Raw genomic sequence first — 72,089 nt, 5'->3', positions numbered from 1 at the left:
ACAAACATCAAACATGTTTACTAAAATGAAAAATATCTCGCTAAAGTAAATTTTAATTTTTTAATTTGCTTAAGTGGCATAAGTTCACTTAAGCAAAAATGTGACTAAATGTTGACACAGGAAGTTAAGCGTGGTGACATATTTGTCGAGATAATCTTCTCTAGTTTTCTTACTCTCACAAAAACAATTGATAGGTCAAACATGAAAGTGAAGTGAGTGTTTCACTATTTTAATATAGAAGTGCGATGATATACAAGGAAAATAAAGGTAGAAATCTTCTATTTTTAGAATATTATTCTTGCTTTGTTTAGCTCTTCCATTCTAAGAACATTGTTCTTGCATTATTTATAATGGGTTGTATGAATCACTAATCAAATAGTATTTTTCAATAGGTCACATAGGGACGTCAACTTGTAAAGGTTTGCTTTGTGTGTACTTGTAAGGTTTTTTTGTTTTTATTTTTATAAAGAATGATGGAGGAATCATTAAACTTGGAAAACAATTTTTTTTATTTATTTGGGTAAGATACTAAGCATGACGAGTACAAATCTAAATTGGAAGCTAAGAGTTAGGTTAGAATTTAAAAATGTATAGGTACGACAATTTTGGAGTGAATACGGTAAGAAAACAAGTTTTGAAGTTAGAAAGTAATAATAAATGAAAGAAACATGATGTTACAACTTTTTGTAGAGATATGTTTGTTGTAAGGAGAGACATTGAAATGGAAATAAAATAGATAAACAAGTGACTAAACAGAGAAATGAGACTAGAATTGATTGTTATGTAAGAATTGAAGTATCTGTAACACCTTAATTTTTATTTTCAAATAAATAAATTTCATAAAATTAGGAATAATAAAATTTTCATTCAAACGATTTCCATACATAGTTCAACAAGGTATTTTAAAAATAAGGGAAGGTTACAAGTTTACATCAAATAAGTGCTACAAGACCAAATTAAATACATCAAAGTTCAAAAATCAATTTCTTAAGTCTTATAGCAGTTTCATCCCTCCTATTCACTGAGTTTAGTGCTGATTGTCTTGGTCACCTGAAAAATAAACGTAAGGGTAAGTACTCTACATTATCACACACAAGCACAGAGATTTACCTTACACATTTCACACATTTACTAACATAACTCAATCCTGTATCAAACAGGCACAAAGCAATAATTTCAATATTTCATTGTTATTCACACACAGATGCGCTCACTACACCATCAGATAAATAATCCACATATATGTGCGCTCATTGCACGTCAGTTACACTCACTGTGGCACTGTGATCACAGATTCCTGATGCCCTCAACCTCAGAGACTTACTCAATTCATACCATAGATGGTCGTCAGATAGCCCCCGCTCCACGGATACAACGTGTGCGGTACTGGATCCCCAAGCAAAGGTATTAGTCAAAGGCCGAGTCAAGAGGCTCTTCTCCAAGGTATTTCTACCGCCCCCATCTTCCACACCCTTAGTGTATCGCTGAACCATTCATAGTTTTCTAAAATTTCAAACACAATCACACTCAACATGGCATTCACACACATTCTCACCAATTTCATAATATTCAATATCAATCAATGGCATGTCTAAGCATTTCAACCACATTCTCAATCACATCATGATATTCAATTTCACACATGGCACATATGCCCACATTTAATCACATTACACTTAAACATTAAATCCTCATCAAAACTCCATCACAATCAAACTACTACATCACACATATTATGCTCAATATCATTCCATTACATTCCATATAAAGTTTCCATCATAATTCAATCTTAATCAATTCACTCTCATCAAATACACATATTTCTATGCTTTACCCTAATTTCCTTGCAATACATAACACAATAATCAATTTCTAAGTACAATGAGATAGGATACAGTCTCTCTTTACCTCAAAATGAAGACTCAATACAAAACAATAGCAGAAAACGTTCTCCACACTATACTTCGTCCCTAAAACATGGGAAGTCTCCATGAGAACTCAAGAAAACAAAGAAAGGGACGAAGGAATGAAACCCTAGCCCATAAAACTTACCTCCAAACGCTCCAAACACAATCTCAACCTTCAATCTTGCTCACAAACAGCTTTGGAAGTAATTTAATCAGTGAAAAAGGGTTGAGTGTTGAGAGAATCGAAGAGATTTCAAAGAGAGGAATGGGAAATGATATTTTCAAACCCTAAACCCCTCAAATACCCTTCTGGTCGCGATATTCTCACTACAATGAGACATCTCTTGCTGCAACGAGGTTCACTCTCTCGCTACAGCGAAAATATCAGAGAAAATTGCATTCTAGTTTCTATAGAATCTCGTTACAGCGAGGCCCTCTCACTATAGCGAGACTGCAACCTAAAAATGCACTCCTTTCTGTTGCCTTCTCGCTACAGCGAGAGAAGTCTCACTACATGAGAATGCAACAAAATCACTCCTTCATCCAGGACCTTCTCGCTACAACGAAAATGCCCTTGCAGCACACACTTAGCCTAATCAATTCAAAACAATCACAGTCAAACATTCTCAATACAGAATCAACATTCACACTCGTATCATCTTCATATATTCATACACATCCACGTCATCACATGTTTTCACATCATCATATATATCAAATACACATTCAAATAGAACTTCACAATTTATATTAATAATCAAAATAATATTACAAAATTCGGGGCGTTACAGTATCTTTAGCAAAGAACAAAAAATTTGTAATAAATGAGTTTGTTGAAAAGTATAATCATTCATTACAACTTTCAAAGACAATGCAGGCTTGCTTTGCATTGTAAGATAACTGAAGTCCAAGCTGATGAGATTGATTTTGTTGAAAAGTCTAGACTGCAATAAAAGTCATCATCATTTCAACTTATAACCACACTTGAAGGGCATAGAGGTAATGTTAGATACACTTGGTTGGATGCAAAAAATTACTTTAACGCAAAAGACAAAGGTGTATAGTGTATAAAGAAGTTGGTTGTCTAATGCAATATTTTTACTGACAATTACATGTATTTTGGTGAAGTGGTCTCTCTAGACACTACATATCATATCAATTGAGCAAATAGGCTCCTTGCATTATTTTTAAATTTTAACCATCATTGGGTGTGTTCATCTTTGGTGTAGTTTTATTGTATGATGAAAATAAAAATATTTTCAATGGTTGTTTGAGCAATTTTAGAAAAACACACAACCAAACAAGACCTCAAACTATTTATACTAACCAAGATCAAGTCATGACCAATGGACTTATTAAAGTGATGCATGAGACATATGATGGTTTGTGCATATGACACTTGATGTAAAATAGAATTAAACACCTTGTCAATTTGATGAGGTCAATTTTTAAGGGATTTCAATAATGCATGTATTAGTTTGATATACTAGATGAGTTCGAGGAGGCTTGGACCAAGTTGATTGTAAAATACAATATTTTAGAAAATAATTAGATAAAATTAATTTGTTATAAAAGAAAATGGGCCTTATATTACATGAATGAAGTGTTTACACTTGAGATACAAAATACTCAACTAAATGAAATATTAATTCTGATTTCAAAGCTTGTATAAAGTTTGGTATTGATATAAAGCAATTCTTATGACACTTTGAACATGTTAAAGAAAAGCATTACAATGAGGAAATTTGTGAGAATAACCCCACCATAAGCTACAATGTTGTAATACGAGATGTCTCTAATATTGATATAAATGGACAAATTTTACACATGTTGTGTTTAACTTATTCTAACAAGAATTTGCATTATGCATAGCATGTTCCATATTAGAAAGAAATGAATTTATCCCTTTGTTCAATTATGTCATTACTACAGTCAACCAACAAGGATCGTAGAGAGTATCATTTGATCGTGCCTTAATTTATATATCATGCAATTGTAAAAATTTTAAAGATTTTGACATACTTTATTCTTATACATTGAAAGTGTTTTGAAGCAAATGGTGTAAATATTGTTCCTAAAAATACATATTTAAGAGATGGACAAGAGAATGTCATTGTGGCATTATACATGATATAAAAAGAGGATCTAAGCTTTCTAACACATGTTGATATTGACAACTAGCATATAAAATGATTAGACTAGTATCCAAGGTTATATACTTGAAAAGAATACTATTAACTAGTAGATGAAAGTATAAATATCGTATCTCAACAAGTCACAAAGTACTAACAAACGCAACAATAATGTCCCTACATTGGTGATTAATAATAAGACACACAGTTTCAAACAACCACCATATATAAAACATCATAGATATACACTACTCAAAAATTAGATGGAGTTACAAGAAAAAAAACCTTCAATTAGAGGTCAATCACGAAGTTAAACATCTCAAGTACATATATTTATACATATAGAGATAAATATGTCATTCTTTTTTGTGAAATATTTTAAGATTATGAATCAAGAAATTGTGAATTGTATGAGATACATTATTTGACACCTTTAGTTATGTTCTCCCTCCATCATCATTAGTGAATCAATTTAGTTTTATTACATTATTGACGATAAGACCATTTAACTTATAAAGTACAAATTATTTTTCTTTATTTTTCTTTGTATAATTTTTTATATTTTATCTTTGTATAATTTTTTATATTTTATCTTGTTATTTTGTAGATACTCATTAATTATGGAGATGTTCAATATTAAATGACATGCACAATATTAATCCTTGATTAACCTTGATTGCATTCTCAACCTTGTTTTACTCTATCATGTTTGGTGTATTTTTCTCATATTTTTTGTATAAAATGTATATCATAAAATGCATTGGTCATTTTAAGAAAATGTAAATATTAATAGTCTTTTAACAAGTGTTTTAAATATAAATTTGTCTAATAATGTCAATTTTTAAATAGTTCATTTAAACTATTTCATTTTTTATATTATTTTCTATTTTTCTGCATATTCGTTTATGCAAAGTTTGATTCAGTTAAACAATTAGATCTATCATCCATAATCTTCTTTTTGTCTAATCATGTGTCCAACCTTGCATTGTACTCCTGATACATACTGTCATGAAACAATTATAAAATACAATTTGACCGAAGAGATTCAAAATACAAATCATTTTCTTGCAGTTTTTTGTATATATTCAACTGATACTTTTTGTCTATAAATTGAAGCCTGTAGTAAATCCATACACATGCGTAGATAAAATCAATGTCGTTTTATATAATAAAACCAATATTAAAAAAAATGCTCTGAATTTAAGTTCTAATTCAAAGCAGTATATTGAAAGGGATAGTGCGGCTAGAACATATTTAAGATTTGAGAATATAGTACTCAATTTATTCGCGATTATTATATGTAATTGTTGCATATAATGTAAAATACAATGATCTACATGGATGAATTGTAGATCGAACGTAGTGAGGAGACACGGAGAGAAGAGAAAGCCTCTAGATACTTCAGCTAAGAAAAAAAATGGCTACATAATCATCAAATGCAGAAGACTTCGAAACGGCGATGATACATATTCTGAAAGCCCCACCAGTTCCTATCAAAAGAAACCTATTATACAAAGAATGAGGTAACACACGTTTGCTCATAAAAATAAAAATTGTCCTGCTCGTACAATTTCTCCTTGGCAAGGGTGGCATTATCTCAGTATTGTGGGAACCCAGTACTCTTGCATACACGAAATATTACGTTTAATTACATAATGAGTAGAATGTAACAATCAAACAAAGGAATAATACATACAAGGGCGACAGAAGTAAAGACCAAAGTTGCAGCATGTGCACCCAACTAATGATTCGATCGCATCAAATTATTCTACTCAGATGATGATCAGCTTGCTCTATAGCTTTCAACATAAAACAAAACTAGGCCAAAACATCCGAATATAAAAACCACTCCAAAGGATAAGATGAGACAAGGAATCCCCGATGGCTCACTCCAGAGTCTATTTTCCAGGCTAAGGCCATAACTCATGTAGACAATTGGAACCTGCCACTAAGCTTTTTTCTTCTCCATCCCTGATATTTCCATGTAAAAAACCTTTCAGCATCAACAAAATATTAACATGGCATGCATTAAAAAGAGGGGGGGGGGAAATTCCAGAGGAAAACTTACAAAGGCAGCGTAATACACAAAAGTCAATCCAGCCAAAACAACAAATGCAATTTGAAATACATTGTACCTGTAATGCGATAACCAGTTAATCAAACTATATTTATTAAACTGTGTTAGCTTGTAGATTTCCGAGTGTGTGAAGCAAAATTACATATAGAACTTCAACCGAAACTACAGGATTTCTTTGAATTAAAAGTTGGAACAAGTAGAGGGTAAACCCATTGGGTGCTCTAAATTTACAAGTTAGCAAAAGGAAGGTACCATTTTTGCCCTATAAGAGAGCAGGATAGGAGAGGTAGAAGAAAATCCAGATTAACTCACTTGTACAAATATTTAATTCCACGAAGAGACTCCAAAGTGTGGCCAAATATTTCCTGGGCTGCAGTTGCTTGAGCGTAGTAGGCAAATGCTGTGGAGCAGAACTGGATCACACTGAAAAGTAACCCAATAGAACTTTCAGCAAGTTCGTACAGGATGACATTATCATGACAACATAACAAGAACCTTACTGTCCGTATGAAACACCACTTGCTACACTCCAAAACACTTATAATACTACACAAACAATGACTTGGTTTCCCTTTCTACTTCCAAATTTAAAAATTTGAGGGGAAAATCAAACCATGACTTGGTTTCACACACACAGCTAGAAACTTTAACTTCAATACACATAACATCCCATTTGGAATGTAAAGTGACTCTACTGACCTGATTGAACAAAGAAGGATAAGGCCCACATTAAACAGAAAAGAGTTCATGAGAGTTGCTCCCCACCTGCCAGAGCCCAGATATAATATCACATTATGAGATACCAATAAGTGCATCAAATTACCACAAATGAATAGTGAAATGATAGATCTGACTGCACAGTTGAATTACTTCATGGGATGTATAGTAATGAAAACTAGTCTCAGTCCAAGCATCGTGGCACCAGCAATCACAGCAAGGAGAAGGTAGAAGCAAAAAAATGCAAATGCAACAGTGCCAAGAAGACCTGATGAAAGAGCAAATTACATATATCATACAGAATAGCTGAATGAATATTAGTATATAACATATCTACTATTACATATGTAGCTGAAGGAAAGCAAAATAGCCTTGAGTTTCCTAACATACCCCAGACATCATCCAGCTTGATGAAGACTTCATTCAGGAAAGGAGAAAGGGGAGGATCAATTAATAGGTAGATAATAATATGAGCAACCCATGCCACTGAAACAATCAACCTATCACGGTTTTCAATAACTTAGATTAGATACGAAACATGACTCCTGTTAAAATAAGCAACCTTTGTAAACCTATGCACAAAAGCTCAAAGCATAATGATTGATCAAGCATTATGCATCATAGCTTACCCTAAAATTCCCAAAACAAGTTTTGCCAGATAACCAAGAACTGTTAATGCCCAAGTTGTCTCAGCCTGTATTCATGCAAGATTAGTCAGCAGGGAAAACATTACACATTGATTATGCCTGAAAGTTAAAAATAATTTAGTAGCCTGACTATTGACCTTTTCCCCTTGTGGATACATCTCTTCTAGAAGCTTTACATCTTCTTCCAATTGAAACAACTCCTAGAAAATTAGGTGAGATGGATAAGTAAATAACTAGAATCCCCCGCAAACTATGAATACTTCAGCAACTGTTACTTTGTACCACAAACTAGAACAGCATGCATCAAACTATTGTAGCCCAAGCCAACAAGGATCACTACAAAAATACTTAAAAGAATACAGTAAATACAACTCATAAATCATCTATATGTGTTTACCTTTCCTACTTCCTTCACATTTTTACGAAACTTTCTACCCTTTGAACCACTTCTTTCTTCCTGATGGAGTGCCTCAGCTGCTTTCTTTAGTTCTCTTGCTTTTTTACCCAGTTCAGTAGCTTCCTAAAGTAATCAACCAAGCACAACATAACTATAATATTGTATATCATGTAACCAAATACACAAAAATCAACAAAATAACATATCTCCTTCAGTAACAACATAGAGCACCTTGATATACTGTGAGCGAGTGATAACAGCCTTTGGACGCCGGATAAATGAAAATAAAAGTCCTAATGGAAGACAAGCAATACCAACGCCACCAAATATCTGGAAACAAAGAGAAAATAATGGTTAAATATAAGAATAGGAAAACTAGTACTTAAATAAATCCATAACAAAAGACTGCTATTTGTGTTCAGGATTTTTATTATATTTTAGGGTATTAACAAAATCTCAATTGCGAAAGTGAATAGAATAATACAATATTCTAATTCACACACACAGTAAAAATTATAACTACATGTATTTCTTTAGCCAAACAATCTTAAAATCCTAGACCAAATATGGAGTAGGATTTTAAAATGGAATAATTAAATTTTATGAAGAATGGGCTTACAGCAAAAAGCACAGATCCAACAATTGTAGCAAGTGCAACCACATATTCTGGAAAGGTAGAACGCATGGTCCATGTTTTCTCTGACGAAGGACTAGCAGTGTATGCTGAGCACTGTTTTTAGAACAATGTGGAGAAAAAACAGAATGAGAAACAGTAAATTATTACCTCTGAAACAACAATACTAGCAAAAACGAATATACTAGTAGAAAAAAGACCTGATGGACACCATTTCCAATACATTGTTGACTACTACTGAATGTCCATGTGCTCGGAAATGAAGTTGTGGATGAAGAGAGATGCCTAACAGTAAAGTCCACCTTACCAACAAGCCCTTCATGGAATAATAGCACAATCAAACAAAACTTAAAGCTCATATTACAGCACATCAGATTTGAAATATTTACTGGAGATTGTAGGTAGATTGTGCGGTGCTTTTATTGAATTTGAAATGACAAATGAAAATCATTATCCTTATCGTTGCAATGATTACATTCTGTTAATGGAAAATCGACTTTAGGGATTATTATGAATTGAGCAGCCTTTTAAACATATGAATATAATTTTAAATATTTTAATTACTTATTTTATAATTTATATAGAAAAGCTTTAAATATATGTTCATTTTCCAAGTCCAACATCAAAATGTGAACATTGCAAAGGAAATAAAACAGGTTTTTTGAGTTGAAATTTCAATAAATTCATTTTTTTTTTTAAAATAAGCCCAAGACTTTCCCGCCTGCCCATCCTATATTACAAAGCACAATGTCTATGTCTAACACAGTTTCACACCCATAGATTTTGAAACAGATACTGCTGCTATCAATGCACTACTCTTGCTACAAAGACCAACCCCAATCTCATTTATCCTTGCCTAAATCCATCCCACTTTTGCTAACAATAATCCACTACAAACCATTCCTTCAGTTAATGCATCATCACTCTAACATCACTTAATAGTAATTACTAATGAAGCCCAACACTTAGGTAAGCAGCACTTCCCTAGTTCCTTTAAACCACTGCAAATGATGCAGATTAATTTTCACTCTTACTCCCACTTCTACTTACCAAACCCATGTCTTTCATTTATTGAAAAACCGTATTTTCTATATGTTAAGAGGCTGTTATACAAAATGACTTTCAAACAAATACAATCCATTATCTAACCACCTAACCCAATATTCACAACTGAAGCAAACACACCAAGGTTCCCACTTCCCCTAATCCTGTTAGTCCAAGACTGCTTCCTCAACTGTCACATTACAGCACCCATCACCACACACTGTTTCACACATAAACTCTGAAACTAATCCTCCTCCACTGCTTGCAATGCACCCATCACCAGACACTGTTTCACACATAAACTCTGAAACTAATCCTCCTCCACTGCTTGCAATGCAGCTATGCACCATCATTCCTACAAAGAGCACCCCACAACAAAAAAATTCTGCCAATCATACTTCCGTGAAAAACCTACGTACGTGATAAATCCCACTATTTCCCTAGTTCTAATTATTGCCCCACGTACACTAACAACACAAAATCCACCTTTCATTTTCATAATGAGAGGCAGAACTACCAAAACACGCATCACACAACTCCAATCCATTACCCAACCAGCCAAGATTCCCATTCCCACAATCCTCTTAATCCTTGAGAATACACTTCAACAAAACCATAGCACACAACTCAATCCTACCTTACCAGCATGTACAAATATAGAACAGGTGAAAAGGTGTCTTCAAAGCAAACAAAGAGCATCGCATGCATACATTACATACCGTATAAAATACCCAGCACGAGAGCGCACACTATAGCCGTTGTCACCATCCACAACAACGCACTCTTAATCCGTTTACCCATACTCCTGCACACAACAAACACCCAACATTTCAAATCAACCAAAACAAGCCACGCGCGTTGACGCGATTTGGTTCAACGCGAGAGAAACAAACCACCTACTTGTCCTGGTCGCCTTCGTAGTAGAACATGGCGAATGGAATAACGAAGAAGACGAGAACCGCGTCGAGGATGTACACGGCGAGCCACAAGTCCTTCATCGGGAGCGTGAGGTTACACGCGCCGTTGTATATCGCGTGGCGGCACGCTTGCCGGTTCGCCACATCAGCGGGAAGCATGAGGATCGAGATGGCGGCCACGGAGAGGCCCAAAACGACAACGAATTTGGGGAAGTAAGCCTGGTTGGCATCGTCGGGGTGCTGGTAGTTCACCAGAAGGTAAACATTGACGAGGAACACGATCACGCACACCACCACGGCCACGATCACCAGGGCGAGGTTGAAATCGCCCATGTTGATTCCGATTCCAAGAATCGAAACCAGAGAAACGATTGATTTGGGAGTTAGGGTTAGGGTTTGTCGGATCTGGCTTCGATAGAAAAAAGGAGTGAGAGGAAAAGGGGTGATGGAGAGGATCTGGCTGGTTCCGGTGGTAATTTTGAGGTGTGAGTTGGAATTACTTTTCTATCCTTGCTACCGTTAACGAGGATACTGATGATGGTGGAACTACTTCGGGCATTGTTGTAATTTCGAAGGAATTGGTTCGTTGTTGCAAGCTAAATTAACAGAATTCAAACCAGGCTGTCTTCCAACTCATAAAAAGGAAGTGAAAGCTTGGCTTGGTGATGATGGAGTTTGGTACAGCCTTTTTTTTTTGTCAAAAGTTTGGTAACGGGCTGAACCGGCCCAATTTGTTCGAACTGGGACATCTTAGTTTGGGCCAGTTATCACAGGGGTTGAAGAAAAATAAGTATTGTTCTATTCTTCAACTAATTATATACGTCTTTATTAATTTTAGTGCTTATGAAATATTATTTAATTAAAATGTTGTTTTTGCTGAAAATTTGATTTGGGTTGAGATCAACCGGGGATTATTAAATTTATAAAAATAAAAATCAGTCCTTTCTTTTGTCATCCTGTTTTAGATATTTTTATTAACAAAAATTTATTAAATAAAAACTTTTTTTGGTTTTTTCTTATAAGTAAGGTTTTTCTTTTATTTAATAGTTATAAAAATAATTAGTCGTTGTTCTTTCTAACCATTTGGCCCAATTATAAAAGGTAAATATAGTTAGTTATTGTTCTTATGATTAAGGAATTACTTTTTTACTATTTCATTTTATTATTTTTGGCACTACTTTTAACTTATTGTGTTGCTTCTTTGTTATAAATTCAAACATAATCTTATGTCCTTCTTATAATCTTATATGTACAGTTAAGATATATATTAATATTTATTAATAATTAATTAAATAATTTTAATATTATTTTTATTGTATTTTTTTTTAATACAAAAACATCATTTAGGATTTTTATAAATATAAAAAGATTCTTTCAAATTTTTCTTAAGGTAAAAAGATCTCCTTTGATCTTTAATTGTTACGTTAATGATGTCTATGTTGTTCACTAATTATGTAGGCTAGGATTTGTAACAATCTTCTTTAATCCAACTATCAACTTCAAAAGCATCTTCTCAGTTTTACCATTATATATTTCTTTTGCAAAGTATCAAAAAGAAGTGCAACTAAAAACAAAAATAATCAAAAACACCAGCATAAACACCTTTCCAGCATGAAAGCATAGTCTTAATTACTCTTTCTATTATCAAGAACACCAGCATAAACACTCTCTATAAAGCTAAACAAATATGTTTTTTTACCTTTCTTGTAAAAATAATCCATAATCAGTTGTACCTTTCAAAAATTGAAGTATTCTCTTTGCAACAAGTAAATGAATCTCATCGAAGCACTCAATGGATCAACTAATAAAACTTACAACAAACTTAATGTCATGTCTTATACTTGTCAAATACATCAAACTTCTCACAAGCTTGTAAAAGATGTCAATTTTTTTTCTTTTCGAAACCTCGCACAAGCTTTAAACCAACTTCAATTAGTGTGCCAACAAAATTACAATCCTTCATCTCAAATGTGTCTAAAACTTCATGCACATACATTTTTTGATAAATAAAAATTCTAGCAGCAAATTGTATCACTTCAATCCCTAAAACGTAATGTGTCATGTAACATGCCAACGTTAATTATATCAAACTCAACTATCATGGATTTCTTAAATTTGTCAAACATGGCAACATCATTCCCAGTAAACATAAGATCATCAACATACAAGAAAACGATAATTATCTTACCTCCATCACCAACCTTGATAAAAAGTGTATGCTTATACAGACACTTTTGAAAGTCCTTCTGTATAAAGTAAGCTTTGATGCAACTATACCAAACCCTTAATGCTTGTTTCAATCTGTACAACACTTTCTTTAACTTGTACACCTTGTGCTCATTTCCATGCTTCACATATCTAAGAGCTTGATCAACAAATACTTGTTCTTTCAAGTCACCATGTAGGAATGTCGACTTCACATCTAATTGAAATATAGGCTATGAATTTTGAACTACAAGAGCAATCACCAACTGGGTTGTATTATTACAAGCAATAAGAGTAAACACCTCTTTATAATCAACACCAAATTCCAACTTATAGCCTTTAAATACTAAGTGCGCGTTGTATTTATCAATCTCACCATTTTCCTTCAGTTTTGTCTTGTAAATTCACTTTACACCAATTGTTTTTTTGCCTTTTCTAAAGATCAGACAGCTCTTAAGTGTTGTTGTATTCAGCTGCCATTTCTTCATTCATTTCCTTTTGCTAATTGGACTCTTTAACAACTTCAAAAGCTATAAAATCATAATATGGAAATAAAGCAAAATAAGTAACTTCCTCTTTATTAATTCCTTTTATCACAAAATTCTCCATTCACGCAGGTCTCTTCTTGTTACGTTGAGGACGCTCATTTGTGGGTTCAACTACTTGTTGCTCATTTTGCAATTGTTCTATTAGTTGTTGCTTTACATCTTTATTTTCACCATCAAAATCTGCTTGTATTTGTTGTTTAGCTTTGTCTACATTTCAATTCTAAAACTAATCCTCATCATATGCCACATCATGGCTAGTAACAATTTTCTTAGTGATAGGATTGTACAATTTGTATACTTTTGAATGCTCACTAACACAAAAAAAAATGCATTTTTCTCTTTTGTTATCAAGCATATTTCTCTTCTAGTCAGGAACATGGGCATAGGTGATACACCCAAAAATTCTAAAGTAATCTACAACTAGTCCTTGTTTACTCTAAGCTTCTTGTGTGATATTTTATACAGCTATGGTTGAGCTCATACTCAAAATATGATCACTCCAACTAACTGCTTCAAGCCACAAACCTTTTGGAACTCCACTCCTTGTCAAATGGCTTCATACCATTTTACAATTGTGCGATTCTTTCTTTTGCAAATTCCATTTAATTGAGGCATATATGTTGTAGTTAATTATTTCTTTAGTCCTTGCTCATTGCAAAAAATAACAAACTTCATCTAAATTGTATTTTTCACAACGATCACTGCACAACACCTTTATTAAAGTATTTGCTTATTTTTCAACTAGAGCTTTGAAACTTTTTAAGGTTACGAGAGCTTTATATTTTTCATGCAAATAATAAATCCAAGCTTTTTTTTTACTAAAATCATCAAAGAATGATATAGAATATCGTTTACATCCATTTGACATCAGAGTGATGAGTCTACACAAGTTTGAATGCACAAGTTCAAATGCATTTCTTGCTCTCCATGATTTTCCATTTTGAAATGATTCCCCTTGTTGTTTACCAATAACACATTCTTCACATACTTGAGAAGGAATATGAATTTACGGGAGGCCCATCACCATATTCTTTTGCTGTAACGTTTTTAAATCTCCAAAATTTAAATGCCCATACCGAAAATGCTAAAGTCAGCTTTCATCTTTCAACCTTGTAGAAAAACATGAGTTGGTGATGGTGTGGAGGTACAATGGAAACATCTAGTTTGGTGGCATATCAACCCTAGTAAACAACCCCAATTTTCCATCTTGAATTTTGTAAACCCCATCTTTAATGAAAATTTCATATCATTTTCTTGCAGTTGCCTAATACTTAACAAATTTGTCCTCAAATCTGAAACAAAGATAACGTTAGATATAGTCTGAATAACATTGCTCTTTGTTTGAATTATTACCTCTCCTTTTCCCATCATAAAGATTCTTGAATTATCACCAAACTTTACATTGTCATGAAAAGATTCATCTAACACAAAAAATGTAGACTTGTCACCGCTCATATGGTTACTGCAATATGTGTCCAAGTACCATAAATTCTTGTGTTTCTTCTTTGACATGACTCACCATTAGCAAAGACACTTCTTCATTTTCAACAAAGTTAGTTCTTTCTCCATATCCATTATTCAAATTGACTTGATATTCTGATCAATAATGGCCATACTTATGGCATCGAAAACACTCAACATCAAATATATCTGCTAACTTTGTTCTAAAAAATGTAGAGTGATGGCCTTTTTGTCCTCTTCCTCTCCTTTAGGAATGATTCTAATGTTATTTATGGTGATTTTGATAAGTACAATTATTGTTTCTTCTTCCACGATCTCCTCTAGTTATGGAATGATTATATATTGAAGCCTTCAATGCATGCTCCTCCTTCTCTTGTTAGCAAATTTTTCGATCATGAATTTGCAAGGAACTTTAAAAGGTCTTTGATGACATAAACTTCTTCAATGGAACAAACAACAAAATTGAATTTTGGCGACACAGAGTGAAGTATCTTCTCAACGACAACAAAATCATTTGTTTTGTCACCATGGATCCACATCTTGTTGACCATGGTCATTGTTCATGAAAAATAATCAAATACCAACTGTTATGATTTTTACATACGGCAAGTGAATCATATCATTTACAAGTAATAACTGATGAATTCTGAGATATTGTCTTAAGAGAGCAAGCTAAAGTGTGTTAATTACTAATGTATAGGTTAATTGAATATATGTACAAAGAGGTTAATTGATGATTTTCATGGAAAATTTATAAAAACTAAAATTTTAGGAAAACAAGTGAAAGTTTTATCTAAAAATAATTTAGAAAAATTAGGATTAAATTTCATCTATCGCCATCTTTGTATTCTTGTGATTGAGTGAGATATATAGCAATCGATTCTATTAATATTGATACAACATGCTAAAATTATATATTTCAATTTCTTGAAAATATATCTCTAAGACAATTCCTTAAAGATTGATTCCTCAAATATTTAACAAATTGTTCAGTGTTAAGATCACAGTTAAAAAGCAATCAATAGTTTGAAATATATTCCTAGGATAATAAACCACTGAATAATTTTAATCAGATCAAAATCTAGGCAATACTTTTAAGATTTAACTTAGATTCTAGGATCGAGAAATTATTGGCCAAATAGATTAAAGTGATGAACATAAATTAAAATCACCAAATCAATAGAAATGAAAAAAAAAACATATATAAATATATATATATATATATATATATATATAGGCTTAAATATATTTTAAGTACATCTAAATAGGACTTATTTCCAATTAATACTTATTAAATTTTTTATTTTAATGTCTAACTATTTTTTTTTAATTTTATACCTGTCGTCAGATAAATGGTGATGTGACTCAGTTTTTCACGTCACCCCCAATCTCTCTCCTCCATGTCACCCTTAAATTTACATGTCATGAATCCATATCAACATTTTATTTTTTTAAAAATTAAGATTTAAGCATGTAGTGTTTCAAAATTAGGGTTTCTTGTGTTTCAAAATCTCTTCAACTTGTGGGATTTTTTCTCCTTTGATCCAACCTAAAAAAGAACTCAAAAAAGATCAAAACATTCCAAATTTCATTCTTCTTCCTATATAGACAAGTAAATGCAATGATTCCAAGTCTAGGAAGATTTATATCTAAAATTTAAACACTTAAACATAAAAAGTATCCAAAATATCACCAAAAACCACTCAATCTAGACACTTATCACCAACTCAGTTGATTTTGTTTATAGTGTTTCAAACTCCAAACGAAGTGCTTGAAGCCGCTGCCTCTTTGCCCTAGTAGATCTTGGATAATTTTTTTTCATATAATCCTAAATATGTCTATTTGCAAAGGATAGTTTCCAAGATTGAATGATCAATAGTTTAAAAAAGATAATTTTTTGCCTTTAAATCCTTCATCCTTCTATTTCCTTTTTTTAAGCCTGTCACTGCTATACTAGTTATTGATTACTTAATTCCCTCAAAAACAACCTGTCAATACTCTTTGGACCTCAAGAAATTCTTCATCAACATACTCTAGTGGTCATAATGTCCATCAAAAATGAAAAATAAATGGTTGGACAAAGTTGTCGGTAGCCATCACTTTGTTTGTTATTGCTATTGCAAAACAAAAGTATTTTTAACCTACCTCTATTATCACTGTTATAAATTTATTGTGAACTAATGCATTTTATTATTCACATATTAAATCTTTAAATAGACAAAAATAAAATAGTTATGAACTTAAAAAATTGAAGTTATAAAATAGTTATGAACTAAAAAATAGAAATCACTACTAACAGAAGAGTCACTATTAGCATATATTTTAAACTAGTAGAAAAAATATGTAAAAACTTAATTAAATCACTAATAACTTAATTCCTAAATACAAATTGTGCAAACTACCTAATTTGAGTCAATCAAACCCCAGAATTAACCTTATCATCTCTTTCATATTCTTGATGACTTGTTAGAGGAATTATTTTGAAGGTAAGTGATATAATCCTCGTTGTTTATAGTATTCTATAGAGGATGGGCAATTCGAAAAAGATATTGGACCAACTCTCACTTCAAGTGCTTGATATATCATATTTTAGGCTTATATTTATAGTTTTATTTTTATTAATAAACACTTTTCATATACTTTATTTTTAGAGTTTTTATCATTTTCTAGTTATTTTAATAAATTGGGTTTGTTACAAATAAATGTTTTAATTTTATATTTTCGGTTATTCTGACCTTTAACTACTCTTTTGACCATAACTTTGTCTACAGATATTGTTTTTAGCTTATTCCATTTACATTGGATTCTACACATCCAGGGCTTCAAAATGCATATATGGATTGTTAGATTTTGAGTTATTTTTTTATTTTTTATGAATTTTTAAATTTGAGGCAAATTTGCTAAATATTTTTACAAGATTGCATTTGAACCCTTGTTATTTAATAATTGTATTTAGACTTTTAGATATTATTGAGACCCAAATTTTGGCCACTTAATTTACCCTAATCAAAACCTATAAATATATTAATAAGGTTCTGAATTAAGAGGATGATGTGATTTGACACTTTGAGATTTTGAAACTTGGCTGAAACAAGAATTCTTTCTTTTACTTTCTTTCAAACTCTCTCGTTCTTTTCTCATACTTGCATGAGTTAAGTGCCGTTGTAAGGCTAAACCTCTCATTTAATCCACATAATCTAAACACTGTAATTTTGACTTGAGTTCTGTGCTAAATTTCTCCGAGTTAGTTTTCTTTTTTTCTCTAATCTCAGAATTGTGTATTGCGATTGTAATTAACTTTTCTGTTGTTAAAATTCCAATTAAGACTTGATTGATATTCTGATTTGATAATTAATGTGGATTAGATTAAATGATTATTTGATTTAATTTGTAACTCTATTCAATTAGGTTATTCACTTGAATTAATAATTAAATTGAGTGATTATTCAAACACGAATTTAAATCTTTAGATACTGTGATAGTTAGAGTTATACAAAATTGGTATTTTATGAATTGATGTTTCTTAATTCATTTTTACTCACTTTAACTCTGTCCGTAATTTAATTTTATTAATTTGTAATTTTTAAAATTCCAAAAACCTTATTTATAATTTTTAAAAGAAAATCTAAAATTGAATTTAACTGAGAATGTGTCTCCTTGAATCAACCTAGGTTTGGCTCTATATTATAAAATCTTTAGAAAACTTTGTTGTTTTGATAGCAATTTGGTATCATCTATCAGAGCTCCCTTCCATTGTCTCACTTTTGTTAGTTTTTTATGGAGTTTCAGAAATATTTTGGATCTATAACTTGTATAGACTTTTGGATTTATATGAATTTTTTGAAGTAAATTTTATCCAATTTAGAGATATAATTCTAGAATTTTGTAAATTGTATGCTTTTGCTTTCATCAAGAGTTATCATACAAATTTAGAAGTTCAGTTTCAAAAATAATAAAAATCATGAAAATTCTAATGAACCATTGGATCAATGATCACATTTAACACCATCCAGTAATTAATATATTAAAGAAAAAAAAAGATGAATTAACAGGACTAATCTAAATTCAAATTAGAAGATAGGATCTTGGAGGGATACTTTTTAGTTTTAAATTATTATAAAAAATATTTTTAAAAAAAATATTACAAAAATCTTAACACAGTGTAAAAAAAGGTGCAGAGAGTAATCTCCATTCAACTATTACGTAGAGTATGTTTATGGGCTTATCAAGCCTATAGACTGGCCCATATAACCAAAATATGTTGTTGTTAGGACCAGCAACAACAAATAAGTTAAACCGAGTTAAATAACTTAGACTCACGAGTATACAAATAAACTCATGAATCGGATTTAAGAAAAAATAATTTATTGTTTAATTTTTAAAATTTTCTCATATATTTAAATTTATCTAATATTTACATATTTTTTTAATTAAATAAACACGTGTTAAACTATAAGCCGAAGTGAGTTAGAGATGACTCAGTAATTTAATGGACCCATATGTTTTATGGACGAATCCAATAAAATTGATTTAACGGTGGCTCATCATTAACTAGGCTCACACTAGACGAGGCTAACTCGTATACCAGTGTAACCAATCCTAAAATTATGAGTATGAACTATGAAATTCAGAGAATCTAACATGGAATCGAACTGTTTTTTCTTCTTTATCAACTTTCCAAGAGATGACTCTTGATTTGGAAGCGTTTAAATTTATTAATATACTCATAATAATTTTCTATTTTATCTTATTTATATGAATTTCACAAAAAATATATCAAAATAATCTCATTTTATCTTAAAAAATTTTACAGTTAAATTTAAACACGAACTCTTATTTCATAAAATTTTTTAAATAAATATTTAATTTACGTAATCACATCCTTAATTTTATGTGGACTTGAGGTTCTTGGGATTAAAAAGAATCTTAAATAATGTTATATTTAAAAAGAAAGCCATATATCATTCAATGTGTGTGATTTAAATAACAACATTAAAAATAATATTAAAATAAGAAATATTTAAAATGCATCTCCTTCCACTAACTCAATTTAATATCTCATATTTTTTAAGAAATTAGTCATCATAATTATATATTAATAATAAAATTTTTAACTTAAAGTCTTTATCATTTACTAATAGTTACCAGCACTTTTTACTTCAACAGAAAAAAAAAAAAACTCTACTTTTAATCTTTATATTTTAATTTACGTATTTTTTAATTATTTCAAGTTGATTATATTCTCCTAATTTTTTATTATTTAAATTAACTTACATGAAATAACAGTTCCTTACACAATTTGGCTTCTTACATCACATGCAAATTATGAGGCTTGGTGGAGCCCGTGGATTGGGATGGTGGCCGGTGGTACCACTAAATTAAAATCTCATGAGATACGCGATCTATATCTTTAACATAAACCACGCTCTTGCTGCCACGTTACCTTCGATTGTTCTACACGGAATATACGCGCAAAAAATTCTCATACGGTACTAGTGTTTGATTAAATGTTAAACCCAATGTAATTGTTTATTGCTCATAAATTTAAGTCACTACCACAATTCTATGATCAGTTGCTTTAATTTAATCATTAATTATATGTATAGGTGTTGTATTAATTAAATTTGTGATAATGACTAATCAGCTATTTCTATTGCCTCCATAAGCCATCATTGTAAGTGCCTAAATGATTAAGCGATTGAAAAACTTAATTTCACAAGTTCTCACACAATGGTCTTTCGTGTTTTCGATGAAATAATGTTTTAAAAACTGAATTGGGTTAATCTGTTAATCGATGCCACGATTATATCTTCAATTCGAATGTTATTAAATTCAACTGCAATAAATTTAGTTGAAATAAATCAAGACATGAGAAAGCCAGAGATGGTCGTAGCTAATAGAAAATTTAACACGTTTTGTTTGTGGGGTTAGGCAGGTTCGTACATCAGAAAAAGCTAGCAAAATTTGAAATGCTGACTTACTACTATGGTACGGAAGTCTTTTGTAATTATAAATTTGAATGGGACGGAAAATGATGTACTAGGTACAGTCTATTGAAAACAACCTTTGTGTGGAATTAATGTTTAATGTCGAAAACATGTGAAACCAATCGGAGTACTTTTTTTTGTCTGATTTTTATCTTTAAATTTAGACTTCTTTACATAAAAAAAAATTAAAAAAATTATCATTCTCTAAATATCCAAAAAATACGTATAATATAACATAAATTGATTTAAATTAACTTTTGTTTTAAAATTTTTTACACATAAGTCAATTTAAATTAATTTCTATTATAGAGATAATTTTTTTTATATAGAAATCGATTTAAATCGACTTTTATTTTACTTTTAAAATTTTTTTACACAAAAGTTGATTTAAATTGACTTTTATTTTATTTTTAAAATTTTTTTATATAAAAATTAATTTAATTCAACTTTCATTTTAGTTTTAAATTTTATTTATACATAATTCAATTTAAATTAACTTCCACTCACATATGAATATGTTTTAGAAAGAAATCAATTATAATTAACTTTGTAATACATAATTAAAGTTGATTAGAAAGAAGTCTATTATAAATAAATAAAAATTTGTCATTTGACGATGAAAAAATTTTGAAATTAAATATAAAAATTAGAATGAGATGATAACATTCATTAGCAATTGCTTTGCATCTCTGTTCTTAAACCTTACAACAAATTTTAATACAATGACACAATGTGTTGCACACAATATGTATGATATGTTGAAGGGATGTCACTCATTCCTTGTAGTTTCTAGAGCTAATTTGATTGCATGATAGGGATCATGCTGGAGCTCAACAAGAGCAAGACAAGAAACCATATAGTTAACGAATAGCAAGAATAAGGAAAAAGATAGTAAAAGCTCAAGAGATTCATCATGAAGGCAAGTACTTCAGCGGAAGCTATCAATTAAAAGGAAAGACCGAGTAATGGTAGTTAACCGAGGGAGGGAGCAGCTTATCCGTCAGATGAGATCCCTCTACTTCACATTTTTGACTTATCTTTTTCTTGCAATAACGCTTCCAAAGAGACTTTGTCTCCGCCTCAACTTTCTCCGCTACCAGCTAGGTATCTCCAAGGACTTGAGCTAAGAGATTGTTTACTGAACGTCCCATATAGTTATCATACAATCAAATTAGCTCTAAAAGTTATAAGGAATAAGTGACATCCTTTCAACATATCATGCATATTGTGTGCAACACATTGTATCATTGTATCAAAATTTGCTGTAAGGTTTAAACACAGAGGTGCAAAGCAATTGCTAATGAATGTTACCATCTCATTCTAATTTTTACATTTAATTTCAAAATTTTCTCATCATCAAATGACAAATTTTTATTTATTTATAATAAACTTCTTTCTAATCAACTTTAATTATGCATTATAAAGTTAATTATAATTGATTTTCTAAAACATATCTATGTGTGAGTGGAAGTTAATTTAAATTGAATTATGTGTAAATAAAAATTAAAACTAAAATGAAAGTTAAATTAAATTAATTTTTATATAAAAAAATTAAAAATAAAATAGAAGTCAATTTAAATCGACTTCTGTATAAAAAAAAATTTACAAGCAAAATGAAAGTCGATTTAAATTGACTTCTATATAAAAATAATTAAACCTATAATAAAAGTTGATTTAAATCGACTTCTGTATAAATTTTTTTAAAATAAAAACGATAAATTTTAAAAATAAAATAAAATAAATTTAAATCAACTTTTATGTAAAAAAAAATTATACCTATAATATAAGTCAGTTTAAATCAACTTTTGTATAAAAATTTTTAAAATAAAAATTGATTTAAATCAACTTTTATTATATATACTTTTAACAAATAAATAGCACCAATGCCGGATTCCTACCAGCGATCGAATTTGGCTGATATTTTCTTGTGATTTCGGGCTTTCCCTCGTTACCATTTCATACGATTGATACGAACATAACGTGTGATATTACTTTCAATTACGTATCTTTGGCCATTAAGTAAACCTTTTAGATATACTTAATTTTTCTCTTACGAAAATTCGTTTCATATTTTAAGATTGTCTGATTGGATTATTATGTATAAATGAATTACATAAGCACATTTAAACTTTTTCATATAATTTACCTATATAAATGTGGGGATTTTTTTTTTATATATAATTATAACGATACAGAACTGCTATTTAGTACGAAAAATTTTATAGAAATTCTGCACAAAATCAAATGAATAAAAATGATTGTTTTAAAAATTGAAACTTATTCAAGAGATTGTAATTTGTAGATTTATTTGATAAATAAAAAAATGAGTTCATAATTTTTTAAACTTTTCAAAAGTTATTTAAAAAAGTATTTAGGCTTAAAAAATTGACTACTAATATTCTTATCCTTCATACAATTAAAATTATAATACGATTAATTTTATTGTCATTTTATTATTTTTACTTCATGAAAATTCTTTTTCTTTTTTATTTAATTTTTTTTGAGTTTTCTATTAAAAATTAAAATTAATTTATTGTTACATTTAAGTTTAAAATTTTATGTTTGACATTTAAATTTTTTTCATTTTTATTACAAATCAAAATTGATTATTTATCTCACGCATTGAAACTTAAGTTTATATATTGTGTTAACTAAATAGTCTACATCTATATAAATCAAACACTAATAAGCAGAAAGAAAAAAAAATAGTAAAATAGTTCAATGTTAATAAAGAAAAAAAAAATATAAAAAAGAACTTACAAATGACCAACTTTGTAAACATAAAAAATGAAGAAGATAAAGAGAATTTAGAGTAAAAAAGATTAACTTTATTAGTAATAATAAAATGAAAAATTCATATAATGTGAGCCGAGCATGCTTTATTTATAAATTAGAAATTATTAAGTATTTTAAAATTTTAATTTATAAAAAAAAAAGACTTTAAAAAACACTTTCTAAGAATAATTTTAAAGAGTGATTAATAGAAAACTATTATGAAGAATATACATTAAAAAATAGTTCAACATTAATTATTCTCAAAGTATATTATTATGTATTAATTTCTATTAACTGTTGGATAAGTTAGTACTTCAAAAGTTTGCATAGTAAATCTTCGTTGATATAACATATTAAAAAATATGTTAAAATAAATTATATCTAATTTTAACATTATATTAATAATAATATTATATGTCATTTTAAATAATTTAACATATATAAATTCTTTTATAATAAAAGTAGCTAGTAAATTATTAACTTGGTCAATATTTATTAGTATTTTTTTATATAATTATTTAACTAATTAGTTGATAATAAATAAATAAAATAAGTGATATCTAATTTTATATGACATGTTCTTTTAAGTTATTTAAAATAAATTAATTAGCTACACAATTAATTTGTAAAATTAATCAGCTAACTTCAAGGTTAAAAGTTACACACTTGCAATTTTTATCTCGTTTTACTAAATATACCTAAAGAATATTACAACATTATATGATTTTAAATGTTTTAAAAACGTATAAAACATTTTAAATAAAGAAACGTCATAAACATAGTAACTTATATCCTATTACACCGTTTGTTTATTTCACATACTGCAGGAGATTTTTCATTTTTTTTAAATTAACTATCACAACAATTATTTCACTCCATTCTTCGTGCAACACACTTTTGAGTTTTTATCTTTCCAAACTCCAAAATGTTCTATTTTCCAATTCTTCCGAAATCTTTGCTTCCTTAGCTTACTATTCAACATTTCCATTGTTGAAATTGGTCTCCATTTTCATTGTTGTGGTGTAGCTAGAGCAGCTTTCGCGTGTTCCTTAGAGATGGAGAGATGTAACGTCGTCTTAGACTTATGAAATTGACAGTGCTGCAATTGTCGATGAGATTAGGGCAAACGTCAACGAGAATGAGGTCAATATTTGATGCAATAAGGTCAATTTTTCTGGCAGAATATAATGAGAGAAGATTGAAGAGTCTCGTTTTGGTTTGAGCCGAAGACCAATTGGATTGTGTTGTTTTAATTTCGAGATATGAAACTAAAAACCATAACAGTAAGAAGAATGACTATTAAAAAAACTCATACAGCACAGTACAAATGAAAAAGATTGTGTTTTTGGACGAATGTGAAATAATTTTCAGCGTAGAAGTGTCAACTCACTGGATTTGGGCACAAACACTACCGTTTGTGTTTCCCGCTTTCTTGTTTTGGTTTTGTTATTATGTTAGTTATCAACGATGAATTAAGACTTTTACGTGCCTTTGATAAATTTGAAAAATGTAAAATAATGAGAAAAACTCGATCAATATTTTTATAATAAATATAAAAAATATATAAATCCTTCAATAAGTTACAATATTTTTAGCAAATTACTGATAGAATATTTTATTTTTATATAATATAGAGCCGAAAATAATAATAATAATAATAATAATAATAATATCATTTGATTATATATAGTTAAAAAAATAATAAGTTAATAGTAGTATTTGTTGATTGTATGATTAAGTTAAGATACTTGACAAGTACATAGTGTTGTACTTTACTTAAATGTTGGATCTTAATTTTTTTTTTTAAAAATTGCCTATTAAAGCGCTTCTTTACCAGAAGTGTAAAAAGTTTAAATTGTTACGATGTTTCCTTCTCCAAGTGGTGTAAAAATATTGCATTGCTATAGCACTCTTATGTTCATGTGTTGTGATATAGTTAGTTTAGCCTTGTGCTTTGACATGCTATAATAATAGTTGTTATAATAGCACTTTTGACTCATATGCGGTGTAATAGTTATTGCATTTGCGCCTAATAAGCAGTGTAACAGATGAATTTATTATAGCACTTGTGTCTTTTGAACTTTATAAAAAATATTTTTGTACATCATTAATTAAGAGATTTTAATATTTTCTTGCATATTACATTAAAAAAGTATAGTGTTGGAAAATACTATTAATGAATGCCTGAACATGTTATAACAAAATATTTTTGGCATAGTAACAAAAAGAAAAAACTGTTGATTTAGATATTTCATAAATGATCATTTGATTGAGCCTTAATCGAATGAACATTCATTGAATCTATTTTTATACTAATGTAGAGGATGAAAATGAAGAAGTTGAAATCACAATCATGTTTTAAAACAAAAAAAATCACAAACATGTAAGATAAAATATACTAACAAAGTAATAGTGTGAAATGCCCCATTCATTTGACTCTTTATATATAGTTTGTATGTGGGTATAGGAGGTGTGATTTAGTAGCCATGATCTTCTACTACTAATGCATAGACTATCCAGTTAAAAAATTGTCATACACACGATTAAATTTAGATATAAAAGTTTCATTTTAACTATACTTTTTTATTTATATATTTTTTAACTTATTATTAATTCATTGACATGTGACTTTGTTATTTAACATAACTAACATTTATTATCATTACATATTACATTAATTTTAAACTTCATCATAAATCACTTGCCATATGTGAATTTTCTTGATAAGCAATGAATTTTTTAAGTCAATATCAAGTCCTGTGTATGAGATGTGTACGTTTATTGATTAGGGGGATATTCATGGGTTTTAATTTTTTTTGGAGAAAAAATATATATTCTAATTTAGTTATTTTTCTAAGAAATAGTATTTAAAAAAAATTTATAATTAAAAAGGCTCTAATAATAGTAAATAGAAACAATGCTCGTAAGAACTTCTATTAAAACCAAGAAATATAAGTCGTCTGTCATCTACACCCGAATAAATGAAGTTATTCAAAAAAATCTGTCGAGATGTGAAATGAGAGAGAAGAGATTTCATAATTGGAGTTTTAAATAAAATAACTTTTTTTTCATTTTTCATTCTTATTACTTTTTTATTAGATAAAAAAATAAATAATATTTAATATAATATAATTTAAATTAAACTAAACCCCCCATTACCCGATAAAACTGTTGGTGCTAGGTAAATTAGTTTTTTAAATTTTAAAATACACCTGTTAATTTTTAACTTTGCTAAATATTAAATTTTAATTTAACTAAATATTTATGTCACAATAATGTTAACTTTTATCTTTAAGTGATGTATAACATGTTAATAGTTGAAGCGATATATGCAACGATAGAAGCGGCTAAAAACATATTATAGGTGAGAAAAAAGTATTAAAGATGGTAGAAACGATAATGACAAAAATAAGTTAGATTAGTTTATAGGATCAAAACAATATCGTTTTAACATCTTAAATTTTACTTAATAGCAAAAGTTAATATTGTCATGATAAAAATTGTTAATTATATTAAAGTATCTAATACTTAATAAAATTGATAATTAACATGCTCGCTTTAAAATTTCATAAATTAATTCACTAACACTTATTAATTTAAGAATTTATTTATTTAAATTGAAATAATTTTTTCGGTGTTTTTGTTAAAAAAATTTAACACATAAAATAATCTAAATATAAAAATATAATTTTATAGTACATCAAAATACATGTCTAAACTGCAAAAATCGCAAAAGTATGAAAATTATTTTTTAAACACTGAATTTGAACGATGCATCTTCATTTTCATCTATTTTTCACTTTTTTTGTTGGTTGACTAGACACTTATTTTATAAAATGAGTGAATACTCATTTTTATTTCTCAATTTGTATGGATTTATTTATTTAATTTTTATAATATTTTAAAAAAATTATATTAGTTTTTATCGATCATATTAATCATTATTGTGAAATGATGTTAAAAGCAGGTAACAAAAGTAATAAGTGCGACATTAAAAAAAAAAACATCGTCTCTCTCACCAAACATCATATTATTCTTAAACCACTTCGTCTCTCTCACCAAATATCATACTATTCATAAACCACTTCAAAGCATTGTTCAACCATAAGAAAATCAAGGACAAAGATTACAACTTTCTCATAGTTGGGTCATCATTGTTATTGGGTTTTGACTCAAAATAAGGGCAAATAATGCAATTTTCTCACATTTTCCTTCAACTCTCGGCATCAAGCAATATCGCTGACGATTATCTCTCTTCTCATTTTCTCCTTCTCTATCTCTCAGTAGATTTGCTATTTCTCACAACTCTTGTTGTAATGCTTCGCTGCCATTGCCCACAATAGGAATACAAAATGTTTTTGTCATTAGAACGTTGCCTGAAAATCACATGTTGTTAACTCGAACCTTAGAAAGCAGGTGGTGAATTAAATGTACAAATGCGAGAAAAGTTTTGTTTTCTCTGCAATTAACACACAATAATACAAAAGGGTCATTGAAAAAAAGTGAATTGAAAATGTTCCATATAGACGATGATGAATAATATTTTACGGTGATTGAACATAGCGACGTCCGATAAGAGAAACGAATTTGTCCTCGTAGGTGCTAACATATATTATTTAACGTGTCAACTCATAACTTCATTACTTTTCTTTAACGTCTCTTATAATAATGATTAATTTGATTAAATATAATTAACATTAAGAACTAATATAATATTTTAAACATATTAAAGATTAAATTGATGAGTACATGCAAACAGAGGGATGAAAGTGGGTATTCACTCTAATAATATATGACCACTTTTTTATATAACAGATCCGTGCAAAATCTTTCATGTTATATAATAATGTCAATACAAATTCATAAAAAAAAAAAATTGAAATCCTAAATATAACTTTAATAAATGAATAATCCTGAAATATATATCCAAGTTCAATAAAGGACATTAAATTTAGGTACGGGGATTACAAGAAAGTTTTACAATAAGCATAAATAATATGAAATTTTCTGAGGATATGATTTCTTCAATAAATTTGGGCAAAAGTCTGTCTTACTTAGTTTCAACCAGTAAATGGATAGTACTATTGGATAAAATATAAACAGCAGTAAATCTAAGGGAAAAATTGTCTTAATCCAAACCAAAACATCACATGTCAGTTTTGTACCAATGAAGAGGAAATAAAAATTCCATTAGCAATCAACTAATACACATCAAACTTGATTAAGTTGTATTATAAATTAAAAGAACAAATACACATTATATTAAAATTAGGAAACCCAAAACGTAAATTAAAATATACCCATAACTTGAACTATACGCTTAAATATTCATAAATTAAGCCTATCCATAAATGAAATTGGGCTAGAATGTAAGGAGACCAACACCTTATTTTTGGCAGCATCCGGGTTTAAACTTTGAGATAAACACTTCTCATATCCACGTCAACTCCCAAGCTAAGTGTTCAAAGAAAGCAGAGAAAACCTTGTCTAAATTGCGTGAGTGTACGATGTCTCTCGTAGCTTCCTAGGTCACTTTTAAGCTTCAAAACAGGTCTAGAAGTTAATTTTGCAAAGAAGCCCACATGAGATTACCATGTTTTGATCGTACTAAACTTCAACATGCCCATTTTGAAATTTGACATATAGGCTTATGTTCAAAATCAAAGCAACCTAATTAACAGGCACAAACAATGACAAATCATGTTTTGCGTTCACATGGCCGCTTTGGCTTGTCCAAAGATGTTCTTGAACACTCACGAAGGCATGTTTGAGCCCTTAAGAGGCTGTCTAAGTTTTGAATTATGAATGCTTTGTAAACGTATCTCTTTTGCCATCTCTCTCCATTAAAGAAAAAAGAGAAGAGGCGATGAGCTTCAACACTGCAACAAATATGAGAAATTTAGTAAAAATCAGTGCAAGATATGCAAGAGTACAATAATTCACGTAATTTCTCCCCAATAAACATGAGATATATCGATTGATTTGAGTTTGACAAAAAATAAAATAAAATTACAAAACTAAACCAATTAATTTTAAGAATAAATTCTCAATTCTAATTTGTCCTGAAAAATTCAATTGGCCTAATTTGGTCCTTAAATAAAAAAGTCACCATATAATCCTTTAGGATTACAAACATGAGATAATCCTTTAATTTTTTATTATTATTTTAGTACATAATTAGTTTTAAAAAAATGAATATGTCAGGCAATTTAGTTCCTTAAAAAACATTAGTGATCCAAATTAGTCTTTGAAAATATAAAGTAAATTCTTTTATAATTTTAAGAATTATTTAGTGACTTTTTTCTTTAAAAATTAATCTGAAGTTAAGCAAAATTTTAAAGATTAAATTAAATATTAATTCTAATTTAATAATTATTGACGTGTATGTATATATAATGTTTAATAACGGATTTATTTTATGTTAGGATAATATGAACAAATTTTGATTGTTAAATTATATTATAAATTGTCAAATTAAAACGTACAAATCATATAAATTTTTTAAATATATATATACTGGTAAGAAAAAGAGCAATAAAAAATATAGTAATGAATAGAATGAAAAAAAAAAAAAAACTAAGTATCCTCATCAGTACGAGGGCTCCCTCAGTGGCTACGATTGAACTAGTTTGAAGGCCATTGAACCATGAGCTCGAGCTGACTCAAGTACTCCCAATCTCCATCATACGTACAGTACTATACTTAAAATATCTAAATGTACCGATTTCAATAATAGTAGCCACCAAATTCAATTTCATTTAATTGTTATAAAATTGTGATTCAAAAAAATGATGACGACACTGAACAACAGCAGCATTTGAACCACACACAGTACACGCAGCTACACAGCCACACAAGGCTGTACTGTGTATGATCCCACATCAATCTCTAGAAATTTATAGATATTATAGAAACAGACATTTTCTATAGGAAAATTTTGACAGACGAAAGTTCAAGGAAACCTCGTAAGTCATTATTAAACCACTATTTTATTCAAGCATACATATAATTATGTTTGTGAAATTATCTACAAAATCATGTACTTTTCCTTACGGAATTGATAATTCCTTTCCATGGCTGAAAATTTGTGTATAAAGTTCTGTAGAATATATGGCTATAAGAAGGATAATGAGAAATAATTTTTTAACATAAATATATATAGAGTAAATTTTTTTTATTAAAAATTACATGATATCATTGAATTCAATGCATTAATAATATTAAAATTTTATAAATGATTAATTTCTTATCATATAATGTTAAATCCACGCAAAATGGTTAAAAGAAATTGCTTGCTGAGATTGGCAAGTGTGACATGTTAGGAACCAGTTATATTTGAAGGGGAAAGAGGAAGCTTCGCAGAAGATGTGAAGCTAACAAGAAACAAATGCATGTGGGGGTAATGGGTGCAAGGGGGAAACACATAAGTGGCTATTGGGAATGTTGAAGGGTGAGGATGGAGAGGGAGATTTACCTGATTGGGATGGGACTGAAACCAATTGATATGTTTTTTGGAGGCAAGTGATATGATAATGTGATGAGGGGAGGATATAGACATTAGAGACTACCAAGTTTTGTGTATTTTGAGACTTCTCAGTTCTCATTTATTCATTGGCCTTCCAATTTTTGTTGATAAGGATGTATTCTATAGACAAAAAGTAGAGCTGAATCAATTTGCCTCCTTCAGCATGTGATCCCCTCATGACTCAGCCTTATATGACAGTTAGATATGTACTTACGACAAAACAACTTACGAGTACCTGGTTAAAAGAATTAATTGAGCCATGACTGGAAATGGTTGAGCATAGTAACATAGAAAGCTAATAAATTCAAAACCACTCGTGGATCTAATTGGATTGGTGAACTTGCAAATTTTGATAACGTACGAGTAGTGAGAGTTGTCCTAAATAAAATTTGAAAAATGTTTCCTATACATTGACGGTGAGACACCATTTTGATCTTTTTTTTTTAATTTTAAAATATGTTTTTAAGATGTGTGTGTGTGTATATATATACACACACACGATATCCCACAATACTAATATTCAGAGATTCAATAACAAAACTCTTCAACATTCAAGCTATAGTACGGTTGAAAATATCTTCTGATCACTTTAAAAATCTGGCCGTTTTTGATGTAAGATTTAAATTTGAAAGAAGAATCAAAATGACTATAAGGACAAACGGGTTGCGGTCCCTCTATACCTATGATTCTATCCTTTCACTCACGAGACAGAGCTGAAATAAGCAAAAACTGAACCATGTTCTACAGAGTTGACAGCGCAACTGGAACAATGGTGAATCTGTTGAAGATATGCAACGAATAAAAGAGAAAGATGTATGGAGAAAAAAACCGTAATATATAGCATAAACAAACATTAATTCTCTAGACAAACATATATTCAACAAACATGTTTGCAGACATTCGTTATCCTGCATGGGATTACATTAATTATTTGATTTTAGGAAACTAATAATAAAATAATTTAAAATACAACAACCCTCAAACAATGATTGAAATGTAATTTATGTGCCTTCAGAGGAAAAAAAAAGGAACAAAAATGAAATAGAAGCTATCAGTTGTGCATTAGCAGCTCCCAAAATTACATTATTGCAAATTGATTTAATTTATTAACTTTATCATTCTAACAGGAGTCAGTGAATTTTAAGTTATTAATAATAATAAGATTTTATTAAAATTTTTTTTTAATATACCTTTTTTTAATAAAATTTATTATTTTTAAATACTTACCAAAATTAACATATTCATTAATTAATATCTCCAAAAACTGAAAATACCTCGAAATGACCATATCCAAAATAATAATCGACACCTATTTTAACTTACATGAAAAAAGAGAAAAAAAAGTTTAAAATGTAGAAAGTAGAGATATTTTTTTTCCTACTTCATCAAGTCAAACACTGATGAGTTTAGCAATCCCGTGAAGGAAGTGAAGGACAGTACCTTAAGGATTGTGCTTCTCCGCACCATGTGAAGTGAAAATACGACTCAACTTGGTTTCTTCACCAAAACACTTCACGAATTTTTTGTGCAAACTTGGTCTTAGCAATATATATAGAGCAGATAAATAGCACTTTATTATTTATCTCCTTTGCTTTGTGAAATTTCTTACCACTTTCCCTGTCTGGGTACTTTCCAGCATTGAGTATTGGGGATGTTGATGTTTGTTAATTTTTCCTCTTGTCCAGGCACAACGAAGATAGTAACTTGTTGGTAGTAGGTACAAGAGCTACAGAGGATTCAGATTCGTATTAGATGGTCATACATACTGTTCAATCGGAAATAATATTGTTAAACTTAGGTTTAACTATACTTTTAATTTGTTTTATATGTTTCGGCTTTGAAATTTCACTTATTTAAGAGATAGTCTTAAATATTTACCCTTTTTTTGTAAAATAAAAATTTAATCATTTAATAATGAATTATATTTTTTGAAAGTTATTATATACTAAAATAAAATTAATCAACAAAATGTTAATTATCTTTTGAATTGTATGAATTTTTATAAAATTTAATCGATATATATATATATAAAATTAAATTTAACAGTTGAATAAATGAAATTCATTATTTATAAAGTGTTATTAGAGAAAGTAACTTTGGTAAGAATTATTCAAATTTCAAGAATGTAATTTATTTTATAAAATTTAAATTTAATCAATAATTAAAAATTAAAAACATTTTAAAGTATTACGCTATTCATATAATGTTGTGTACATACGTGGTTTTGATTTATTTTGGCGCCTACATATTTCAGTAAAGTTCCAAAAGAGCATGGCCGTGCAATGGTTTGTACTTGCTTTATTCAATGCCATAAATAAAGTAGTCGTGGTTATTATTTCTCAGGCATTATTTTTTCTTGGTCTTGGTGGTCTTTAGCATCGCAACATGCGCAATGAATCAACTCCTTGATTTTGATATTTTGGTGTTACGCAACCATACAAAAACCGTGAGTTTGTGGCTTTCAAATTTTCTTCTGCTTCAATCATTGTTGAAACTAAAACGTCTTTCTATCGTTCTTAAATTCCACTTTATATTTTATAGAAGAAAAAGAGTTGTTCATATCTCCAAATATAATTTTTTATGCCTGATCATTATTACATGATAAGCCAGAAATTATTTCACATAATTTCTCTGATATAATTGTATCTCGTTTTCTCATCTGTCATCCTTACATACTGTCCTGAATGAAAAAGGTCAGACAAAATAATCTCTACTTTCCAGTTGGATATATATTTTTTATTTTATTTAAGTTATGTTTCTTTGGTATATTATCGCAAATTAGGTCTACTCTTAGACGTTCTACCTATATAATTTTCTAAACTACTACAAATCTTCGAAAGGGTGAAGAAAGAAAAAGAATATAATTGCATTCAAATAAAAATTACACCTGAATAAGTTTTGAAATTTGATATTTGTAAACAATTATTAATAGAAATAAATTCATTAAAATTTATCTAAATTAATTAAATTTATTTTTATATTTATAAAATCTTGATATCACTAACTAATTTTTATAAAATATTATATTAATTAATTCAATCGTTATATTATTTTAGATTATATTTATTATCATATATATCAAATTTTATATAATTTAAATATTTGTAAACATGTTATTTAAAATTTGATATTTACTTATATTTTTAAAAAATTATACGTTAGAATAAACTAACAAGATGAATTATCTATCATTTTATTTTATATAAATTTAATAAAATTAATTTATTTGATAGAAATCTTTTTAAATTAACGGTGAAAAAATAGTTAACGTCAATGAATTATATATATATATATTATTGAATTCCTTATTAAAAAAACAATGAAACTTCGTGGAAGGTTCATTGTAGTTTGGAAGGTAACGGCACTCCCCAGCTTCCATATACGTTATAAATACACCACTTTGTCACACGAACAAAACAAACAAACACTACATGCATGAATATCGAATAGCTATCTAGGAAGTGCGACAGTTACGGAATACACAACAGTGTCACTTTGTAGTTTCTCCACAACCCATCATCATATCACGTCAAAAAATTGCATTGCCTTGTGTCCTCTCCTTTTCTTCGATTGCTACAAACAAATTAAACTAAGAAAGCAAAATGGGTTCTCACCAGCAAGAGCCATGGCAACTAGAGAATGGGAACTTGAAGGGGTTGAGCAAGGAGATGAGGCATGGCCGCACCGCACACAACAAGTCTTCTTCTTCCTTGCGCAAGAAATCTGATCTCACTCTTGTATCGAAGATTCGATGTGGATTACTTAGAAACTTCCTTACTAACTGCCAAGAGGTTATTCTTGGCACCAAGCTTTCTATTCTCTTCCCTGCCATTCCGGTTGCTATCATTGCCCAGTGCTATGGCCTTGGAAGAGTGAGTAATATACTTCATTTTATGTTTTAACATGTTGCCACCCATGCTTTTTTTCTCAAAATAAACTAACTCAAACCAATTGCTACAAGGGTTTGACTTAAATATTTTAATTAAACTCTAGTTAATAAATTTGTATTATGTGAATATTTATTTAATAATTTATCTTAATAAGATATATTAAAAATTATTAAAATAAACTTAAAAAACTTAACAAAGTCATAACTTTTTCATAAGGTTTTTCGAGCTTTTCTTTAATTAAACTTACTAACATTTATTCTTAAACGAGAGTCTCGCCCATTGAGTTGCATTTAACTAGTTAATTCAACATGCACTAATTCTTATTGACTTTTATTGAATATCCAACTGAATATATAGCTTCCTTGTAATGAAAGTATACTGGTATAGGTAAAATATTAAAAATATTGAGAACATTAAAAAAATCACGGTCAACCAAATGAATTGATTTTGAGTTTAAAAATGGTTTGACAGTATTTTGAACACGAGACAGGATTAAAATAGAGTAGGACACTATTTTTTTTATCAGTTAAAATTTTAACTACGTGAAACGAACTTGTGTAAATTTAAATTTGGTCTTCACTAAAAATATAATTTAAATGTTCCAAATTGATTTTTATATTGGTCCTATGCCGCTATTACATTATGATGAGTATAACTGTTCTCTCTTTTGTTTTGCTTTCCTAACAGCCGTGGGTTTTTGTACTGAGCTTACTTGGGCTTACTCCACTTGCTGAACGTGTTAGCTTCCTCACAGAGTAAGGAGCCTTAGATGAACTTGTTGCACTCTTAGTTTATCTTTGGATCATTTTTTGCACTTTTTTAGTTTCTGGGTTGATTGCTGATTCTCATTCTATTTTCTCCTTTGGTGTCACTTCAAATATTGCAGACAAGTTGCCTACTACACTGGTCCTACAGGTATGAATCTGCTGTGAATCAATTTTGGAGAGTCTATCACAATGAAATTTTCCTTTACTAGCTAATGTTTGATTTGGAACATATAAGAAACATCAAAGATTAATGCCCTTTCGACATTACATCAATCACATTTCCTAGACTCTTTTGATAGCCATGTGTTATAGAAGATTTTAGAGACAAACCGTGTGCTATTTGTGATCTAGGAAATGGTAAAAAAAAAGGACTAAAACTAGAATAAAAAAGAAAGAGTTTTATAAATTGTAAGTACAAAATTGATTATGTTGTGATTAAAGCTAAATGTTTTTTATATTTTATACTCTCAATCACAGTTGGAGGACTTCTAAATGCGACATGTGGGAATGTTACTGAGCTCATAATAGCAATATTTGCCCTTAGCAGTAACAAAATTGCTGTGGTCAAGTATTCTCTCTTGGGTTCTGTACTCTCAAACCTTCTTCTGGTTCTTGGGACCTCTCTATTATGTGGTGGCATTGCAAACATTAAACTGGAACAAAAATATGACAGAGTAAGGCCCTAATGCAAAGTTTCATCTAATGAGTACATAACTTTTAGTTATTTTTATATTGTGGAATGATTACTAATGTTAAGCATTGAATTTTCTGTAATTTTTTCTTGGTTTTTGAATTTGCAGAGACAGGCAGATGTAAACTCACTTATGCTTCTTCTGGCATTGTTGTGCCACATGCTTCCGATGCTGTTCAAATATAGTGCTGCCTCTGCTGCTTTCACTGCAGACCCTTCACTCCACTTGTCAAGAGCTTCTAGCATTGTGATGTTGATTGCATACTTTGCTTACCTTATCTTTCAACTGTGGACACACAGGCAACTATTTGAAGCTGATGATGTATGTTTTGTTGAATCATGCAATTAGTCTAATTTATGCATATATCTTAAAACTAATTAACATCATGAAATGGCCAGGAAGATGAAGATGGCAACAATGGTCCAGAAGAGCAAGCTGTGATTGGATTCTGGAGTGGCTTTGCTTGGCTGGCTGGGATGACTGTGTTCATTGCTTTGTTGTCTGAATATGTGGTGGATACAATTGAGGTGATTAACTTAAAATATTTTTCAAAAAATTGAGTTCCATTTTGACAATTGTAATAGTGATGATAAAAAATGTTAATCTTAACAGGATGCATCAGATTCATGGGGTCTGTCTGTTAGCTTCCTCAGTATAATCTTGCTACCAATAGTTGGCAATGCAGCTGAACATGCAGGAGCAATCATATTTGCTTTCAAGAACAAGTTGGTAAGATTCCGCACTTCCTCTCATTTAGCAAATATTCATATTGACCAAGCAATAAAAGATTTAAAATATATATATATATATATATATATTAATTCAATTAAACTAAAGTAATGCCTTGCCTGCAGGACATCTCATTGGGTGTTGCATTGGGTTCAGCAACTCAGATTGCCATGTTTGTGGTAAGATACATATATTTATTATGCAATGGATGCTTTCATTTAGTTTTTTTTTTTTTCCCTTTCATTTTGGGATGAGTAATGAAAATTTATTCAATCGCCAAATAGGTCCCCTTGTGTGTGATTGTTGCATGGATAATGGGTGTCAAAATGGACCTGAACTTCAACCTCCTTGAGACAGGTTCTCTTGCTTTGGCAATAATAGCCACAACCTTCACTTTACAGGTATATTTATCATAATATCAGTTGACAAATACACCATATTTTGACCTTGTATTTTTATTCAATCTATTAATGAAACATAACCATTGACAAAACCACCACTTTATTTATTTATAGGATGGTACTTCTCACTACATGAAAGGCCTTGTTCTCTTGCTATGCTACATTGTAATTGGGGCTTGCTTCTTCGTGCAAATAATACCCTTGAGTAAGTAGAATACATAATTTTTTCAACGGTTAAAAAAATAGTGAAAACCTATACCTTTATTCTAAATTTGTGATTCATATCTAAAATTTAATCTTGTATTTTTCCCAGACCATGCTGATGTCACTAACATCACGCTTAAGTCAGCCAATAATGCAGCTATAAGTGCTTAATAGGTAATTTACAAATTACAAGTTGGCACAAGCATGTAATCCTTTGCGTGCACATAAACAATATCAAGCTAATGGGATCTTAATTTGATGGCAGGCTTTGGCCTATTTTTGTGATCCTTTCATTAGATGAAGAATGGTGGGCATCCAGACTCAAACTCAGATTCAATGGATTGGTTATTATTTCATTCAAATCATTCTATTATGTCCAAAATGAAGGAAGAAAAAAGCTTGCAGTAGCTTTGCAAGTATTTTAATGGCAAGCTGTAACCTTTGCAACTGATTTTGTGTTCCAAGATGTCCAATCATACAACGTGTGTTCTATCGGAAAGTTGCTTTTGATCGTGTACTTCGGTAGATGTCAAATAAATGAAATTGTTCTTGTTTGGGTTTGCTTTAGCAAGAATCCCTTTTCGGTTTGAAGAATCTCTTGCCCTCTTGTATAACTGTTTGCTCAACCTCTTGCATGTGATTCATGTGAAGAGTTTTAAGGGTAATAAAATTCTATAATGTTTTTTCTTTATATCTTTGACTGTATACTTCTTCCAGTTTCAAATATAAGTAAAAAATAACTAAATTATATTAATTAAAATAATTAATTAATTTCATTTAATATTCTTATGTTTATAAAAAAATTGACCTACATTATTTAATATATCTTTCAAGATTATTTAAGGATGATTTATAATTTTTATAAACATTAATTATTATTAGTTTATAGTTAAGTTTTTATGCTAAATATTAAAAGCAAGACGTGAAAATCAAAAAGTCATTTAACAGAAAATAATTAAATTTTGATAACTAATTTTAATAAAAGTTATTTTCTATTTTGAAATTTATATGGAATTATTCACTTGTATCTTAAATATGAAAAAAATTCATTAAAATAAAAAAATTAAATAAGGGTATTTTAGTTATATTTAGGATGAGAGGGATTATTTCCATTGTTATTGAGCGCAAATTATATAATCGATTGGGTCATAAATCACATATCCCATGTCACATTCCAACTAAGGTTTTATTGACAAAGATATGGGTGACAACGAAATATATATTGAAAAAGATATATTTAATAGCAAAAAAAAAAAAAGATATGTTAAATGTGGATATTTGTTTTAGTTTAATTAAGAAAAAATAATATTTTTTTAATTCTTTTAAGATATGTTATGAAACTGTATTTGGAGGGGAAGAGAAGGATGAATAAATAATTTATTTTTAAATTAGGAGAGTTACGAAATATTTATAAAATAAATAAATGAATGAATAAAATATTAAATTTATATTATATTATTTTATTTAAATTGATTATAAAATTAGAGTATATTTATTAAAAATAAAAATTATCTTTTTTTCAATTAGCTCCCAAACATATTTTAAAAAATAGTCCTGAATTTTTTAAAATTATTATTTAAAAATGATTATTTTCACACAATAACGAAATGAGAGATTCTCTTCTCAATTTTCTTTTGTCTTTTTACGAGGAAAAGTGTTTTTCAGTTGGTAAAGAAAAAAGCAGGTCGTATTGTAATCTTGCTTGACCCATGTAAGATTCCTCCCAACACTTGGGTCAATCGGCCTAATACCAGGCCGTTCCATGAAGTAAATTTATGGGCTAAGCCCATGTTTAGCCCACAATCAAAATGAACAATCCATTCCAGTTAAATTTTGTGGACCGAAAAACAAGTTAAATTTTAGGTTTTCCTTGAATTCGATGCATTTTGGAATTTGTGGGGAATTATTTTTTGCATTTTCTTTCAAATTCTAGTAAAAGAATGTTTTTTCAAAATTTCTTCTGTAATAATCCAATATTTTTTCAAATAAATTTCTAAAATTATTTTTTTATTTTAAAATTTTTCTTAAAAAGATAATAAAAAGAGCAAATAGGTCAATTAAAAATAAGTAGTTTAGCACAGTTTTTGACGAGTGTTGTTTTGCTCGAAAGACAATGATAAATGAATATTACATTATCACTCGCACACTGACACACACAAACATATATATGTTTGACTTTTGCTTATCGCACACGTAATTAATCACTGCTCTTCTAAAAAAGAAATTAATTTTTTAAAATTATTAATTCATTTTAGAAATAAATTTTTAGAACTAGATTTTACACTTTCATAAATAAGTTTATGCAATTAAGATTTTACACTTAAACATATTTTTGAAAGTGTAAAAACCTAAATTTAAAAACTTATTCTTGAAAGAATTAATAATTCTAACAATTATTTTAAAATTATGGAAACCTATTTTTAGAAACAATTATTCTGTCAACTAAAATAACTATTTTGACAACTAAAAGTCACAACAAATATATTTTGTGGCACTTAAAAGAAACACCAATTTTAGGTATGACACAAACTTAGTTAAACAAAAAATAGTGAAAATAGTTTGTGCCTTATGTAACATTAGTATTTCTTTTAAATGACAGAAAATATATTCGTAAAGTCACCAAAATAGTTATTTTAAAAATAATTTTTTTTTCTAGTGGTATTTTCAAAAATTAAATCTTAATTTGTTTTCTGCAAGCTTATTTCTAAAAATATAAAATTCTAATTTTGAAAATTTCTTAACTTTATCTTTAGAAGCTGAAAAATCAAGTTTACTTTAATAATAACTTAAAAAGTTAATTTTTGTGAGTCAAAATCTTAAAAAGCTCTACGCTATTTGTCAAACTTTCTTTACACTATGAAAGACATATTTTTATAACATTATTGTTAAAAAAAATATTTCATTCAAAATGCACACAATTTTGTAAACATACAAGTTTGAAGTTAGATATAAATAATTAAATATTATGTGGGCAATTTCATAAAATGATTCTAAAAATTGACAAATTTTCTTTCCTTTCTCTATAAAAAGGATAATATTTATAATTTTCATCAACCAATCAAAAAATATCAAAAGTTTTCTAGTATCTAATTGTAGTTTCATGCATCAAATACATAGAATTTCATGTGATAGATATATCTAATCTTAAACCATTGTTAATGTTTATGTTAACATTAAATCTAACCATATATTTGTGTGGACAAGTGTACCTGTCAATCATATAGAAATAAGTCATAAAAACACTCTAAAATATACACTTATGATCATTATCTAAATTATCCTTTAACATATTTAACACTCTCTCTAAATTTTAAATCCTCTTGAACTATTTGATTAACTATTTTGCACCTAATGAATTTTCAAAATACCTAGTATGTTATTGTCTAAAGTAATTAAGAAATTTTTCTTATCAATTATCTATTTCTTTAAGTAATCAAACACATTAGCCTCTAATTCAACACAAGTGAAACTTCATTTGAAAGAAATGAGAATTTTACTAATTAATTTCTAATCCTCAACAAAATGTGTCGTTAAACAAATATAAGTCATGGTTTCTATACAACCATCAAAAGTAAGATACATTATGTTTGGGATCTTACACATGACTTTCTTATGTTTATTCATATCTTTTATATATATATTTTATGAATATTCAACATGAATATGATCTTAGACTGAATTACAACATTAGGATTTAAATAGTTCATTAAATCTCTAATTTCTTTATAATTAGCAAAATTGAAGGGCAAATCATTATTTTGAGCAAAAAATTTTAAATGGATATTTTCATTAATTTTTTATACAAGAATTTCCATGAAGTCTATAATTTTTTTGGTTTAGTATTTTTATTAATCGCATACTCATTGTCACACCAACTACGTTAATTCTTTTCAATACCATCTCTTTACCTAATACCATCTCTTTACCAATTTTTGTAAAGAATTTCTTTAGTTTTAGAGTTTTCACCAATTGCATGCTCGGTGTCATCACAATAATTGCACAAAACCTTTTCAATATTATATTTGTCTTTAATAAATTTTGTAAATAATTTTCAAATATTTGACACTTCTCTTTTAAGTTGTCTCTATATTTCTAGAGGAGTTTTAGAAATAATATCATCATTCATATTCATAGTTTTAGTTATAGGCTCTTTAATAAAATTTTATAGTTCCTATGTAGTATTTAGACAAACAAAATAAGAGAAAATTTCCATATATAACTCTTTTTTACATACATGAATGTTAAATTAAACATATATTTTGCATACTTGTATAGTTGTTATGATTCTTTCAGGCTTATACGTATTGTAGCTTTTCCCTTCAACTAGTAAGAATGAATTAACTTACTATTGTTTGTCAAATATGAATTTGTTGTTTGTCAAATATCAGTTAGGGTACTAGTTTTTGTGACACAAAAATAGAAAATAGAGAAGCAAAAATGCTTTAAATTATGAAAAGAATGAATAAGAAATAAACTCTTTTTTTTTGGTTTTCCATCCAGTTTAATTCAAATCCAACCCAGGTCATGCACTTGGATATGGTGAGTGAGTCTATCGTTGGAAATTTTTTACATACACAAAGACTCAAATTCAAGATCTTACTTTAGCAATACCGAGCCACTTGCCACTCAAATTAACCCCCATTGGTAGAATAAACTCTCTTTATTCAATAGTAGCGAAACATTTATAATAATTCAAATAAAACAAAAATTAACTATATATGGAACCAAGATTTTAACACACTAACTTACTCATGAAATAAATGAACTACCTATTGGCTATGATATTTATATAATAAACTAAAACAACAAAAAATAGTTACAAAAACATATTGTTAACACTTCTTCTTACTTTAAAAATTACAAACTCTTTTTCTGCAACTTAAATTTGCTAACAGAAATTGTTGTTGTCAAGAAGAATCTTGTATTTTTCAAAGTAACTAGTTCTAAAAAAAATTTCATATCATTAATTGACCTTGATTACTCTTAGTGAAATCAATCATCTTGAATTTTTCACTCTTCTTATAATTGATGTTCGAGTTACAAATACCTTTGAAATATCTAATTACCATTTTTCCTTGAGATGTCTTTACTTATCCTATGCAAGAAATGAGAAAATTAACTTTCAACACTTAAATATTAAGATGAATTGTTGTGATATTTTCTTTGCATTAGAAAGTTGCTTGCTCCTTCTTCCAATGGATTTAGAGTAAAATTTTTCTTTTTCACTTTAAAAATATCTTGATCAACTTCACCTTTAATAAAAGAATGCATGTTTGAAAAAACAACTTTAAATCTGTAACAATTAAGTAATTTGGTCAATTTTAATAATCAAAAGGACGTCATGAATTAATTTTGTGCCTAAATAGCTTGTTGTTGCAATTGTTCCTTTTCCTTTGACTGAGATGAAATTATCATTTCCTATTTTGATTTTGGTGATGTTAGTCAACATCGAATCTCTAAAGAGTTCCTTGTTGTTTGTCATATGGTTAATGCAAGCACTATCAATTAGCCAACTTTTGTTTGATTTAAAGTCTAACAAGCAAGTAACAACAAACAAATAATTCTCTTCCTCTTGATGATCTTAAACTTTTATATTAGTTTTAATTTTTATTTTTGCATATAACATCTTTATGTCTCATGTGGTTGCATTTATTACGTTGTTCATAAGGCCTCATCTAACAGTTGAAAGGTGGATGACCATTTTTTCCACAATGATGACATGAAGGATAAAAATTTTGTTTGTATCTCGCACCTTGATGATAGGTGACATGTAAGCTGTAATGTCCCGAGTTTTGTCATCTATTTTGATTTTAATATAAATTGTGAAATTCTTTTTGAATGTGCAATTGATATATATGATGATGTGAAATATATATATATATATATATATATATATATATTTGTGTGTGTGTGTGATGTGAATGTTGACTATGGATTAGGATATGTTCGGACTGATTGAGAAATAGGTTAAGTGTGTGCTGCAAGGGCGTTCTCGGTGTAACGAGAAGGCCCTGGGCGAGAGAACTGCACCTGTTGCATTATTCCTGTAGTGAGATTCTGTAGAAAATGAGCTGCAAAATCCTCTGATATTTTTGCTGTAGCGAGAAAGGGCTTCGCTGCAGCAAGAGTGTCGTGACTCCTATGTTATTTGAGGGGATTAGGATTCAGGAAACTCATTTCCCATCTTTCTCTTTAAAATCTCTTTTGATTCTCTTAATTCCCAACCGTATTTCATCAATTAAACTGCCTTCAAAGCCGTTTATGAGCAATATTGAAGGTTAATCTTGTGTTTGGGATGCTTGGAGGTAAATTTTATAAGCTAAGGTTTTGGTCTTTCGTCCCTTTCTTCGTTTTCTTGATTTCTCATGGAGATTTTCCATGCATTTAAGATGAAGCACCATGTGAGAAACATTTTCTACCTTTAGATTGTGTTGGGTCTTCATTCCAAGATAAATGAGGACTCTAATCTATCCCTTTGTGTTGCTAGATAGTGGAATGTGATTTAGATAGAATGTAGAAAGATATGTATTTGGATGTTTGAGTGTAATGTGATTGAATGTGGGCATACGTGTCATGTGTGAAAGTGAATATTATGATATAATTGACAATGTGGTTGAAATTGTGTGGACATGCCATTGGTTGATAATGAAAAATGTTAAATGATTGAAAATACATGTGAATGACATGATGGTTGTGTTTGAATATGTTGGGAAACTATAAATGGTTTAGCGATATACTAGAAGTGCGGAAGATGGAGACAATAGAAATACTTTGGAGAAGAGAGAGTGATGGTGACACCAACAGTGAACGTGGGTATATCACAGACCACACACTCTCCTCCTGACTCGACTTCTGACTAACATTTTTGCTAGAAGGCTCAATATCGCACACATTGTATCCGTAGAGTGGGGGCTATCCGGCAACCATTCATGGTGTGAAAACTGAGTAAGTTCCTGAAGTTGAAAGCGTTAGGAATCTGTGATCACATTGTTACAGTGAGTGTGACTAATGTACAGTGAGTGCACGTATATGTATAAATGATTAAGGGTGCAATGAGCGCACCTGTGTGTTAATTAATGTGCAAATGTGTGCGCATTGTTAAAAAGAATGGATTGATGCTTATTTAAATGTGGTTTTATTATATTAGTGATTGTTGTGAAATGTGCAAAGTGAGTCTCTATACTTGTGTGTGTATGTGATAGTATAGAGTACTCACCCTTACATCTATTTTTCAAGTGACCAAGATGATCAACATCAAGTTCAGTAAACGGGAGGGATGGAACTACTGTAGAACTTAGAAACTTTTGAAATATGTGATGCATTTAAATTAGTCCTGTAGCATTTGTTTTGTCTCAAACTTATTACCCTTTTTATTTTAAAATACTTTATTGAAACTATGTATTGAGAACCCTTTCAATGAAATTATTATTAGTCCTATTTATCGTGAAATTTATTTATTTAAAAAATGAAATTAAGGTATTACATAAGCCTCTCTCAATAACACTTTCTTACTCTATCATTGTGTTTGTAAGGCTTTTAAAAGTTTTATCAGTGTGATCTTAAACGAGTACTTAATATTCTCTGAGGTGGTGATTATAGTCTCAAATCTTTTAACTTTTTTTACAATTCTAGAATAAAAAAACTCAGTGCTTAGTAATCTTATTTTATTAGTTATGTCAAGAAGTCTATTTAACTATACTTTAATTGTTTCAAACTCTTTCATTCTTTAGAATTCAAATTTCTCCATCAAATCTAGTCCTTGCATGCATCAAATCTTTTTATCTCTCACATATTCTTCTTTAGATAATTCCAATTTGTTTTTGTCTTTTGAGTTTTTCTCTCATTGGGACTTTTTATATGACCATGGTAGGATTGTCCAGTTGTAGAAAAAACTTTAAAATTCTTTTTCAACATCACTCTTACAATGGATATACACTACTTTTGCCTTCAATTTTATTCTCCTTTTTTCTAACTTGGTTAATCATTAGTCTAATCACTAGTTTGCTATCAATAATTTCAAATACTAAAGCTTTGAAAAGAATTTGTTTCTACACATTTGAGATACATACAACAATCAGCCATAACATTTTTTTTCTTTCAAACCTATAAAAGAAAGTGAAGGAAAGGCACCATAGCCTATGGCTGAATGTCTTAACAATATAAATCGAGCTTCTTGTTTAAAGAATCTTACAAGGAAGCATTGAAGTTCCACTTAATTATTCCTTCTAGTGGCATAAATATCATGTTGGATTTGTTGATATTGATAAGTTAATATTCTAAAAATTGTTAAAGAAAAGTTAGGATCGTAACTTTTATAAAGACATTATTTTTTAACTTTATGGATTACTCAAATAATAATGGCTCCACACTGTTAAAAGGAACATTGAACTATTCACCAGCGTTTCATGTCATAAAATTTGAAGAAGGAAATACAAAAAAAAATTAAAAATAGAAAGATTTATTTTTTTCACCATATTATTTATGTAGCTTTTAGAGATATTAAAGATTTAGATAGTTGTGTTATACAAGAATTTGTAATTTTGCTAGTCTAAAAGTTGTAAATGAAATAATTTATAATTTTATTTAATAATAAATTACAAAATAATAAAAGGTGGTCCAAAACTTATAAATTAGATTATTTATATTTTTACTCAATAAATATTATAAAATAATAATTTATAATGAGAATTTGTGCACATAAGTAAAATATATCAAATTATATTAAAATTATGTGTTCTTTTGGTTTTTTTATTTTTTCTTTTTCATATAAGTGTTTTCGTGTACAGAGAAAATGCAGATGACTCTTTTCTCTTCTCCCAACAAGGAACCATATTCCTAGTTTGAAAAATTCAACAATCATCTAATTTGATAGTGTTGTTGCTCTCAGAGTTAGTTCAGCTTGAAAACTAAAGCACAAAAATCTTGTCTGGGGGATCTGAGAAATGTATGCTTCAAACCCTGTTCTTCATGGCTAATAAGTCAAAAGTGTATACAACTTAATAGTTTTGAAATGGTGATATTTTATTGAAAGCTTATTATGGTTATAAAAGGGTTAGACAAACTTGTCAGGCCTTAAGTTTGCTTAGGCCCCCTAAACTGAACAATTACTTTGAAAAAAAAAAAACGTACATGAAAGAATTTATATACAATGTGAATCCTTTATATATTTAAATTAAAAACGTATTGAAAATAAGTATAATATTTAATTGATTGAAATAATCAAAATAAATATTACAGTATTGTATTCTAGTTAATTTATATGATAAAAAACTTAATCTTTTAAGACTGACATTTAATAAATGTTATTTGATTGATTTAAAATATTACAATAAATAATTAATTGATTTAAATGCCTATTTTGATAAATTTATAATAATATTAAATTATTAGTGGGAGTAAAAATAAAGATTATTTAATAAAAAATAAATTATCATGACGTTATTACAAGAAATCATCTTAGTTACCATATTTTTTTTTATAGTAATATATAATTTTATATTTTGAATTTTTGAGTGAGTGTTTTTAAACCCACCACCCACCCTCTTTCTTCAGCGCCTTATCCCGTCTCTGCCTCTTCAAAATGCCTATTTCCAATTCCATGTCCACCAGGGAGGAGAGAGAGAGAGCCACACTGTCATGGCGCCAAATCCCCAACCTCAAATACGACGTCGTTCACCCCAACCCTCACCACCGTCTCCGCCACAACGCCACCCTCACTTTCTCCGCCACCCCCGCCGCCGACTGTAAATTTGCCTCCGTCTCAGTGGCTGAAGCCAAACTACATCACGATTTCATGCCTACGCCGTCCCAACTCCTCAAGCACCCCCTCGCCGCCTTCGCCATCGTTCCCCGAGACGCCGCCCTCTTCACCGCCGGAGCCATCGCCGGCGCCGCCGCCAAGACCGTCACTGCGCCGCTCGACCGTATCAAGCTCCTCATGCAGGTGCGGATAACGGCGCTTTTATTTTCTTACATAGAAATTGACGGTAACTACCTCCCACCGAACATTTAACTGAACTTCAACAACTTGCTAACTGAAACTATAAATTAAACGCAGCATTTAATGGAGCCAAGAAAATGAGGTTATTTGTCACAAGAGAGTTATATAACAACAGTGGGCCAAAAATGGAATTTTTTTTTCTCAAATGTTTTTGCATTTTTCCACATTTATATTTTATGCATATACAGTTTTTAGTTTAACTTGCTTGTTATTGCGAGTTGATGGTACGTGCATGTTTGGATTAGGACCATTTTACTTTTTATAATCAAAATGTTGTTAGTCAAATGTTGAGAACAAGGGAATGTTGTTCTGACTGTTTCCTATGCTAAATGTTGGAAATATGAAACAAAATGAGAACAAGATCGTAATGAAAATACGTCAACAAAAGATGGAAACAGAAAGAATCCAAGCAGAGTCTTATAATCAAAATATATTGCAGACGAAATTTGTAATGAATCTATCCAAACACTCCTTATGTATTGCAGACTCATGGCGTGCGGGTTGGGCAAGATAGTGCTAAGAAGGCAATGGGTTTCATTGAGGTAACATTCAATGGTTTTCAGTTTACTCCCATCGTAATTTGTAAAGTTTTGAATGGTTTTGTTTTTCCACTTCATTTACGCTTCTCGCCCAACATTTTATTGTTTTTTGAAGTGTGAACTATATGACCCACCCTACTTTGCACGGAAATTTAACACGCTCTCTTTCATAAATTTAACGAATGGTGGCAACAAGGATCAAAACTCTAGACCACATGGACACGGTGGCTTCATAATCACGTCATAAACCAATTATCTCAAATTCTAAAACTGTCCGACTAAAACACATGAATGCTTCTATATCTAACAAACTTGAAATTAAAAAAACAAGAGATGTGAGAAAGAAGGAATTTCAAGAGGTAGTCAAGAAGTTCTATACCTTCTTGCTAGACTCCATTGCCTTGATTAAATATCGTATCTATTACCAATTGGTGAAAGACCTTTTTAGTTGAATGTGTAACCAGGTGGTTGCGTGACAATTGTATTTGCAAATGTTTTAAGTATTCATCTGCATGTTGCTGGCTAGGAATTGATAATTTATGGAGTTGGTTACTTGGTTAGACTGTTTTCTTTAATAGTGCTGTCTTGTAATTGTGGCCATCTTGTACAAAGGAAATTGGCAATTTCTGTGGGTAAAGACTTCCGACTTAGTAATAATAAAGTTAGGTCATGTTATTAAGGATTTGTATTTACATACAACAACAACAAAGGCTTATCTCATTAGGTGAGTTCAGCAATGTATCATGTGAAGCCACTGAGTTCAGTAAAAAACCAACGGATATATATTTACATATCACATTAATTGCTAATGTTGTTTATTAGCCCCTCTTCTTTTTGCTTGATGATCTTGTTTTTTCCCCTTCTTAGATGCACTAAGCTCTGGTCAAACTGTGATAAACTTTATTTTGGATCTTACCTTGATATAAATTACAGGCCATAACACTTATAGGGAAAGAAGAAGGCATTCAAGGTTACTGGAAGGGCAACCTCCCCCAGGTTAGTACAATCAGGAAAGAATTTATTGGTATTTTTATATTAAAATCACATAATATTGACCAGTATTTTCATTGTTTTAGTGTTTCTTCTTTGATGTTCCAGGTGATTCGGGTCATACCTTATAGTGCTGTCCAGCTTTTTGCTTATGAAATTTATAAGGTTGCCCCAAACTATCTTATCAGAAGTTCTAATAGCAAATATTACCTGTTCATGTCTGATATCTACTTTTGGATTCACAGAAAATATTCAGGGGAGAGAATGGCGAGCTCTCTGTTGTGGGAAGACTTGCAGCAGGTGCTTTTGCTGGCATGACATCCACTTTTGTAAGTAACAAATTAGAGCTGGCATGACATCCACTTTCTTCGGTTTGTTGTGTTCTTGTACTTTATTGTAGATTTTTATATAATACAGTTGATATCTCATATCTGTTAGCGATTTCCTTTTTGTAAATTACTCTCTTTATTTCCTGCTCATCTATTTTATTATTGTCCAATTGTCCGTTTATGAATCTAATTTTTGATATGCATGTAGATAACGTACCCATTAGATGTTCTGAGATTACGATTAGCTGTTGAACCTGGTTATCGAACCATGTCGGAGGTATGATTGAACTGGTTTGGTATTTGTGCGAGATCTGCCTTTATGAAAATGAACCATGTTGTGGCTTCTCCAGGTTGCCTTGAGCATGCTAAGGGAGGAAGGCTTTGCATCTTTCTACAATGGCCTGGGGCCTTCTCTTATTGCAATAGCCCCTTATATTGCAGTGAACTTTTGTGTTTTTGACTTGTAAGTTCAGTATATATTTTAAGAAAATCTATACACAATGGACTTGGACATTGAAATTGAAACATCCTGACTTTCTGTGGATGATAGACTAAAGAAGTCATTGCCTGAGAAATATCAAAAGAGAACTGAGACATCTATACTCACAGCCGTGCTTTCAGCATCTCTGGCTACCCTTACCTGCTATCCTTTGGACACTGTGCGAAGACAGATGCAATTGAAGGGCACACCTTATAAGACAGTATTAGATGCTCTTTCAGGTGAGGGTTACTTCTGCTTACTTTTTAGCATCAGCAATATTTAGTCACTCATACACTTGATTTATGTGCAAATTAGTGACAAATAAACCATATTGGTTTTCTTAAATCAGAATTCAGAAGTTTATGAGGGAAATATATTAAAAATCTGGCTAATGCATTGTAACGTAGTTTCTTATCTTATTCTTTGGCCCACAGTTATTGGGTTTGTAGCTGCAGTAATTATGTCAACTTATTGGCCTTGAATTTAATATTCCTTTAAGTGGACAATGTAGAATAATAACTGATTACAGTACGTTCAGAATCTTCCCATTCTTAACTAAATAATTAACTATTTGATTAAAGCAATAAAGTTGATCATTTCACTGTAAAGTGATCCCATATATATTTGGGAATTGAGAGAAATCAACACTTTCATTGAAGGTTACCCAATATGTTTATATCATGGTTGAAATATAACACAGTAGTATTTACACATTTAGAAATGCTGGAAAGGTGCAAAATGGTAATTTATTTTAACTTTTGTATTGTAACATATGATGAAACTCTTTGTAGCTGTTTTCTGAGGCATGCAGTTAACAAGTGTCCTTTTAGTTTTTGGATGTTTTTCTGCATCTTTGTTCAGTGAAGAACAAGCATGAATTAAATTTTTTCCTACCAAATCCTTTCAAACTAAAATCGGCTGACCATAATGCTGGAATTTATTTAAATATTGAGAACTTTTTGATTTTTTATGCTTCTGTAGATTGCATTATTACCAAATTTATACTTTTGTTCATGCAGGTATTGTGGCACGAGATGGAGTTACTGGTTTGTATCGAGGATTTGTGCCCAATGCTCTTAAATCCCTACCTAACAGCAGGTTCCTGTTGATAAGATTATGATATGTTGACCGTGTTGCCTTTTAGCAATGCTTATATTCTTTACCTTATCCAGATTTTCCATTTGACACCTGTAAGTTTTATGCTTACTTCTCATTGTTTTCTTATATATCCCTTTTATTTTCTCTCTGCAGCATCAAACTTACCACTTATGACATTGTTAAGCGCCTAATTGCAGCTAGTGAGAAAGAATTTCAAACAATTGCGGAGGAAAACCGGAACAAACAAAAGAACATTAACAACCAATGATACTGAACTCCGGATTCATATTGTTTTACCCAGTTTTGCTCCTTGAAAATTTGTGGAATTAGTACTCCCTATAGAACTATCCATTATTTGTGGGAATTACTTTAGCCCCTTTCTTCTGCAGCAATGATTTATCCGTCTGCCAGTGTTTCTGTCCCCGTTGGCTGAAAATTTTGTAGAATTTACGTGTTTGATTAGGTGCGCTGTAAATGCTATATATTCTTTGGATGAATTCATTATTCGCTGTAATTTTCGGGCATATTTTACTTACCTAACTCGGTGATGCAATATAAGCAAATGTTTTTTATTCACAATTAAAAACTCTTCGTTGCACACCACCTATTACATCTCACGCATAGTGGTATTTTAGGGGTTCTGATTTCGTTCTCTACCTATTATAGAACAGTGTTTATTCATAGGGGGCAAATAAATAAAGAAAAGGTAGCAGTATTGCTCACTATTCAGCATTCTTAAAACTATTTTCTTTCGTAGGTTATACACTCCCACAGCGAGAAAACAACGCGTAAGTAACGTTCAATATCACCCAAACCCCTTCCCAAAAATCACATATCCATATTTAGATACACCCACTGAAGAATACAGATCATCTTGAAAATGGGGAGACTGCCCTATCAGAATTATCACAACCAGTCAAAAGGGGCTCTTTTCTCACAAGTGCAGAAGACATCTCAGTGATTTCCCAGTAATCAAAAGATCGAAGGCTTTGTTTATCTCCTCAAAGGGTAACTCGTGAGTGATGAAATTATCCAGCCTCACCACCTATGAAGTTTATTAACGCCATAACAAATATTAGACCATGCATTAGTTTTCTTAATTTGTTATAAAAGAATAAACATTATTTACTCATCAAATACATTTACATACTTTTTTAGTATTTGAAAAATAATATCGCAAGTATTGAGGATCATTACCCCATGTCCACATTCTGTGGCAAATTGAGGCAACTGACTTTTCCCTTTGAAACCTCCAAATACTGATCCTACAATTCTGCGACCGTCAAAGAGCTCCATTGGGTGGATGGGAAGTAACCTTGGTGATGGATGAATTCCCAATACTACAGTCAATCCCCAACCCTTCATCACAAAAATTGACATGAAATTTGTAAGTGTAAGGTAATAAACTTTAACTGGTAAAATATTTAGTAATGAGTTTAAAATTGATATTTGCTTTCAAATGAGGAAGTTTACGTGAAGCATGGTTGAAATATTATGGCAATGAAACTAGAAACATAAATAAGGGGCAAAACTAGGTTGAACATAGCAATATACCTCATGCGCTGACAAGAAGGCATCCCTTAGAACGTCCAAGTTTCCAGTACATTCAAAACTATAGTGTACACCGCCATCGGTCATTTCTCTGATTCTCTGCGAATAAATTTACTACTTTGTTGGTGAAAATGTTTGTATTTTGTTTTGTGAAATAAGAGGGGATAGAGACAGAAAACTTCAACCTCGTACACTGGCTTCTCTTCATCGCTTGGATTTATGAAGTCTGTGACTCCCATCGCTTGGGCTTCGGGACAGAGAATGTATAATAATATATCACATTAGAATGGAAATTATAAAGTCATTTTGGAGTTTAGCTTCAATAAGGTTTTTGCTAAATTAATCCTTTCCTCCTCTAAATCTAGACAAAATTGGTTATCTAACTTCTATTCTATTCAATTTAGTTCTCTAAATTTAATCTTTAAAGTTTTACTTTTATTCTTGAACTTTTTTAGATTCTATTTATTTCTTTAAGTTATTTTTTTAAGACAAAATAATTATTTAACTTTGTTCCATATTTTAACTTAATCAAAGTTTTTTTAGTATATTAGATAAGAATTTGTTATTTTATATTTTTTACGCATTTTATTGTTACATCATTGTCCAAAACTTTCAAATTACCAATTAAATTCTCTTTAATTGTCTTCAAATCATTTCAAACCAATTGCTTATTTTGGTTTTTTTGTTTTCATTATAAATACCTAATAATCACTATCAATTCATTGTTATTATTCAAATCTTATGCATCTATGATTTTTATTATTAATTATTCTCATTATGAACTCATATATACGTTAAATACCAAAATATCTTCTAAATCAACAAAAATTGAAAGATAAAGTGATTTAACACAAAAAAAATATAAATAAAAATTTGAAGCCTAAATTGAAAGTACTAAAGTGAAAGTAAGATTAAACTTAAATGATTAAATTGAATAAAAAAAAGAGTCAAAGGACCAAATCAAAATTTAACCTAAACTTAGAGAATAAAATACAATTTAGCCTTATGCTATAATTTTTTTTTCTACTAATCCAAACTTTCAAAACCAATCAAAAAGATTAAGACAAAAATTAATACCAAGATAAATGCTAACTGATACCTTTAGGTATAGATTAAGGAATAAAAATGACAAATTACAGCCATAAAGTTGTAAAGAAATATTATTTGGTACTTCTCTATTTTTTTAACACAAATATTTTTTAACTTATGTAACACTATAACACTGTATATCCTCAAAAACTCTTAAACTTTTTTTTTTGCAATAATAAAAAGTAGGAGAGGTCAATGTAAAAATAAAAGAAAATAGATAAAACTTTGTTAAAACTTGGGAGTGTGAATGCAATTTGTCCTAACTTTTTTTTTATAAAATTATTACTAATGTATTCTCATCATTATTTTTAATATACATTCGAACATACTTTTTAATAAAATATTTTATTTAAATATTTTTTAATTAATATTCTTAAAATACTAGTTTCCAGAAACTCTAATAACAATTGAGAGGAAATTTACCTTTGATGAATTTGTCAGGGTTGATGTCTACGCCTATTATTTTGGATGCACCCCTAGCTCGTGCCCCTTCTGCAACCTGGATCAAGTCCAAATGAAAATGAGTGTCTCCCCTATATTTTGTTTTGTTTCATATATTGGGTTTTAAAGTAAATAGGATCTCATTCAGACCAAGACAAGTAAACAATTCATTTACATATTTTTTATGATAACATATTTACTAAATATTTCAATTTTAATTATTAATAATTAAACAATTGAAAGACAAGTAGTAAACGTGGGGGTTAGAATGATCACACACTCTGCGACAAAGTGGAACTGTGGAAGACATGTAGACAACATGAAAGACAAAGGGTACTTTTATTTTTTTCTAAAATGGTAAAAAAATTATTTAACTAAAGCTAGTTGGTGTAGGATATTACATCATGATAAAGAAGTAATGAAATAGAAAAAGGAAAGTCTTCTACGTAAACTTCTACATAATATGACACCGGAAAAGCAAAGACATTTTATTAGCATCTCTCCTAATACGTGCAACCCACAGAAGATTTTGTTTTTTCCTTTGCATCATTACAGAAAAAATTTAAATCAGCGGAGAAAAGGAAGCAGTGTTAAACCAGCCGAAGTCATTGCAAAACGCAGGCCTAGGAATTGTGATGCTGCTGCTAAGCATTATATATTCTTATTTATCTTCTTAATAATTTATTGATTATTTTATATATCTAAAAATATAAAATATTAGTTTTTTATTTGATAATTAAGAAGATTTATATAAAAATTATTTAGAATTATTATTTACCGGTATATCCACGTTAAACTTGCAACTCTTATATCACAAATTGTTAGAGACAATCTTTTATATTTAATTTTTAATTTTTTGAATATTTATTTATACTATTAAACTTTATAACAACTTAAATAACAGACTATGATAACTAGATAAAGTAGATAAAGTTATTTGTAGTAACTTTTTTTTAATCATTAATTATAGGAATCAAATTATATTATTTATTTGAATTAACTAATTGGTCTAATACGTCTACCAACGTTGGGATTCTGTCAATAATATCAATTTATTTTTTAAATGTTGGTGATGTGCCTTTAATAATAGTTTGGTTAAGTAATCAACTAGTTAATCAATAGTAAAACGTGATGAAACTTAGGTTTTTCTCGTAGTCTTGAACAAAATAAATGTCAATTGAGATGTGTTTCATGCGATTATGGTAAACTGAGTTATAAATAAGGTAAGTAGCACTCAAATTATCATAAAGAAGTAATGGAGATTTGGAAATAATAACACCCAGGCTAGCAAAGAAAGAACAAATCTAGGAGAGCTTTGTAGTGAAGTTAGCTAAAGATCTATATTCAACTTCTGTGGATGATCGAGCAACGACATGTTGTTTGGAGGATTTCCATGAAATTAATTAAGTTAGATTCATAAAAAATAAAATGATCAGAAGTGGAAGTGAAGTTATCTTTATTGCCTACCTAATCCACATCGCTATATGCTAGGAGAGTATGAAGCATTAGAATATGAAAAATAGTAGATTTAAGATATTGAAAATGACGTGTAAGAGCAGTCAAATGGGTGGTAGTAGGTCATTGCCTAAATTGAGCCAATTTATTGACCAAAAAAACAATATCTGATCTAGTCATTGACAATTATTAAAGGTTGCCAATTATGCTAGGGTAAAATGTGCTATCAATAGTAGATAAACCATCATCATTGCTAAGAGAATTACTTGTTGACATCGAAATAAGAATAGACCTGACTTCATGCATTTTTGTTCTTTCTACAAGATCTCTAATGTATTCATGTTGGCTTAAAAATAAACCAATAAGGGTTGATACTACTTCAACACCTTGTAACTATTATGTCTTATACGTATATAAGAATGTATAGAATTGCATCGTTGTTTCTGAGAATAAAAAGAGAGGAACCAAACTTTGAGTTAATAAACCCATAATTACGTAGGAACTAATGCAAGGTATGGAACCAAGCCCTTGATGCTTGCTTGAGTCCATACATTGATTTCTTTAGACGTCACACATGATGAGGCTTCTTTAGACAAATGAATCCTGGAAGTTGTTAGATGTAAACCTCTTCATGTAATGCACTATGCAAAAAGACATTATTTACTCAAGAGAAAGGAGATTGATTTTCAATTATACGTAGAAAGGAGACATTATTCACTTAAGACATTATTTATAAGTTCTAAAGGAAAGCATGTCTTAATGGAAGATAAAGAAAAAGGAAGTTTATGACTTTCATTAAGATGACAAGAAACTCAATACAAATTGTTATTGGCTAAGTTTCTAGAGATGTCACAACTTGTCAGCATTTAAGTGAGTGTTTTAAAGGAGGGATGACAAAGATAAGCATGCCAAATTGAAGAAAGAGAACATGTAGATGATAGAGCAGTAGAAGATAATGAAGACTTTGGACAAACATGATAGAAATCACCACTACCTGGACTGAACATCAACATCGCCTCTATTGCTTAATTCTTCACACAGAAAAAAGAGGGGTGAAATTCAAGATATACTCTATTTGATTTACTGAATTTTGAAATTAAGATTACATTATGTTTTGCATGTGGAACACATAAAACAGTGTGAAGGTTAAAAATTGTAGTGAAAATAGGGAGTTTAGAGGAACCAATGCCTGAAATTTTCAAACATGTATCATCACCAATTTGAACCTCGTCGGGGCTATCATATTCAAAATAGAGATGTAAATTATTAAGATATATGGTTACATGATAACTAGCACTATTATAAAACACTCAGCTAGATGTTGATGCAAAAGAGGCAAAAGAATAATTAATTGGTGGTGGTTGATTGAGTTGTAAGATTTGATGACAATATTTTGCTATGTGATGGAGGAGGGAGCAATACTGACACCGTGGTAGAGGTCTATTACCACATGAAGAGAAGCCACGATTTTTTTCTAGTAAAAGTACTAGGTAGACCACACAAAGAGAAGATGCATCCATAGGTAGGTTGAGTAGGTTGAGAGAAAGAATTGTCATGTCCATATTTTGGTGTTGGAAGAAGACTATTTAGAGGGGTGTTGTTGATGAAAGGGAAATCTGTGGACAAAGTTGGCAATTGGAACTTGCACATCACATTGAGTAGTTTTGCGACTTGAGGTATTCATTATAGGCAAATAAATGACTGTGAAGTTCTTTAAAAGTGAAAGGATGTTCACGTGTGTAGATTGAAGTGCAACATCGTCATCTGAGAAAGATTTATCAATGACAGCAAGTTCATCTGCAAGCCTTTTCGCTGAGGATAGATAATCAGTGATTGATCTATCTCCCTTAATGTAACGTTGAAGTTAGTTCATCATAACATGACAGCGATAAGTGTTGGCAAACTGAGCTTCGATGACAACTTATAGAGATGGGGCAATCTTATAAGAGGCAAAAGAAAAACTATCATGGAAGCAATGAGAAGATTAATAATTAGTTGATCAATGGTAAACTAAGAAGTGTAGTCGGAATTGAAAATAGTAGAACTAGCACGAACAATAGTGGAAGGTTGAGATGGTGTAGTTCCATCTATGTGGCTCATGACCTGGATACCGGAGAGGAGAGTGGTCACCTAACATTTCCATGCTCGAAAATTAGAGTGAGACAGTTTGAAAGTGATAGAAGCATTGAGGACAAGGAATGATTTAGAAAAGGCAGGGAAAGTAATGTTAGTGCCAGCCATAAATTAGAAAGAAATGAATCGAATTGGCAGTGAAGCTATTGGCAAACTAATATCACGTAGAAAATTGAATCAGATTGATATCTTTTTTAATTTTTAAAATGTTGCATCACTATATAAAATTGAATTGCATATGCATTAGATTAAAAAATTCAAAAAATATAACAAACTATAACAAGATAAAGTTGTTTAAAGCTATTTTTAGCAACTTTTATTTTAATTTTTACTTATAAAAAGTAAATCATATTGTTTATTAGAATTAATCAACTTATTTAATACATAATTATTTTATTATTATTAAAAATCAAAGGTTTTAATCCATTAATAACGTTATAATCTTTAATTAAAAAGTTATTGTTATTTTTTAATTGACTGCTCTCAAGAGCTATTTATTCAGTTGTTATTTTTATTTTTATTTTTACTATTTTCAGTTGTTATTTTAAAAGTAACTCATGAATGATGTTTTAAACAGAATATGAAGTTTAAAATTTTTAAAATGAAAAGAAAGAATAAGATGAACAGAGGAATATATAAATGAATAAACTTACAGCGAGCCCAACAGCTCCTAACCCAAAGACAGCCACAGAGGAACCAGAATGTACATTTGCTGTATTCCATGCAGCTCCAACCCCTATATTTAATTCAGTTTCAATAATTCCCAGCCACATCACAATTATGTCACACAACCGACACCTTATCAAGATTCAATTCAAGTCATAGACGCAATATTTAAATGGTGACATTTTCATGAATCCAAATCTCTCACAAGCACTCTCAATATATACTTTTAACAAATAAAAACAATAAGGAGATCTACTTTATTCTAAAAAAATGTGTTTTATACACTTATTTCAATTATAATGTTATATAAAATATAAATTTAACTGTTAAATCATATAATATTATCTTAATAATTATATATTAAAATTTAATTGATTAAATATTTAATATTTAATTTTGTAATTGACACACTAATATTTTAAAAATCTGTTGTGTTTTAAAACAAAGTTAATTAATAAAATATTGTTTGACTTTTAAGTTATATAAAATTTGATAAAATTATTTATTCAATGAAACTTTCAATTTATTAAAACTCAATGTTTACAAAAATTGTAAATGGAATAAATTTAAAATACTTATTCCTCAAATCTCTGCTATGATAATAATAACAACAATTTATATGTTTTGATTGGAACTATTTTTTTCTTTGTTTATTTAATATTTTGTACAAAAATGAAGAAAACAATCAATATTTTAATTTTAATTGTAATTTATTTATTATATCATACGCCTCGTTCATTCTATTATTTTGAGAAGAAAAACGAAGAATCAAAGAAAGACACGTTAATTATTTTAAAAAACATAAAAACTAATTATTAATTTAATAAAATAATAATAAAAATAAAGCTATTAAATATTATAAATTGTTCTTTCAATCTGTATTTATAAGCACACGTTCCAATGTTAAATGTATAATTTCTTATTAAAAATATTTATTATCTTAAAATTATAAATATTAATATATACTTTTATGATAATTTAAAATATTTAATACAATATATTTAATATTTTTTAATACACGTATCTAAATATATATTAAAAAATTTATCGTTAGAGTGTGATTGAGAATTGAAAAAGAAAATGTAAAAAAATTAACGCAAAATTTAAATTTATGCATAATACATATATCCTTCTAGCTCCTGCAGTAATGTTATATAAATATTACTCGAGACGTAAGAATTTAAAAGTATATTTAATTATTTCATTTTTATAGTATTATAATTTTTTCTTAAAGTTATAAAATATTTTTGAAAAATTAAAATTAATTAAAAAGATTATTTTTAAAAGGAAAAAAATTAGTATCTGCTGTGTACCAGTAAATTTAAAAAAGTATTTCATATGTTCTTTAAATTAATATCTGCAATTTTTATAATATCTTAAAGGATATTAACATTTTTTAATTTAATTAATTAATTTTATTATTTATTAATATAAAATTAATAGTTAAAGTAATTCTATAGATAAAAAAATTATTAATACAGCGGGCCGACCTCTGACGGCCTTAAATTATTGTTACGCAATGGACGTGGTATGTGGCCCACTCCATTGGCGCTTTTATTATAATAAAACAAAAAATTTCGATAAAAGAAAAGCTTTTTTCTGGGAAAGTTTGAAATTGTCAGTGTAGTATAATAACACACACACAGAACTCTTTTTCTTTTCTTTTCTCTTTTTGGATCAAATGACAAACTGTGCCCTCTTTTCTGGCGGTATATTGGCTGCCCTAGAAAGTTTTCAGAAAATGACATTTTCTAATTAATAGGTCAGAGACACAACATTGACACCAATAGTTGCTTTCATCTCAAGAAAGTTCTAATTTTTCAAGTCAACTTTTATTGCTCCACTTAAAATGTCATTATAGTTGAAAAAAATTCCACAATGACCTTGTCAATTTTCTCTGCTTTGAAAATTTCTAATATATTCACCCTATGACCTGTTTGTTTGGAAATTATAATGGGACACACGAATTTTAATGTAAATATCTCCGTTTTAAATCAATTTCTCTGAAAAGAGAAAAAAACTAAAATGACGAAAAACAATTTTAAACAAAGATACAAACAAATTCATACTCATAAATTTTCGTATGTATTAACGTTTGCAATAAAAAAAGTTACCATTTAAAATTTATTAATTTTTTAATTAACTGCACTTAGTCAACAAAACCTTGAATAAAATATCTATTAGAATGCGTCACACCCCTTAAATAAAATTCAAGAGTGAGGAGGATTGATCACAAAACACAGCATGGAACGTGTAAATGTTGAAAATGGAAAAATCAACACGCAAACAAACAAACCCTCCCATGCCAGACAAAAAGTGAGACAATGAAATCCTGAAACGGGTTCATTCATGGTTAAATTATTTTTTTATTATGTATGATATTTTATATTAAATTTTTTATACAAACTTTTACTTTTATTTTCTTAAATATTAATAAATTCAGGCGCAAATCTCCATATATATATATATGATTTGAGAAAATGGTCTTGTAAAATGAAATTATTTTTTAATTTTTGATTCAGTAACAACTTTTTACTATATGTTTAAGAACGTAGAATAACTTTATCAAAAATCATAATATCAATAACATTAAATAATATAAGTTGTAATAAAAGGTTAAGGGTTTGAGTCTGACCTGTGGATACCCCGCAGCTGAGCAAGGTGAGGGTTTTGAGGCTGAGGGTGGGGTGGGGGTGAAGTTTGACCACGCAGGCTGAGTCAACGACCGTGTACTCTGAGAAAGTGGAAGTGTTCAAGAAATGGAAAATGGGTTTGGCATTGATGTTAGAGAACCTGCTTGTGCCATCACTTTCCATCACCTTCTTCATGGGGTTCACCCCAAACCTCTCACACATGTTGGTTTGGTCACACTTGCAATATGAACACTCACCACACTCCCCATTGAATATTGGCACCACCGTATCCCCTTCCTCAATGTCACTCACCCCTTCCCCCACACTCTCCACAATCCTGCAATTTCAATTCATCTTAGTTTTCTCACAATCATAACATTTTGTCCTTCTCCCTATATTAACAGAATATATGATAACTTTTGTCCTTTTCTTTAATGCCTTACCCGGATGCTTCATGGCCTAAAATCCGAGGATATGCACGCTGAGACTCGTTCTGTTGTTGATCATAACAAGGAAAGAAGAAATTTAAAAAACTATGAGACAACTTTTAATAACATGGTGAAGGGATCATAGGCTACATGAAAAATTAATATTGAATTGTTTATATTGACATACCTCGGCTTTCCAAGCGCTAAGATCGGTGTGACAAATAGAAGTATAGAGGATTTTGATTCGAACCTCCATCTTTTGAGGAGGATGAACAAGGATTTGTTCCACCACAAATGGCTCTCCCGGACCATATGCCACGGCGGCTAATACATCCATCATATTCAATTAGATGCATCATGATGATGATGATGATGATGATAATGATGTGTGAGATACTAACCTTTGCACTTAATGGTCTTTCCCTTTGTCTCAGTTGGCTTCAAGTTCAATGTCCCATTTACTGCTTCTGAACCTGTCATGTTCTTCTTCTAACTTGTTCTGTGATACTTTTTTTCTTTCTAGCACTAGCTTTTAAGAAGATGACAAAGCAAATTTATGGTTCATTTAACTGAACAAACGCCCTTCAGAAAAGCAATTTAATAGTAGAGAGTGAATATGTGTTCGATTTAGATTGGTGAGGATAAAATTGATTTTAAAATAATTGACTTTCGTTTAAAAATTCTATTTTCAAAATTGATCAAGCTTTAGAAGTCTTATTGATTAGTTAGTTGATTGAGTCGTGGAACATGAACTATGAATATGAATACTTAAGGTTGATCTCTCCCAATAAATTATTTTTTTCTTAACGAGTTCATTTTCTTTCCTAAGGCTAACTATAATTTTTTTAGATAAATATAATTTATAAATTAAATTTATCTAATGTATAAAATAAATTATTAGTAGAAGCTCTCACAAACGAGTGCACTTTTAGGAGATGATTTTTTTTCATCAAGTCAAATATTATTTAAATTTTTTAAAAACAATAAAGTGTTTATTCTTAACAAGTACAAAATTTATCCTGTTTTAAATTTATCAAATTAATTAAATTTAAAATACTCATACAATATATTTATAATTATTTATTTTAAAAATATTTTATTTAATTATACCAATGAGTGCACATGAAAATCACTAGTATTTTTTAAAAATTTAGTGATTTCAAAAAATATATATTTATTTATTAGAATATTAAAAATTTACACTCTGATTATTTTCTTATAAAACAAATTTATCATATCATAAATTAATTTTAACAATTTCAGAACTTATCTAAGTGATAAATAACTGTGAAAACTAAATTTTACTTAAAAAAATAATTCTTTAACCTAATTAGGAAGCATTATAAACGAAATTATTTAACTTAATTGAAAATTATTTATAAAATTTTATTTTTCTGTTATGAAATACTCTAAGATAATTTGATATATAAATACATTATATATTACAAGTATTTTTTACAAATACCTCTTGTATCTAGGGAGGGCCAGTTCATCCATAAAGCAAGTAAAGTCATTGCTTTACGTTTCTTTATTTTTTTTTACTAATAAATAAAATTTAAAGTATATTTTTTCTTGAAAATAAATATTTTTTTTATTATATTTTGTTTTCTTTAATTGGTACCTACTTCATTTATTTTAATTATTTATATATTATTAATTTAAATAAAATATATCAATTTTATCATTAAAATTATAAATTTTTGTGTAAGATTGATTGTGTCTCGACAAAAATTAAGTGTATTAGTTTTATTATCAATTGAAAAAATGCTAAATAAAAATAATTAAGATAAATTAATATTTTTTTAAATGAAATTACAATACTTTTAATTTTGTGTCTCTTTTTCTTTAGTGCACTATATTAGACAGGATTACTTAATATAATTAGTTTCTTCTTTGTCTTTAGATGTTAAGTCCTGTTGATTAAAAAATATTTTAATTAATTTAAAAGGTTTAATTTTTAAAATTAAAATAATAAAATCTTATTTAAAATCAACTATGTCTCAACAAAAATAAAATAGATTAACTTTATTGTCAGTTTAGATAAAATATATTAAATAAAAATAGTTATAATACATCAATGTATAATTTTGTACGTCGATGGATTAAAAAAAATAATTTAAATACAACCACAATAAATTTAAAAAAGATTTAATTAATTTTTAAAAAAAATTATTTTAAAAGTTCTTCGAAATTTAAATAGACATAGCCCCACCCTACATCGGTATGGTTATGGTCCTCGGTAAAGGCACATTAATAAGTTAGGCGTAGGTGGGAAGCGACTGCGAGTTAGGCAAACAGGTGACACACTATTATGCACATCATTTTCTTACGTTCTTAGAGTAACTGTCTATTAGGATACGAAGTTGCACGAACATACATGTACCCGAAACATTTTCGTGATTTTTGTCAAATGTGATTCAAACTTATAATTTCAAGCAAATAAAGGTTTACTCATTTTAATATTGATAACCTCAATTTATTCTTAAATTTGAAAGTATTGAAAGAAATGTTGACAAAAAAAAAAAGAATTAATACTAATTTTAATGTGTTAAATTATATCATTAGTTATTTTTTAAATATAATTATAAATATTATTTTAATCATTATATAAAATTTAATTTTTTTTAATTTGATCTTTATAAAAAGTTATGAATAGCTCCCTAAATCAAAAAAATAATATTTAAAATCATCCATAATGTTAATAAAACTGTTAACTTATATTTAATTTTTTTTATTTTGATCTCTACACAGAATTTTATTTTTTTTATTATGGTTCTTATATATAATATATTTTTATTTTAGCTCTTATATATTAAAAAAACCAATTGTAAGGATTAAACTAAAAAGATATATTTTATAAAAGGACAGAAGTAAAAATATATGTAGACTTTAAAAAAATTCACCATAAAATATAAATTAAAAAAATGTCATCATAATTTAGGATAAACTAAAAAAAATTAATTTGAAGCTAATTATGAGAAGATAGTATTTAGAATTTTGATAAAAAAAAACTGCTTTTATTTATAATGAAATATTACAAAGGAAAAACTTTAATTTTTATTACCAAACAATCTTTTAAATGATCTCTTAAATACATTTTTACTAAACTCTCAAATAACTAAATTATCATGACAATTTTCATAATTACACGTTAATTTATAGTTACATTTAAAGTTAGTTAAACACCTTTTGTAACCTGCATGAATCACTATAATTTCTTTTAACTTATTTTAATGGTAAATTTTATATTAACTTTTTATATTTTATATTATTTTAATATATATATATATATATATATATATATATATATATGTATGTATTATTGTGTCTATGTAAAACATTTTTTGTATTCTTATAATTATTTTTTTAAGGAATACAATGAAAAATGTGTTAAACTTTAACGAAAGAATTTGGAAAAAATAAACTATTATTTAATAAGATGACAGATATTTTACCATAATAATAAGGTTTCCCAGTTTTCGGTCAAGCATAACATATTTGACACAGCCAGACCTTAAAATAAAGCAGATTATGCCGTGGAAAGCTGGAACTTGAAAGATATTGAAAGTAATAATAATAAAAGGAAGGTTAGTAAGATAATTTTTTGAATATATTGTTCGATATAGTATTCTTTATAATTAGTCAGTTGTTTAAAATTAAATCAAATTTAAAAAATAATTTTATAAAATATGTAATTTGACTTTTAAATAATCGATCAATTATAAGAAAGGTTGACAATTGTGTTAAAAATATATTATTAGTATTTTTTGTGCCAAAGAAAATATAATTGTAGGTTTCTTTAGGTAAATTTACAATATTTTTTAATTAAAATTATAATTTATATTAAAAATTAATATTTAATTATTAAAATAAAATTTTAATTTAATTAAAAAATAATCTTTAAAATATTTTAAAATATGTATGTAAATTTTACTATTTTTAATAATATAATAATAACGATGAAATTGTCATATGTGACGTGGTCACTTGACAAAACTTAATGAATAAAAAATTAGTAAAAAATTAAGTTGATTTGGTAATAAAATTGATTTTTTATAATTAGTAATAAATTAATTTAAATATATTTTTTATTTAGCTAAATAAAAATTTAATATTAACCAAAAAAAGGTTATCATATGAAATCATATATAAATAGTGATATGAGGTTAAACTTGAAATTACAGTAAACTCAATATGATTGTGTGAATAAAATACTTTCTTCTATAACTAGTAGTATTATCTAGGATTAGTAGCAAACACATTAAAATTAAAATATTTAATCATTACATAATATAATTGTACAACTACATTTTAATATTTTTGATACATGACAATTTATTTTAGTGTGTCATGTGTCATCATACAATGACAAAAACACATGCACGCTTCTAACAGTCTATAACAGGAGTACTAAATGACAAAATCAGAAACACTCATATATATAAATGATAGATTCTCCTACAACTTGAAGAGATTTCTCTAACTTGGGGCCAGAGTGTTTCTTGCAGGGATATCCTTCATTGAAGCCTTCAAAGAACCTTAAACTACCTTTAATCACTATGAAGAATCACTTATATTGGAAATGTTGTTCATCCTGACCATCTCGTGCTGACCGTTGGCGGTATTTGTAGGAAACGATTAACTTATTCCTGTCAACTCTATTATGAGCATTGTAACGCTCTGAATTTTATAATATTGTTTGATTATTAATATAAGCGTTATATGAATTTTCACGTGTTTGTGTATTTGATATATATGTGTGTGTGTGTGTGTATATATATATATATATATATATATATATATATATATATACATATACATATATATTTGTATATATGTTGTAATGAGAATATATGTATATGTAATGATGTAGACTTGTATGAGTGTGTGAATGCGAGTATGAGCATGTGTATTAGTTGTGGTGGAATTGGAATTGTTGTAGATGATTGGAATTGGATTTAAATTTAGCTAAGTGTCTGGTACAGGTTATTCTCGCTACAGTGAAAGATGTCTTACTGTAGCGAGAGGGCCTTGGGAGGAAGGCGTAAAACTGTTGTCATTTCTGGATGCAATCTCATGGTAGCGAGATTCTGCAGAAACTAGGATGTAATTTCCTTTGAGATTTTCGCTGTAGCGACAAGGAGCGTCACTGCAACGAGAGTGTCGGGACTAGAGGGGTATTTGAAATGGTTAAGATTTGAAAAATTCATTTCTCATTCATTTCTTCAAAATTCCTTTGATTCTCTCGACCTAAAACCCAATTTCACCGATTAAATTGCCTCCAAAGTTGTTCGCAAGTTAGATTGAAGGTTGCATTTGTGTTGGGAACACTTGGAGGTGAGTTTTAAATAGTTAGGATTTGGTTTTCGTCCTTCTTCTCTGTTTTTTGGGTTCTCTTCAATTTCTCATAGAGTTTCCCATGTGTTTTAGGGATGAAATTCATGTGGAGAACATTTTTTACCGTTAGTTTGTGTTGGGTCTTCGATTTGAGGTAAAGGGGGACTCTACCCTATCTCATTATATTTGATTTACCGTTTATTTTGCTAAATATTGTAATGTGACTAAGATAAAGGGTAAGGAATGTGCGTTGATGGAAATTATTGTGTATTTGAATACAATGTGGGCCTATGTGTTGTGGATGAATATGGGCCTGTGTGCTGTGTATTGTGAATAAATGTGGGCTTATGTGTCGTGTACGAACATGAATATTGTGTGTAATTGAAATGTGTGTGAATGAGACATGTTAAATGCGGTTGTGAATATGCTATGAATGATTTAGCGATACACTAGAGGTGTGGAAGATGAGGACAGTAGAAACACTTTGGGGAAGAGAGAGTGGCGGTGACACCAATAGTGAGCGTGGATACACCATAGGCCACACACTCTCCTCCTGACTAGACCTTCGACCAACACCTTTGTCGAGTGACTCGTGACCACACACGTAGTATCCGTGATGCAGGGGTAACCGACGACCATCCATGGTGTGAAATTTTGATCACAATGCCACAGTGAGCATGGCTACATGCAATAAGTACATGTGTGTGTAAATGTTTTGGTGCCGTGAGTGCATCGGTCGTGAAATGAAATGCTTAAAAGTGTTGCCTGTGATTGCCTATACTTGAATAGAATATGTTAGAATACATGTGAATGTGCAAGGTAAGTCTCTAAGTTTTGTGTGTATTGGATAGTATGAAGTACTCACTCTTACATTATTTTTCAGGTGACCAAGAAGATCAGCATCGGGCTCAATGAAGGGATGGATGAAACTGCTATAGGCTAAGATTTTATTTTCAATTACAATGTAATTGAATTGGTCCTGTAGCAGTTATTGATATAAACTTGTAATCCCTTATTATTTTAAAAAACTTTGATGAAACTCTGTATTAGAAAATTTTATTTAAATGAAATTTTAATTATTCTCATTTTGTGAAATTTATTATTTTGAAATTAAATTAAGGTGTTACAAGCATACAACTTACCAATCTTATTCAAGGACGCACAAAAAAAATACATCCCTCACTAGACAAGAGAGAATCTCACCCCATGTAACAAACTTTCTACAAATGTTAGTCAAACCTTGCAATAAAAACTTGTCCCACCACTAAGTAGAAAAAACTATCGACAATGGGAAAGCAATAGTTGAAGACCCTAAGGATGAGATCATTAGGCTTTTACAAGCCTAGGTGGAGGAGCTATGAAAGGTAATTATTCCCATGCAGTTACCCGTGCCACCTAACTAGACAAGTCATCACCTTGACATGAGACATCCCAACCATCCTCATCAGAGCTTCAACCAATTTACTCTCAAAGCTATCTATTACCTCATTAAACCCTAGAAGAAAGAAATGTTGAATGAAGGGAAAATCTATTCACCTCAGATGGAATCGTTTTATAAAATCACAAGGTCAAGAAAACACAAACTCCTACTATCCCTCATTAGAGGGAAAGTCACTCCTTTTTAACATTCATTTGTAGAAAGTTTGGCAAACATTGTAATCCCAAATCACTTCAAAAACTTGTTGCTTATCGAATCATATTCCAGCAACATGGACCTAGAAAGACATCTAGATGTCTTCTGCAACAAAATATTGTTCTTGAGAGCACCTTAAAATGTCATTTGTAGATATTTCCCATCGAACCACACCCCATTGCACCATAGGGGAAACTTCTTTTCTCCTAACCTATGACACCGAAGCTCTCTTCCTTGTTGAAATTATCAAGCCAACATGGAGAACATTAAATTTCAAAGAAGAGAATAACAAAGAGGATTAATGGGCTAACCTAGATAACATCAACACAATTAGAGAAACTACACTATTAAAAATCTATGCAACAAAGCAAAGGATGAGGAAAAAATAACACAATAAAAAAGTGGTCCCGAGGAAATTCGAGATCCACAATCTAGTCCTTAGGCAAGCTAACATTGGGGTACACCAAACTGAAAACTTAGAAGAACTATACCAAATCGTAAACACGACTGGAAACAACACATACAAACTAAAAACACTATAGGACAAACTAATTCCAAAAAAATGGATTGTGATTAACCTTAGAATTTACTTCATTTAAATGTACTTTTTAATTATTTCTAATACATGACATATTTTTAGAAAGTCAGCTTGCAATTTTCATTAAAGACTAAGTGTGAGGGACACTTAGAGGCCTAAGGGTGTGAAGAGCATTTGGCCAATATCAAAGATCAAGTGTGAAGAACACTTGGAGGCCTAAATATGTGAAGAACATCTAGCCAATATCAAAGACTTTGTGTAAAGAACACTTGGAAGCCTAAAAATATGAAGAACATTTGGCCAATATCAAAGCCCAAATGTGAAGAACACTTGGAGGCCTATAGATGTGAATAGCCTTTGATCGATAACGAAAATCAAGTATGAAGATCTATTATTTTCTTTTTTATTAGGATTATTTTGAATCTAAAAAGTATTGTTGATGTATTTTTGAAGTTTTGTTAAGGAACTTTAAAAAGAAATAGACTAAAAATGAAAAACTACTATAAAAAGGACCTTTGAAAATTTAGACATATTTGAAACTTCTAGATTATGTGAAAAATATGATAATGATTAAGATCTAAGAATAAATTTGAAAGATTGAACCTTTGAAATGATTAAGTACCATGAATTTGACTCAAAATATGCTATAAGAGTTCAAGACACTTGACTACATGGGTGGTAGGACTAAAAGAATGTTTTAGACCTTGTGGAGACTAGAACCATAACTTGTAAACCCGTTGAAAATGTGCTCAACAACATAAAATTTATAAAGTTTGGGGAAAAAAAAAAAAAAACCTTGTTACAAATAATATGTAGTTTTAGGACTAAACTATAATTTTAAAAAATATAGGGACTTCTTTGTAAAAATTTAGATAGATTTTTTATTTACATGTAGTTTTGAATTAGGAGAAATTTCCTATCAATTTTACTCAAATTGGATTTGAAATGAATTAATTATGATTTTTCAAATACACTATTGTATGAAAATGATTTTCTAGGAACAATATGAGTAAAATTGTCTTCGTTTTGGAATTCATATATGTTGATATTTTATTTCTATTTTTGTATGAAAATAGACACTTAAAAGAAAATATTCTCATTAATTTCATGATTTTTGGACTTAAAATAAAATAGTTAAATTTTTCCACTAAATTGATATAGGAAAGTAAATATTTATGACTAACAAAGAAGGATAGTGATTCGTTTTAAAATTTATAAGTGATAATTTTTTGTTGTATTTTCTTGTGAAACTAGATATTTAAATGAAAATAATTTCATTGATTTCATAATTTTTGATATTGTACAAAATGAGTTATGATTTTTCCAATAATTTGTTGTTGAATTATAATAACCTATAACATGCACATAGAAATTAGAACTCGAAATGATATTTGCAAGTGTCTAAATTATGACATTATTTTTACTTGAAAATAGACACAGAGGAGAATAACCTCATTGATTTTCATGAATTTTGAAACTAAAATGAATTTGTTATGAATTTTTTATTATATGTTGGGTATTGAGAAAGATAATATGTGAATAATAGAGAAATTGAGTTTTGTTTATCTCTCTAGAAGTTTTTAAATTTTGTTTGTATTTTTTTAATAAAAGTATACACTTAAAGAAATAAAATTACAGTGATTTCATAATTTTTAATCTTGTAATGATTTAATTATCAATTTTACAAGTTAGTACATGAAATCTAAAAAAATTTGAAAGTGATTATGTCCATATAATTGACTATAAAATTATTTTTTATTGTGAATATGAATTAATTCACAAGAAAAGTGGTTGCAAATGCTATGATATAGGCAATGAACAAATAATGTTGATGTGACCATAGGGAATAGGAAAAGTGTCCATGAACTACAGAGAATCAAGTATGGTCTAACTTTTATCATAGGTAATAGAAACTTTGCTAACATATGCTAAAAGACACTAGAACATACCATGGTTCGTTTAAGGGTGGGTTGCTGATAATGAACATAAAAGAAAATGTACACCTACGTTTTGTTTCTGGTAAAGAAAGAAGATATATTTATGTTACTAGCCAGATTGCAGACACATAATTTTCAGTCTTCGATCCAAAATTTACAATGTTGGATAATTAATTACTTATTTCATGGAGAAATTACATATAAAAGACATTGCAATAGTTGTGTGGTTTGTTGATTGATTGATTGATTATTTAGATAAAATTTTGTCTATTTAAGCATAAGTATTACCTTGTGATGTATGAATATTTGTACTCACTTTTTTTTTTATATATATATCCTTTACAATATTATGAATGCAGAATGACCCTTCTTTAGGTGGACTAGAGGCATAGAAGATGAGTTGCTTAAGAAATAGCTTATAACTATCGCAGCTATTATAATTGATTATTATGTGAATTATGTGTTTAAGGGTTATTAAGTAGACCTCTTGTTTCACTTACGATGTATTAAATATGTTATAAGAAAATATAATGGTGTATAAACTATTTAACATTATGATATTATGTCATTGAATGATATTAGTGCTATTAAACAAGAGAGTCAGATGTAATTAACTCTAATATTGTATAAAAAAGAATTTTAGACGTTAAAAATTACTTATAACAAATATAAAAATGAAGATGGAACTTTTTGAAATAAGGACGTCTCAATACATATCATTGCATTGCTTGTTGAATTATTATCAAATACTTGTACAAATTAGAAATGTTCTATTGTATTTTCTACTAATTGTTATTTAGAATTTAAATTGTCTTACTCTCTTTTTGTATTGTACTATTTTAATTTGATAATTAATACAAATAGAGTTATTGATGGCTCACCTACCATTTCATTTCAAAGTGATATTATGGTATGATCCAACATGATGTTGGAGTCACAAAGGTTCAACAAGATGGGTCACACGTTAGAGCTTCACCCATTCTTATCGATATACCTATAAGATATACTACCACACTATTTTTAGACACACACATAATTGGACCTAATACCCTACCTTCATATCAAAAACATCCAATCCATTATACAATATATTTCTCCTTATGTACCTCCCTTTAACCTTCCCCTTAACAACACTCCCTCTTATTTCTCCATTTG

General features: G+C 29.3%; 4 protein-coding genes across 8 annotated transcripts; 2 read left to right on the top strand and 2 right to left on the bottom strand.

The window, feature by feature from the left end:
- Positions 1–5,304: 5,304 nt before the first annotated feature.
- Positions 5,305–11,109, bottom strand: LOC113861507 (LIMR family protein At5g01460). The gene is made up of 14 exons (XM_027494362.1): positions 10,456–11,109; positions 10,275–10,360; positions 8,712–8,827; positions 8,497–8,607; positions 8,109–8,207; positions 7,878–8,000; positions 7,618–7,680; positions 7,463–7,527; positions 7,224–7,333; positions 6,987–7,101; positions 6,816–6,881; positions 6,429–6,539; positions 6,108–6,174; positions 5,305–6,010 (listed from the first exon to the last, which is right to left on the bottom strand). The coding sequence occupies exons 1-14, from the start codon at positions 10,803–10,805 to the stop codon at positions 5,963–5,965; spliced, it is 1,530 nt and encodes a 509-aa protein (XP_027350163.1). The 5' UTR covers positions 10,806–11,109; the 3' UTR covers positions 5,305–5,962.
- A 23,182-nt stretch (positions 11,110–34,291) lies between these two features.
- On the top strand, positions 34,292–38,898 carry LOC113861980 (vacuolar cation/proton exchanger 3-like). Of its 5 annotated transcripts, none has more exons than XM_027495116.1 (12): positions 34,292–34,845; positions 35,551–35,618; positions 35,750–35,778; positions 36,108–36,304; positions 36,431–36,643; positions 36,721–36,849; positions 36,935–37,051; positions 37,177–37,230; positions 37,336–37,452; positions 37,567–37,657; positions 37,766–37,830; positions 37,922–38,898. In XM_027495116.1, the coding sequence occupies exons 1-11, from the start codon at positions 34,576–34,578 to the stop codon at positions 37,825–37,827; spliced, it is 1,347 nt and encodes a 448-aa protein (XP_027350917.1). In that variant the 5' UTR covers positions 34,292–34,575; the 3' UTR covers positions 37,828–37,830; positions 37,922–38,898. The 5 variants fall into 5 exon arrangements, 4 of the variants coding, with proteins under 4 accessions (XP_027350917.1, XP_027350919.1, XP_027350916.1 ...); XR_003504397.1 differs by having other exon boundaries at positions 34,379–34,845; positions 37,409–37,452; positions 37,922–38,338; XM_027495118.1 differs by having other exon boundaries at positions 34,379–34,845; positions 37,954–38,346.
- An 8,315-nt stretch (positions 38,899–47,213) lies between these two features.
- On the top strand, positions 47,214–51,695 carry LOC113860727 (thylakoid ADP,ATP carrier protein, chloroplastic-like). The gene is made up of 10 exons (XM_027493229.1): positions 47,214–47,599; positions 48,142–48,198; positions 49,129–49,191; positions 49,294–49,350; positions 49,431–49,514; positions 49,723–49,791; positions 49,865–49,977; positions 50,065–50,234; positions 51,015–51,093; positions 51,247–51,695. Exons 1-10 carry the CDS (start codon positions 47,237–47,239, stop codon positions 51,359–51,361), a joined length of 1,170 nt encoding a protein of 389 aa, XP_027349030.1. The 5' UTR covers positions 47,214–47,236; the 3' UTR covers positions 51,362–51,695.
- An 87-nt stretch (positions 51,696–51,782) lies between these two features.
- Positions 51,783–62,016, bottom strand: LOC113860726 (alcohol dehydrogenase-like 4). The gene is made up of 10 exons (XM_027493228.1): positions 61,891–62,016; positions 61,677–61,813; positions 61,505–61,554; positions 61,064–61,398; positions 58,416–58,498; positions 54,157–54,232; positions 52,830–52,891; positions 52,648–52,743; positions 52,291–52,452; positions 51,783–52,138 (listed from the first exon to the last, which is right to left on the bottom strand). Exons 1-10 carry the CDS (start codon positions 61,967–61,969, stop codon positions 52,028–52,030), a joined length of 1,191 nt encoding a protein of 396 aa, XP_027349029.1. The 5' UTR covers positions 61,970–62,016; the 3' UTR covers positions 51,783–52,027.
- Positions 62,017–72,089: the final 10,073 nt, after the last annotated feature.

Source organism: Abrus precatorius, unplaced genomic scaffold (genome assembly GCF_003935025.1).
Source record: "Abrus precatorius isolate BTA unplaced genomic scaffold, Abrus_2018 Scaffold3, whole genome shotgun sequence".
In the NCBI taxonomy this organism is placed as follows: Eukaryota; Viridiplantae; Streptophyta; class Magnoliopsida; order Fabales; family Fabaceae; genus Abrus; species Abrus precatorius.
The sequence above is the reverse complement of the archived record's forward strand: the minus strand, read 5'-3'. Positions and strand labels throughout refer to the sequence as shown.

Bases quoted from the DNA above. Each gene is read 5' to 3' on its own strand.
- LOC113861507 (XM_027494362.1), bottom strand. From the start codon at position 10,805: ATGGGCGATTTCAACCTCGCCCTGGTGATCGTGGCCGTGGTGGTGTGC. The intron at 8,608-8,711 runs GTCTTTTTTCTA...TTCTAAAAACAG, and splicing joins TTGGAAATGGTGTCCATCAG to TGCTCAGCATACACTGCTAG. The intron at 6,175-6,428 runs GTGAGTTAATCT...ATCGCATTACAG, and splicing joins GGAATTAAATATTTGTACAA to GTACAATGTATTTCAAATTG.
- LOC113861980 (XM_027495115.1), top strand. From the start codon at position 34,576: ATGGGTTCTCACCAGCAAGAGCCATGGCAACTAGAGAATGGGAACTTG. The intron at 36,644-36,720 runs GTATGTTTTGTT...TGAAATGGCCAG, and splicing joins AACTATTTGAAGCTGATGAT to GAAGATGAAGATGGCAACAA. The intron at 37,658-37,953 runs GTAAGTAGAATA...TCCTTTCATTAG, and splicing joins CGTGCAAATAATACCCTTGA to ATGAAGAATGGTGGGCATCC.
- LOC113860727 (XM_027493229.1), top strand. From the start codon at position 47,237: ATGCCTATTTCCAATTCCATGTCCACCAGGGAGGAGAGAGAGAGAGCC. The intron at 49,351-49,430 runs GTTGCCCCAAAC...TTGGATTCACAG, and splicing joins TTGCTTATGAAATTTATAAG to AAAATATTCAGGGGAGAGAA. The intron at 49,792-49,864 runs GTATGATTGAAC...TGGCTTCTCCAG, and splicing joins GTTATCGAACCATGTCGGAG to GTTGCCTTGAGCATGCTAAG.
- LOC113860726 (XM_027493228.1), bottom strand. From the start codon at position 61,969: ATGACAGGTTCAGAAGCAGTAAATGGGACATTGAACTTGAAGCCAACT. The intron at 61,814-61,890 runs GTTAGTATCTCA...TGGATGTATTAG, and splicing joins AAAGACCATTAAGTGCAAAG to CCGCCGTGGCATATGGTCCG. The intron at 58,499-61,063 runs GTCAGACTCAAA...AATTAAATATAG, and splicing joins CAGCTGCGGGGTATCCACAG to GGGTTGGAGCTGCATGGAAT.